General features: G+C 46.9%; 1 protein-coding gene across 1 annotated transcript; it reads left to right on the forward strand.

Moving 5' to 3' along the window:
- The first annotated feature begins 6157 nt into the window (after nucleotides 1-6157).
- On the forward strand, nucleotides 6158-10115 carry LOC119324109 (cryptochrome-1-like). The gene is made up of 5 exons (XM_037597854.1): nucleotides 6158-6982; nucleotides 7607-7822; nucleotides 7916-8625; nucleotides 8835-9678; nucleotides 9785-10115. Exons 1-4 carry the CDS (start codon nucleotides 6628-6630, stop codon nucleotides 9663-9665), a joined length of 2112 nt encoding a protein of 703 aa, XP_037453751.1. The 5' UTR covers nucleotides 6158-6627; the 3' UTR covers nucleotides 9666-9678; nucleotides 9785-10115.
- The last annotated feature ends 61974 nt before the right edge of the window (nucleotides 10116-72089 follow it).

The raw sequence follows: 72089 nt of genomic DNA on the forward strand, positions 1-72089 counted from the left end.
TCAAAAATTCTTGAAGGCCCAAAGAAGTTGGGATCCTGCTCGAAGACCTTGTAGTGACTGTGATTGTATTCCGCGAAACAACACGTCCGGTACATTCGAACGATCATCAATCGTTCACCGTCGTCTGATCGAGCCAGGAACCACCTGCAACTGCCATGCCGCTTTTCTTTGAAAGGTTCCGAGATTAGGAAGGGTAGGGACACCAGGCGGCCTACAACATCATATCAAGTTGGAGTCAAATAAAAAAGGGCTCTTAATGTAGTCAATCTTAAGAACAACATGTTATGAGCATGAATATTTTTTCAGTAAATGTTGACAGTAATATAAGCAAGCCATCATGATATCATAGGAAAGTAACATACTGTTGTAACAACCGTTTGTAGCGATGACTGGAGTAGGCTAGCAATACGCCCATCCATAGAAGGAGTCGATAGCGTAAATGAAGCCCTTGTGTTCAATGGCATCAGAGAACCATGGAGGATGTATGATCCTGCGATTGATGTGTAGATTTATCCACTTACCGCAGTGACGTGTCAGATAGGCGAGACCGCGGTTGAAGAACACAATCAGCCTGAAGTCTTTATAATCCGCAGATCTTGTGGGCACTTGGCAGATTACAACCTTGAGAAAATCAAACTTGGTATCATGTTGGCTACTGAAAGATTCCGAGTATTCTGGGTCGCGGTGCCAAAGTAGTGCAGTGTTAATTGAAGGAAGGGGGATCAATCGCCGGGTGTAGACCTCCACGAGCATCCAGCTGTCGCGATCGTCGACGAGCACCATCCAAGACGTGTTCATGCCGACCCAGTACATACCGTTAATGAAGTTGAGGGTGACGGGGGTCGGATCGCAGTCAAGGAGGTTGATGCTCGCCACCCTACGATTGTTATGCTGCATGACACGCTGTTTCTGAAGATCAGGCGGCATCAGAAGCAAGGAACTGGCTTAAAAAGCTCCAACTTGAGGGCCTTGAGTAAACGGTACAGCCTAGACAAGCACGCGGTGAGCGGCATGGTTCTGAGATTGTCCACACGTGAAACAATGAGCCTGATTACCTCTGTGGGGAGCGAATTCCAGCCACTCTTTCGACGGACACTGCTCGGTTCTGCCATTGCTAGTGCTTGGGTTTCGGACGAGAGGGGAGGCGCCTTAGCGGGGATGGAAGATTGGATGAGATTATGTGCGGACAAAGATGGAGAAGCGAATATGTGTTGCGGGAAGTGGACAGGTGATGATGACTACAGCACGCCGCTTGACTTACGAGACACATACCAGCAGCGTAGGGTCATATCAAAGTCAGACAACTTGCTTGAGTGATCACAGTACTGGTACTCCCTACAGTACCTACTACTATGCCCTAACTTTCTCAAGTAGAGTAGTAGTGGAGTAGGACTCTGCTCTACTACTAGCACTGGAGGAGTAGTATATTCTAATCTAAAATAGTTACAAACTTCAATGCCCAAGCGTGGAACGACTGCGAACCGCCATCGGTGCTAACTCCAATCCCCAGCAAATGTTCACTGCGAGACATGGCAGTTGCAAACGCCCGCGACACAGTTATAGTACGTGTGTAAGGGTGGCGGTTTTGTCAAATACTATGGCTTAAAAGCATGCCACCGTCGGATGGAAATCTGACGGTTACATGGGATTCACCAGGATTGAGCTCGTGCCGAACAACCGCCAGATATCATTACAAAAAAAGGTTAAAACACCCGGGGCTATAACTTGCACCGGCTGACCACTAACAATGATACTAACATAGTTGTAAAATGGTCAAAGACCATGTCTACGTGGTGTTTGGAATTATATGAAAAAATAGCAAGATGCCCGTGCATTGCACGACACACCATCATCACCAACTCGGTTTTTTCTCTACTCCTACTCCTATAAAAGACTAAGTTGGTGATGATGGAGGCGAGGAGGCGTGTTTAGCCGGGCGTGCAGCGGACGGCGCAGTACTATTCGATTTGTTATAAAAAACAAAGACGAGTAGTAGATATAGAGATAAGAGTAGAGATAGAGACTTAGGGAGGAGCACCATCTACTGCTTCGTGTGCTACTCCCGCGCTCCATTAGGGGGCCGCAACATCCCCTACAACCACTCCCTCCTGCGCTCCATTCTGTGGGCGCTCTTGAAATTTGGGGAGCACACTCTCGCGACTGCTGGCAGCCATGACTTCACCAACAACGACTTCTTCCCCGACCTCAACAACCTCTTCCTCAATGACATGGGCGACAACCTCAACGCCAACGGTGCTGCTCCCGTTGCACCGTATGTGTTTCTGTCCTTCCTATTCGAAATCGTGGTAGAATTCATGTTTCTACTATGTATCCTACTAGATTCTATCTATTCATCTACTATGCTAGTCCACATGATTAGTTTAATCTCTGTTATAGCCGTCATGGTTTATTTTGTGCTTATTTGGATTAAATCTCGTAGTAACTTGCTCATATATTCAACTGGCGCAACGTCCCCTACAGCCACTCCCGTTTCATGGACGGCCTGGTCGATGCCTCCAAGGAGCCCTTCGTCTACTGCTATGAGTGCCCGATGCCGTTTTGGGGCTTGCCGGCGAGCATTGTGCATCACCTCACAGATGCGTGCAGCAGCTGCTACTGGCCCTTGGCGGAGAACATCAAGTACGAGACATGCTACCCGTTCATCGTGCCGGAGTCGCTGGAGGATCACCGCCACCTGCTAGTCTCGGAGGAGGACGGCAACGTCTTCCTCTTGATCGTGGGCACCGACAAGGCCCGCACAGGCCGCTGCCCCATCTCTGTAGTGTGCATCAAGGACGGTGCCGCTGACGCTGACACTGACATGAGGCCAATGTACGGGTGCGTGCTCACCATTACTACCCCTCCGAGCTGCATGGGCGGCGACACTGGCTACAGGAAGCTGACTTGGACTCTTTCGAGCTGGGACCTTCCCGCCAATGTGGACATGGAAGAATCATGGTATGATTCCCCCCCCCCCCAATGTTGTGCACGGGGACTCCAAGGAGGTTCACCTGGACATATGCATTATCAAGTTAAATGTTGATCATTAGTCTTCGTTCAATGTAATCCGCTGTTTAAGCATGTGGAGACTTCCATGCATGATCTTGCTCTATTGGAGTATCGCGCATGAATAAAAGTTCCTATGAATTTTTACTACAGTACTGGTGAAAGACTTACTATGAACCATTTCTTACACCTACTCTGCCCCTTCCAAGTCATCCTGATTTAATCCCTCCGTCTAGGTGTATAAGGGCATGGTTAATACTTAATAGTATAGCCAACTGTTGACTATAAGAAAGTACCATGTCATCTGTAGCCAACATGTATAACAATCGATACTCAAAAACTAATTCTTAAAGATCATTTTTTGCAAAGCATAATAAGTGTAATTTCTTTACAAGTTTTGGATGCAGGTTGAACAGTAGAACGCTTTTGTTTGCAAAAGATACATTTTTATCTATTTCACCTGGATGTTTGTGAGCTCTAGAGATGAAATAATATCCGAAGAAACCTATCGATACCCGTTACACATGAGATGACCCCCACATCCTTTGTCAAAATAAACAACTCCCCGATCGATGCATTTCACTCTTCCGTGAAACGCACGGGCACCTTACTATAGATTAGTACGACCAAAAATTGAACTAACATTGTATATAGTACGATAAATGTTAATGCATGTCACCTAAAATTATATCATTGAAAACTATGTTCAAATACGAATCCAACGATATAGTTTTTGTTGACATGCACTAACATTTTGTCAGTTAAATCTTCAGTCAAATTCAATGGGGGACTAATAAACCATGACCGATGTATTATAAGTGTAGAGAGCGGCACTGCACGGGAGTCGCACCCCGCTCGTGGCGCGGCAGTAAAGCCGTCATATCACAAAATCCAACCACTGCCATTAATAAGTGGCCTGGTAAAATAAACGGACAAGCAACCATCACGTCCCTCCGTCTTTTTTGCATTTCATCTCTCTACATTTACTTTCTCCGGTTCATCTCACACACTTGATCCATATCTACTACTCCTAGTATCCCTAGCTACTACTCCTAGGGCCAGTTCTTTTGGCGGCTTAAAAAATAAGCCGTCTCTTCCCTTACCTCCACTCGCTTATATATTTTGTACCTAGACCATTTGTTAGGGTTAGCAAAGTATATGAGATCATTTGAGAGAGCTTTTCTCCTTGTACCTCCATCTTGAGGATCAAGACCTTCTAAGGGAGAAGGATCCCCATCATAGGATCATCAAGACCTCCTAAGGGAGAAGGATCTACCTAGATCATCAAGACCTCGTCTCCTTTGGATTTGAGAAGAACCTTACCTCTATGCTATTTTCCCTTGATTGTTCATATTATGCTTGTGGATCTCATGTGTGCTATTCTAGTGGATATGTGATTTGGGTATGCTTGAGTGATTTATCTGGCGTTCTTCCCCCTTTCTCCCTCCCAAGTGTGAAAATATCATGAACTAGGGTTCCACCCTATAACACCTTTCTCCCCCCTTCCTCCTCTGTACATCATCCTCTCCCCGCCCTCCTGGTTCCTTCTCCTTGATCCGCCCTCCTCTAGGCTCTACCTTTCTCCTTCTTCCTCCGGCTTCCTGTTCTCAGCTCTGCCCACCGCCCTCTTCCATTCTCATCCCTATCCGCATGTGATATTTCTCAGCTAATTACCTTGTCCATCAGGTTTTGTTGTTAAGTTAGATCCTAAGGCAAGGAGATGATGGACACTGAAACCTGGTACTGAGAGTATTCAGTAGACAACGCCCATGTGAAGTTGAATATGGTAGAGCTCTGAGGAGATGATACTAACTGTGGGTTCGTGATTCATTGGTTCCGGCTAGGTAAATTATATGGAGAGCACATTAGACTAGTAGTTTGCCTATATGAAATTCAGCTTGTAGTTGTTGTAAAAGAAAAAAAAGGACTTGTATGGACTAATGTACAATGGACTACATATCAGAGCCTGCTCTTCGGTTTCTTTTCCTCGATTTGGGGAGTGATGTACATACAAAGGATGATTGGATGCTTACTTTAATGCACTATGACGACTCTTAGGGAATGATTAATAGTATAGCCGGATGTTGGCTATATGTTGTTGTTGTGTCATCTATAGTCAATTTTATAGCCAAGACATATAATAGTTAGCTGTAAATATATACTACTATGACTCACCTTACACTCTCACAAAGCTCCTATGAGCATGTGCCGCAGGTGGCTGTTAATCTACAGCCTGTTTATTTTCTCTCATCCAACTCAACAAGAATACATTATTTAAATTCTTATAACCCGCTTACATTATCTTATTATACTTGCTCTTACTACCTTGCCACTTGCCACATGCAAGATTGTGAAAACCAAGAGAAGATGATGCTTTATTTCTCGAATTATGTGTTAACTATTGAAATGTGTTATATATATATATATATATATATATATATATATATATATATATATATATATATATATATATATATATATATATATATATAATATGTTTAGTCGAAATGCTGGTCGATGTTGCATTGGCGCCCAAAACTCCATTGATGCAAGTTACCCAAATAGAGACTACCAAATACAAGCTCAGGCAAGCATGTCTCCTAAATGCATGCTACCAAACAAAAATCTCAGCTTGACATGTCTCAACACATACAAGGTTACCAAGGGGTTGTTTGATTACCAATAGCGATTTTTAGAGGTTGCATCGGAAAGTGAGATGCATGTTGTTTAGTTCCCTCCATATGGATGGGTTGCGTGCATTGTGAAAAACAATTTCCGCTCAGTGTTTGGTTACATGCATGCATCGTGATTGGGAGTTAACAACTACTCCCTCCATTTCTAAATAATTATTTTATTAAAGATTTCAACAAATGACTACATACGGAGCAAAATGAGTGAATCTACACTTTAAAATATGTCTATATACATCTGTATGTGGTATCTCTAAAAGACAAATATTTAGGAACGGAGGGGGTCTACACACGTGACAACACACACAAGTTTACATTAACAACGCACACGTACCAGCAACTAACAAGAAAGGCGCAGAATCGAGCTCCTTTCCACGGAGATGGAAAAAAAATGGAGGCGAATATTATGGGATAGGAGAAAGGCCAAGAGGAGGAGAGAGTGAGATAGAGAGAGGAGAGAGCGGAGGGGATAAACGGACAAGAGGGAAAAGCTGAGAACAAATCCAAGCCAACCAACCAATCCAAATATCCATAGACCACAATCTCCATTGGACCACAGCTCTCCTTCCCCAACCAAAACTAAGAAGAGAAACCCCTGCAACTCTGCAAGAACACCACCATCCCACCTCCCAGCGAGAAAATCTTTTTGTACGAAAAAAGGGGGTGGTCAGATTTACTCCACATCACTCCCCATGCACCGGCCCTGAGGAAAGCGTTCCAGTCGAGTCTCCATTCTTCCACGATTCCAGGAAACCGTCGCCGATCTAAGCAAATCTTGTTCACCAGAGCGCCAACAAGTTGTTGCCTCTTGGCTTCATGACAGCTCCTTGACCTGCTGCTGCTGCTGCTCGTTATCCAGCTTTTTCCTTGGGTAATTAGCTACCTGCTCGTCGTCGTCGTCGTCGCCGCAGAAAGGCCTTGGTGCCTAGTCATGTCGGCGTCGCCGTCGATGAGCGGCGGTGCCGGGGAGCGGACGCGGACGCGGACGGTGGTGTGGTTCAGGCGGGACCTGCGCGTGGAGGACAACCCGGCCCTAGCGGCGGCGGCGCGAACAGCCGGGGAGGTGGTGCCGGCGTACGTGTGGGCGCCGGAGGAGGACGGGCCGTACTACCCTGGGCGGGTGTCCCGGTGGTGGCTCAGCCAGAGCCTCAAGCACCTGGACGCCTCGCTGCGCCGGCTCGGCGCCACCCGGCTGGTCACCCGGCGGTCCACCGACACCGTCGCCGCGCTGCTGGAGCTCGTCCGCAGCACCGGCGCCACCCATCTCTTCTTCAACCACCTCTACGGTTCGATTCCTCCTACATCTCTCACTCTTATTCCTTTGTGGTCATTTATTTATTTTCTACTGTCCTAGGAGTACTTGGTTAAGATTTCTTCTCTTCTCTGTTATACTCCTATATAAGAAGAAAAAAAGATAAAGATAAAGGATTTCTGTTTTACGGTTTGCTCCGCTCCGGCTCAACTAGATCCACTCTTACACGATCCAATAGAAAATGGAGGGGAGGGGAGGGGAGGGGAGGAATCTTTGCATCAACAGTACCATCCCTCCTGTGTGATGTGTGTGCCAATCAATCATATTCATGGGTATTTCATTTCATGCTAGCTTAACCTGTACTCCACACGTCAAACAACTCCAAGTTTAGCATCAAACACTACTCCCTGAACACTCAGTCTTTAATTCCCAAAAGTTCTTGTACCCACCAACCTAGTAGTAGTATTTATTACTACTAGTAGTCCGGTTTAATTAAAACTTACTTTTTTTAGGGGATTTTAATTAAAACTTACTAGTACTATAACAAGTAGTAGTTGTTTTCCTTTTTGATAACAAGCACCTTATCGTGTAAGCTGACACAAACAAATGGCCATGTGTTGCTCACCAATCGCTGTCTGCTCTGCTGCCCGCCGTGTAGACCCGCTGTCGCTGGTCCGGGACCACCGGGTGAAGCAAGTGCTGGGGGCCGAGGGCATCACCGTGCAGTCCTTCAACTCCGACCTGCTCTACGAGCCATGGGAGGTCCTCGACGACCACGGCTGCCCCTTCACCATGTTCACGCCCTTCTGGAACAAGTGCCTCTGTATGGTCGACCCCCCCGCGCCCATGCTGCCACCCAAGAGGATCAATTCAGGTCTCTGCACTGCTTTTTTTTTCTTCTTCTTCTTCCTCTTTTCGAGGAAGAGGAACAATAACTACTGACCTATATATAGAACAATAACGACAGGTGACTTGTCGAGGTGCTGCTCATCGGACCATCTCATCTTCGAAGACGAGTCGGAGAGGGGGAGCAACGCGCTGCTCGCACGGGCGTGGTCGCCGGGGTGGCAGAACGCCGACAAGGCTTTCACCGCCTTCATCAACGGCCCGCTCATCGACTACTCCGTGAACCGCAAGAAGGCCGACAGTGCAAACACCTCACTGCTCTCTCCCTACCTGCACTTTGGCGAGCTCAGCGTCCGCAAGGTCTTCCATCAGGTACGGATGAAGCAGCTAACGTGGAGCAACGAGAGCAACCGCGACGGCGAGGAGGGCTGCAGCCTCTTCCTCCGCTCCATCGGCCTGCGAGAGTACTCCAGGTACCTCGCCTTCAACCACCCCTGCAGCCACGAGAAGCCCCTCTTGGCTCATCTCAGGTTCTTCCCCTGGGTGGTCAATGAGGTCTACTTCAAGGTCTGGAGGCAGGGTAGGACCGGCTACCCTCTTGTCGACGCCGGCATGAGGGAGCTTTGGGCCACCGGCTGGCTGCATGACCGCATACGTGTCGTCGTCTCAAGCTTCTTCGTCAAGGTTCTCCAGCTGCCATGGCGCTGGGGGATGAAGTACTTCTGGGACACCTTGCTGGACGCCGACCTTGAGAGCGACGCGTTGGGCTGGCAGTACATCTCCGGGTCTCTGCCTGATGGCCGTGAGCTCGACCGCATTGACAACCCGCAGGTACATCATCTTCGGGTTGTTGAACCTATTTGCTTTATAATAAAAGGTGGCCGTATGCATCTTTCTGATGCAGAGGCCGGGGTTATACCCTTTTTCCAAAAGAAAAAAAACTACTCCTATATGATACAGTATATGAAGATAATCAAAATAGCTAGCTAGCACTCTCGATTGATTTGATTTGATTTTTTTTTATGTATTGCATTTCTCAGTTTGAAGGCTACAAGTTCGACCCATACGGGGAGTACGTCCGGCGATGGCTGCCGGAGCTGGCGAGGCTACCAACGGAATGGATACACCACCCCTGGGATGCACCCGAGTCTGTGCTGCAGGCTGCAGGAATTGAGCTAGGTTCCAATTACCCTCTCCCCATTGTTGAGCTAGATGAAGCCAAATCCAGATTGCAGGACGCCCTGTCAGAGATGTGGGAGCTTGAGGCAGCCTCTCGTGCTGAGATAGAGAATGGAATGGAGGAAGGCCTGGGAGACTCCTCAGACGAGCCGCCCATTGCCTTCCCCCAAGAGCTGCAGCATATGGAAGTGGACCTGGACCGTGCCACTATCCACACACCAGCGACGGCTGGCCGGAGACGAGCAGATCAGATGGTGCCTAGCATCACCTCTTCCTTGGTCAGAGCTGAAACAGAAACAGAACTTTCCGCAGCTTTTGAAAGCCAAGTGACTAGGCCGGAGGTGCCATCACAGGTGCATTTCCAGCCTCAGACTCGGACGGAAATCAGGGATGAAGTTGCCAGCTACGGCACTGCTGCCAGATACAACGGCGTCCAGCAGCAGCAGCAGCAGTATACCCTACACCATCACCGTGTGCAGGGCGGCATAGCACCATCCACTTCAGAGGCATCAAGCAGCTGGACTGGGAGAGAAGGTGGGGTAGTACCCGTTTGGTCGCCTCCGGCTGCGTCAGGCCATTCAGATCCCTACGCTGCGGATGAAACTGACATTTCCAGTAGGAGTTATTTGGACAGGCACCCGCAGCAGTCACATAGGTTGATGAATTGGAATCAGCTCTCCCAGTCATCGTGACCTCAGATGCATGGTAAACCCAACTAGAATTTGCTTCTCAACTACTGTACTCCTAGTATGTGCTTCTACGTTATATCAATAGTACATGCTTACTAACGCCTCGTTTTTTTTTTTTGAAGCTGGATGAGACAACAGCGGGCTGCCAAGTGGAAAACTTTTGCCCAGATGCATGAACGAATTTAATTGTGTAGGGAGTTGGAGAGTGACGTATGTACATTATATTGCCTTCTGTTCACCTATAGCCTTGGTATGCAGGAAGAACCAAGTGATGCAGCTTCATTCATGGGTGCAATAAGTTATGTAAAACTAGACTTCTAGAACTTCTGTGGTAATAGTATAGGTTGCTAGTTGTCAAAAGGATCTGCACCGTTTATATCAGATAAAGGTTTTGTCTGTAATGGTACATTACCTTTGGTTCTTGCCATCTTTGCCGACCAAGAAGTCACCACATAGCTTGACTCGGAACCAAACTTTTGGAAGAGTGTATACTGATAGAAATGATACGACGATCTGAAACACGCACAAGCCTCATCGGAGACAGCATAGATGAACATTAGAGGACCATACGTTTCTTGCCACCTGGGGGCGAGCCGGCTGGGAGCGATTGGGTTCCCAGGTGCCGATATCGGGCCATTTTTGGCGCAAATGTGACTGTTTTTCCGCCCAGTTTTGGCGAAAAATCGACCTGATATCGGCGCAAATCGACCCATATTCGTTGTAGTTCGGCGCAAAAAATTCAACTAAAGTAATTTTTTATCATATAATTCATCAAAGAAAATTAATAGAAATCAAATAGTTCAACAACAAATATTTGAATACAAATTATATATTTCAACAAATAAAAATTCATATTTCATCACACGTCGAGCTAGGCGTTGTCCTTGAGCCTCCATAGGTGCTCCACCAGATCCTGCTGCAGTTGTTGATGCACCTACGAGTCTTGGATCTCCTGACGCATATTGAGGAAGGCAGTCCATGTTGGTAGCTGGTGATCAACTTGCGCAAGAGGACCCTGCCTGTAATATGGTTCAGTGTCAAACACTGGCTCTTCCTGCTCGCTCTCAATGATCATGTTGTGCATGATGACACAGCAAGTCATGATCTTCCACATTTGATCTTTCGGCCAGATCTGAGCGGGGTACCGGACAAAAGCAAATCGAGATTGGAGCACACCAAATGCCTGCTCGACATCCTTCCTGCAAGCCTCCTGAACCTTTGCAAAGTGGGAGTTCTTGCCCCCTGGCACAACGTTTGAGATAGTCTTCACAAACGTAGACCATCAAGGATAGATGTCATCAGCTAAGTGAAGGAAATATGCCCTAGAGGCAATAATAAAGTTGTTATTTATATTTACTTATATCATGATAAATGTTTATTATTCATGCTAGAATTATATTAATCGGAAACTTAGTACATGTGTGAATACATAGACAAAACATAGTGTCCCTAGTATGCCTCTACTTGACTAGCTCGTTAATCAAAGATGATTATCTTTCATAGCCATAGACATGTGTTGTCATTCGATGAACGGAATCACATCATTAGAGACCCATACGTTAGCTTAGCATTATGATTGTTACAGTTTTATTGCTACTGCTTTCTTCATGACTTATACATGTTCCTCTGACTATGAGATTATCAATTACCGAATACCGGAGAAACACCTTGTGTGCTATCAAACGTCACAACGTAACTGAGTGATTATAAAGATTCTCTACAGGTGTCTCCGAAGGTGTTTGTTGTGTTGGCATATATCAAGATTAGGATTTGTCACTCCATGTATCGGAGAGGTATCTGTGGTCCCTCTCGATAGTGCTCATCACTATAAGCCTTGCAAGCAATGTGACTAATGAGTTAGTTACGGGATGAAGCATTACGGAACGAGTAAAAAGACTTGCCGGTAACAAGATTGAACTAGGTATGATGATACCGACGATCGAATCTCGGGCAGGTAATATACCGATGACAAAGGGAACAACGTATGTTGTTATGCGGTTTGACCGATAAAGATCTTCATAGAATATGTAGGAGCCAATATGAGCATCCAGGTTCCGCTGTTGGTTATTGATCGGAGATGTGTCTCGATCATGCCTACATAGTTCTCGAACTCGTACCGAAGTTTGTTTGGAGTCCCAGATAAAATCAAGGACAAGACGAGGAGTCTCGAAAAGGTCGAGACATAAAGATTGATATATTGGAAGGTTATGTTCGGACACCCGAAAGGTTTCAGAAAGGTTCGGACATTTTTCGGAGTACCGGGAGGTTACCGGACCCCCCCCCCCCCGGGAGAGTATTGGGCCTTCATGGGCCTTAGTGCAAAGTGTTGGGGAATGTAGTAATTTCAAAAAAATTCCTACGCACACGCAAGATCATGGTGATGCATAGCAACGAGAGGGGAGAGTGTGTCCACGTACCCTCGTAGACCGAAAGCGGAAGCGTTATGACAACGCGGTTGATGTAGTCGTACGTCTTCATGATACGAGCGATCTTAGAACCAAACGTACGGCACCTCCATGATCAGCACACGTTCAGCTTGGGGACGTCCCTCGTACTCTTGATCCAGTTGAGGCCGAGGGAGAGTTTCGTCAGCACGACGGCGTGGTGACGGTGATGATGAAGTTACCGGCGCAGGGCTTCGCCTAAGCACTACGACGATATGACCGAGGTGTGTAACTGTGGAGGGGGGCACCGCACATGGCTAAACAATGTCAACTTGTGTGTCCTAGGGTGCCCCCCGCCCCTGTATATAAAGGAGCAAGGGGGAGGCCAGCGGCCCTTGGTCGCGCCAAGGAGGGGAGGAGTCCTCCTCCTAGTAGGATTAGGACTCCCCCTTTCCTAGTCCAACTAGGAGGAGGAAGGGGGAAGGAAGGAGAGGGAGAGGGAGAGGGAAAGAGGGGCTGCGCCCCCCTCCCCTAGTCCAATTCGGACTCCCCTTGGGGGGGCGCCACCTCCTGGGCTGCTGCTCTCTCTCTCTCCCCTAAGGCCCATTAAGGCCCAATACTTCCCCGGGGGGTTCCGGTAACCCCTCCCGCACTCCGGTTTTCTCTGAAATCACCCGGAACACTTCCGGTATCCGAATATATCCGTCCAATATATCAATCTTTATGTCTTGACCATTTCAAGACTCCTCGTCATGTCTGTGATCACATCTGGGACTCCGAACTACCTTCGGTACATCAAAACACATAACTCATAATACCAATCGTCATCGAATGTTAAGTGTGCGGACCCTACGGGTTCGAGAACTATGTAGACATGACAGACACATGTCTCCGGACAATAACCAATAGCGGAACCTGGATGCTCATATTGGTTCCTACATATTCTACAAAGATCTTTATCGGTCAAACCGCATAACAACATACGTTGTTCCCTTTGTCATCGGTATGTTACTTGCCCGAGATTCGATCATCGTTATCTCAGTACCTAGTTCAATCTCGTTACCGGCAAGTCTCTTTACTCGTTCCATAATACTTCATCTCGCAACTAACTCATTAGTCACAATGCTTGCAAGGCTTATAGTGATGAGTATTACCCAGAGGGCCCAGAGATACCTCTCTGAAACACGAAGTGACAAATCCTAATCTCGATCTATGTCAACCCAACAAACACCTTCAAAGACACCTGTAGAGCACCTTTATAATCACCCTTTTACATTCTGACGTTTGGTAGCACACAAAGTGTTCCTACGGTATTCGGGAGTTGCATAATCTCATAGTCTAGGGAACTTGTATAAGTCATGAAGAAAGCAGTAGCAATGAAACTAACACGATCATAATGCTAAGCTAACGAATGGGTCATGTCCATCACATCATTCTCCTAATGATGTGATCCCATTCATCAAATGACAACACATGTCTATGATTAACGAGCTAGTCAAGTAGAGGCATACTAGGGACTATATGTTTTGTCTATGTATTCACACATGTATTAAGTTTCCGGTTAATACAATTCTAGCATGAATAATAAACATTTATCATGAATTAAGGAAATAAATAATAACTTTATTATTGCATCTAGGGCATATTTCCTTTAGTCTCCCACTTGCAATAGAGTCAATAATATAGATTGCATAGTAATGATTCTAACACCCATGGAGCTTTGGTGGTGATCATGTTTTGCTCGTGAGAGAGGCTTAGTCAATGGGTCTTCAACATTCAGATCCGTGTGTATCTTGCAAATCTCTATGTCCCCTTCTGACACTTGATGACGAATGGAATTGAAGCGTCTCTTGATGTGCTTGGTTCTCTTGTGAAATCTGGATTCCTTTGCCAAGGCAATTGCGCCAGTATTGTCACAAAAGATTTTCATTGGACCCGATGCACTTGGTATGACACCTAGATCGGATATGAACTCCTTCATCCAAACTCCTTCATTTGCCGGTTCCGAAGCAGCAATGTACTCCGCTTCACATGTAGATCCTGACACGATGCTCTGCTTGGAACTGCACCAACTGACAGCTCCCCCATTCAATAAAAATACGTATTCGGTTTGCGAATTAGAGTCATCCGGATCAGTGTCAAAGCTTGCATCGACGTAACCATTTACGACAAGCTCTTTTTCACCTCCATAAACGAGAAACATATCCTTAGTCCTTTTCAGGTATTTCAGGATGTTCTTGACCGCTGTCCAGTGCTCCACTCCGGGATTACTTTGGTACCTCCCTGCTATGCTTATAGCAAGACATACAGCAGGTCTGGTACACATCATTGCATACATGATAGAACCTATGGCTGAAGCATAGGGAATGACTTTCATTTTCTCTTTATCTTCTGCAGTGGTCGGGCTTTGAGTCTGACTCAACTTCACACCTTGTAACACAGGCAAGAACCCTTTCTTTGACTGATCCATTTTGAACTTCTTCAAAACTTTATCAAGGTATGTGCTTTGTGAAAGCCCAATTAAGCGTCTTGATCTATCTCTATAGATCTTGATGCCCAATATGTAAGCAGCTTCTCCAAGGTCTTTCATAGAAAAACTCTTATTCAGGTATCCCTTTATGCTATCCAGAAATTCTATATCATTTTCGATCAACAATATGTCATCTACATATAAGATCAAAAATGCTACAGAGCTCCCACTCACTTTCTTATAAATACATGCTTCTCCAAAAGTCTGTATAAAACCATATGCTTTGATCACACTATCAAAACATTTATTCCAACTCTAAGAGGCTTGCACCAGTCCATAAATGGATCGTTGGAGCTTGCACACTTTGCTAGCACCCTTTGGATCGACAAAACCTTCCGGTTGCATCATATACAACTCTTCTTCCAGAAATCCATGCAGGAATGCAGTTTTTACATCCATTTGCCAAATTTCATAATCATAAAATGCAGCAATTGCTAACATGATCCGAACAGACTTAAGCATCGCTACGGGTGAGAAAGTCTCATCATAGTCAACTCCTTGAACTTGTCAAAAACCTTTCGCAACAAGTCGAGCTTTGTAAACATTAACATTACCGTTTGCATCGGTCTTCTTCTTAAAGATCCATTTATTTTCTATGGCTCGCCGATCATCGGGCAAGTCCACCAAAGTCCACACCTTGTTCTCATACATGGATCCCATCTCAGATTTCATGGCCTCAAGCTATTTTGCGGAATCTGGGCTCATCATCGCTTCCTCATAGTTCGTAGGTTCATCATGGTCTAGTAACATGACTTTTAGAACAGGATTACCGTACCACTCTGGTGCGAACCTTACTCTGGAAGACCTACAAGGTTCAGTAGTAACTTGATCTGAAGCTTCGTGATCATCATCATTAGCTTCCTCACTAATTGGTGTAGGAATCACAGGAACTGATTTCTGCGATGAACTACTTTCCAGTAAGGGAGCAGGTACAGTTACCTCATCAAGTTCTACTTTCCTCCCACTCACTTCTTTCGAGAGAAACTCCTTCTATAGAAAGGATCCATTCTTAGCAACAAAGATTTTGCCTTTGGATCTGTGATAGAAGGTGTACCCAACAGTTTCCTTTCGGGATCCTATGAAGACGCACTTCTTCGATTTGGGTTCGAGCTTATCAGGTTGAAACTTTTTCACCTAAGCCTCGCAGCCCCAAACTTTCAAAAACGACAACTTTGGTTTCTTGTCAAACCACAGTTCATAAGGCGTCGCCTCAATGGATTTAGATGGTGCCCTATTTAAAGTGAATGCAGCCGTCTCTAAAGCATAACCCCAAAACGATAGCGGTAAATCAGTAAGAGACATCATAGATCGCACCATATCTAATAAAGTATGGTTACAACGTTCGGACACACCATTTCGCTGTGGTGTTCCAGGTGGCGTTAATTGTGAAACTATCCCATGTTGTTTCAAATGAAGACCAAACTCGTAACTCAAATATTCTCCTCCACTATCAGATCGTAGAAATTTATTTTCTTGTTACGATGATTTTCCACTTCACTCTGAAATTCTTTGAACTTTTCAAATGTTTCAGACTTATGTTTCATCAAGTAGATATAACCATATCTGCTCAAATCATCTATGAAGGTAAGAAAATAACGATACCCACCACGAGCATCAATACTCATTGGTACGCATACATCCGTATGTATTACTTCCAACAAGTCAGTAGCTCGTTCCATTGTTCCGGAGAACGGAGGTTTAGTCATCTTGCCCATAAGGCACGGTTCGCAAGCACCAAGTGATTCCAAAAGTCCATCAGTATGGAGTTTCTTCATGCGCTTTATACCGATATGACCCAAACGGCAGTGCCACAAATAAGTTGCACTATCATTATTGAACTGAAATCTTTTGGCTTCAACACTATGAATATGTGTATCACTACTATCGAGATTCAACAAAAATAGACCACTCATCAGGGGTGCATGACCATAAAAGATACTAGATAATGCCCCGCGCGTTGCCGCGGGAACTCTTAGTCCTATGCATGTGATAATACATAATTTAAATAACTTTGTTTGCATAGTAGATATATGATCTTAAGATGAAATAACTGAAATGAACACAGTTCTTGGAGTATAATTGTAAAGATAACAAAATGTGTATTATGTGATGTTTTTATTAATAGTGGCATTGCATAATTATCTCATCTGATTTACATATAAACCAATGCTATATATACACATTAAGAATGGAGATTCTAAAATGGACACAACATGAAAGGTTATCTACAAATTGAAGTTTTGAGATACTTATTGTGTATTGTTTGTGACTCTTAGCCAGGTTGGTGTTACATAAGTAAATATACCAGCAAGTGTAGACATAGGTGTTACACTTACAACAGATAATTGTATCTACTCATCGACATAATATGAGATAACAAATGGTATAAGAGACCCCGGGAAGCATCAATAGTAGGAGGTCATTGTCTTTGTAAATCAAAGAACATATACTAACTTATAACTAATCATTAATGAGATATCCGTACTTGCTCTGTCAAAGTGCAATAAGGGATTTGTTCTAGGGCAAAGCTAATGCAAATAGAAGCGGACAATACTTGGAAGGAAGGGATGATAGTGTCCTCATACTTAGTCATGCAAATGATAATATGTAAGCTATTAAAAAATATTGGAATGAGCTAATGAATCTGGGACTATGCAAGCTATACATAATTCAAATGGCATACTGAGATTGGACAAAAAACAGTACAATTGTGCCTGTAGAGGATAAGTTGAGAAGATGGCATTTCACAATCGAGGGATCCAATTTATATTGCAATAGAAAGAAGAAAGAAGAAGGTACTTGCAAGATACGATGATCTAAGTGAGAGCAACAAATCAATCACTTGCTACTTGAGCAGGAAGCATTAATAAAATCAGCAAGGGCGCCTTCAAAAAAAATAAAAAAGTCCAGTGGAAATAGGTTATAGGACCACCTGAACTATCAAATGCTTAATAGAGAAAAGTAATTTGCACTCTCAGTTCCGATCCACAAAGCTTGTGTGGAGTCATTTGGTAAGAACCTCCCTACAAAGCAACATGAGTACTAAATTAGATAGCACAATTTGATAGCAATCCAAAAGAACCAATTGCGCCATGCATCGTTGGGATAACAAATAATACAAACAATCATTCATTTATGTGCCTGGCCACAAAACAATCAGCAAACCATGTAGGATAACCTCATAGTTAGTAACATGGTAGAGAAGGATTATGAATGGAGCCATGGAGGAACCAGAAACAACTTGACATGAATCAGATGGCGTGAGCGTGGGAGGCACATAAGGAACTCCAAATTTCGCCTAGTACTAATAACTTGTAGGAATTCCATATTTCGCCAATACTATAACTTGTATGAGAGGAAACGTACATGCAGCAAGCGCGGTTAATAGTCCTGCAAGGTAAATTTTAGAGATTTAATTGGGGATTAAGGTAAACGATTAGTTACCGGCTCGTAGGCGAGGTCAACGGCGCCGTTGAAGGAAAGGTCTTCCAGGACGACACCAAGATACGTGTCGGTGGATGATGAATTACTGCCCAACTCCATGGGGCGGATGGAGTACAACTGGGCCCCAAGACAGCCAGATTCTGGCCTGAGCGGTGGATTGGCGACGACTGCACGTTCTGCAACACGGCATCGTTCAAGTTAACGGTGTTCCAGACGATGGGGCCGTGGCTGTGCCCAGGCAAGGGCTCAACGTACCTGCAGATGAAGATGGTGCTGCCATCCTGTGCAGGTTCTTCAGGTTTGAGCTTGTGGAGGGGCCACATCGTCAAGTAACCATGTTGCCATCCTCTCCATGGCGGAGGGCCTCAAGGTCTGCATCCCCAGGTTGTATTTGTTTGGTCGAAGGATGGAGATAATCTTCCGTCGAAGATATAGAGATTCATGACAATTCAATTGGCTGGACAGTTTATTAGGGAGGTGATGGAGATGACCTACCGTGGAAGATAAAGAGAGCCACGGCAAATCAATTAGTGGCAGAGTAAATTAGGGAGAGATAGGGACACCGAAATGCTAGGACTAAATTATGGTTGGCCGCATGAACAAAGGAGTAAGTAATCAATCGGTGATTATTATAAAAGAAAACTAAATATTTTTCTGAGCTCGCAAATACGTGGATGGTCTGCATGTGGTAAGACCTAAAGAGGTCAGCTATGTGGGACTGCATGAGGTGTGACATGGCTCGATGTTGATGTGTCTATCTTGCATGTTGAGATAAATCAAGTAGTGGGGGTGAACTTCTTAAGTATATAGGATTACTCATATAAATAGAACAACCATTATTCTCTGATTTAAATGAATAACCATCTCGCATTAACAAGATCCAGATATAATGTTCATGCTCAACGCTAGCACCAAATAACAATTATTCAGGTCTAAAACTAATCCCGATGGTGATGTAGAGGTAGCGTGCCGACCGCGATCACATCGACTTTGGAACTATTTCCCACGTGCATCGTCACCTCGTCCTTAGCCAATCTTCGCTTAATCTGTAGCCCCTGTTTCGAGTTGCAAATATGAGCAACAGAACCAGTATCAAATACCCAAGCGCTACTGCGAGCATTAGTTAAGTACACATCAATAACATGTATATCAAATATACCTTTCACTTTGCCATCCTTCTTATCCGTCAAATACTTAGGGTAGTTCCGCTTCCAGTGGCCAGTCCCTTTGCAGTAGAAGCACTCAGTTTCAGGAAGAGGTCCAGACTTGGGTTTCTTCTCTTGAGCAGCAACCTTTTTGCCGTTCTTCTTGACGTTCCCTTTCTTACCTTTGCCCTTTTTATTGAAACTAGTGGTCTTATTGACCATCAACACTTGATACTCCTTTTTGATTTCTACCTCCGTGGCCTTTAGCATCGCGAAGAGCTCGGGAATAGTCTTGTCCATCCCTTGCATATCATAGTTCATCATGAAGCCTTTATAGCTTGGTGGCAGTGATTGAAGAACTCTGTCAATGACACAATCAACTAGAAGATCAACTCCTAGATGTGTCAAGTGATTATGATACCCAGAAATTTTGAGTATGTGTTCACTGACAGAACTATTCTCCTCCATTTTGCAGCTGTAGAACTTGTTGGAGACTTCATATCTCTCAACTCGGGCATTTGCTTGAAATATTAACTTCAACTCTTGGAACATCTCATATGCTCCACGACGTTCTAAACGTCTTTGAAGTCCCGATTCTAAGCCGTAAAGCATGGCACACTGAACTATAGAGTAGTCATCAGATTTGCTCTGCCAGACGTTCTTAACGTCATCAGTAGCATCTGCAGCAGGCCTAGCACCTAGCGGTGCTTCCAGGACGTAATTCTTCTGTGCAGCAATGAGGATAATCCTCAAGTTACGGACCTAGTCCGTGTAGTTGCTGCCATCATCTTTCAACTTAGCTTTCTCTAGGAACGCATTCAAATTTAAAGGAACGATGGCACGGGCCATTGATCTACAACAACATAGACATGCAAAATACTATCAGGTACTAAGTTCACGATAAATTAAAGTTAAATTAATCATATTACTTAAGAACTCCCACTTAGATAGACATCCCTCTAATCATCTAAGTGATCATGTGATCCAAATCAACTAAATCATGTCCGATCATCACGTGAGATGGAGTAGTTCTCAATGCTGAATATCACTATGTTGATCATATCTACTATATGATTCACGCTCGACCTTTCGGTCTCAGCATTCCGAGGCCATATCTGCATATGCTAGGCTCATCAAGTTTAACCCGAGTATTCTGCGTGTGCAAAACTGGCTTGCACCCGTTGTATGTGAACGTAGAGCTTATCACACCCGACCATCACGTGGTGTCTCGGCACGACGAACTGTAGCAACGGTGCATACTCAGGGAGAACACTTGTACCTTAAAATTCAGTAAGGGATTATCTTATAATGCTACCGACGTTCTAAGCAAAATAAGATGCATAAAGGATAAACATCACAAGCAATCAAAATATGTGACATGATATGGCCATCATCATCTTGTGCTCATGATCTCCATCACTGAAACATCCTCATGATCTCTAATGTCACCGGCGCGACACCTTGATCTCCATTGTAGCATCGTTGTCGTCTCGCCACCTATTGTTACTATGACTATCCCTACCGCTTAGTGATAAAGTAAAACAATTACATGGCGATTGCATTGCATACAATAAAGCGACAACCATATGGCTCCTGCCAGTTGCCGATCACTTTGTTACAAAACGTGATCATCTCATACAACAATTTATATCACATCATGCTTGACCATATCACATCACAGCAAGCCCTGCAAAAACAAGTTAGACGTCCTCTACTTTGTTGTTGCAAGTTTTACGTGGCTGCTACGGGCTTCTAGCAAGAATCATTCTTACCTACGCATCAAAACCACAACAATTTTTCGTCAAGTGTGTTGTTTTAACCTTCAACAAGGACCGGGTGTAGCCACACTCGATTCAACTAAAGTTGGAGAAACAGACACTCACCAGCCACTTATGTGCAAAGCACGTCAGTAGAACTAGTCTTGCGTAAGCGTACGCATAATGTCGGTATGAGCCGCTTCATCCAACAATACCGCCGAATCAAAGTACGACATGCTGGTAAGCAATATGACTATTATCGCCCACAACTCTTTGTGTTCTACTCATGCATATAACATCTAGGCATAAAACTGGCTCGGATGCCACTGTTGGGGAATGCAGTAATTTCAAAAAAAATCCTACGCACACGCAAGATCATGGTGATGCATAGCAACGAGAGGGGAGAGTGTGTCCGCGTACCCTCGTAGACCGAAAGCGGAAGCGTTATGACAACGCGGTTGATGTAGTCGAACGTCTTCACGATCCGACCGATCTTAGCATGGAACATACGGCACCTCCGCGATCAGCACACGTTCAGCTCGGGGACGTCCCTCGTACTCTTGATCCAGTTGAGGCCAAGGGAGAGTTTCGTCAGCACGACGGCGTGGTGACGGTGATGATGAAGTTACCGGCGCAGGGATTCGCCTAAGCACTACGATGATATGACCGAGGTGTGTAACTGTGGAGGGGGGCACCACACATGGCTAAACAATATCAACTTGTGTGTCCTAGGGTGCCCCCCTGCCCCCGTATATAAAGGAGCAAGGGGGAGTGTCGGTGTCAAAACCGGCGGATCTCGGGTAGGGGGTCCCGATCTATGCGTCAAGGCTGATGGTAACAGGAAGCAAGGGACACAGATGTTTACCCAGGTTCGGGCCCTCTCGATGGAGGTAAAACCTTACTTCCTGCTTGATTAATATTGAAGATATGGGTAGTACAAGAGTAGATCTACCACGAGATCGTAGAGGCTAAACCCTAAGAGCTAGCCTATGATGGTATGATTATAATTGTGATCGGCCTTCTAAGGACCAACCTCTCCGGTTTATATAGACACCAGAGAGGGCTAGGGTTTACATGGAGTCGGTTACAAGGGAGGAAACACAATATCCGGATCACCAAGCTTGCCTTCCACGGAAAGGAGAGTCCCATCCAGACACGGGTCGAAGTCTTGAGTCTTGTATCTTCATGCTTCAATAGTCCGGATGTTGTACACAGTCCGGCTGTCCGGATACCCCCTAATCTAGGACTCCCTCGGTAGCCCCTAAACCAGGCTTCAATGATGATGAGTCTGGCGCGCAGTATTGTCTTCGGCATTGCAAGGCGGGTTCCTTCTCCGAATACTCCAAAGTAATTATCGAACACGTAGACCATGTCCGGATCTGCAAGATGATCTTCACATAGCATAAGTCTGATCCGCTGGCAATCTTCATGCGTCATGCCCATGCATCGTGGCCTGGTCCAACACGAATCAGTGTTTCTTACCCCACCATGACTCATGTTACGAGGCGGTTTTATTGGCACGTCCCGTCGAGGCAGAGATCGTATTCCTCTTATTATGGGATTTTCCATTAATATGGGCGTGCGTGACCCCACGACGGCCGTTGGTATAACTCCGTGTGTTTTTAGATAAGCCTCAAACGGTCACACCGAGGACTCTTGATATTCACCCTCTTTATAAAGGGGTCGAGGCCTATGCCTCTTTTCCACCTTCCTCGCGCCTTCTCGCACCTCGAGTTCTAACACCCGCAACCCAAGCTTCAACACCCCAGATCCCCCAATATGTCCGGATCCGTCCCTCAAGGCCGGTGGGTGGCCTCCTCGATTCAAAAGGAAGACAATGTGAAGCTTAGGGAGGTCGGATACCTGACCGCCGACATCCAGCACAGGCTTCCTGCTCCAGGGCAGGCCATCCCCACACCGAAGCCTAATGAGTGCGTCGTTTTTGTCCCACACTTCCTCCGTGGCTTGGGCTTCACCCTCGACCCCTTTGTGAGGGGGCTCATGTTCTACTATGGGTTGGATATTCATGATCTGGCTCCAAACGCCATCCTTCATATCTCGTCGTTCATTATTGTATGCGAGGCTTTTCTCCACGTCACCCCACACTTCGGCTTATGGCTTAAGACCTTCAATGTGAAGCCGAAGATGATCGAGGGGCGACATGTGGAGTGCGGAGGTGCCATAATAAGCAGAAATGCCGATGCCCCATGGCCAGAGGGTTCTTTCCCAGAAGTATCCGATGTATGGCAACGGAGGTGGTTTTATGTCACGGCTCCCAGAGGCACAAAGTGGGCAGCCGCCCCCAAGTTCCGCTCGGGCCCTCCGTCATAGTTGGCGTCTTGGACAGACGTAGGACGGAATTGGGGGCCTGCTGGTGATGTACCAATACTGCAGAATCGCATCTGGGAGCTTCTTGAGAGGGACATTAACCTCGTCAGCATAATGCAAGTGATGTTAATCCGACGGATGTTGTCATGCCAACGCCGGCCTCTCCGGATGTGGGAGTTCAATCCGGAGGGTCCGCAGACTGTCAAGCACTTCGGCTTGAAGCTCGAAGAGATGTGCAAATTATTCTTTGGACAGAAAGTAGAGTGTCCGGACACCACCGAGGATGCGGGCTTAAGCTGCAATCGCCTAGATACCCAAGTAAGTAATCTTAACACCGAACACCTTGTTTTGCATTTGTCATAATTGTTTATTCTGAAAATCATCCGTGGCCAGGAATGGCTCAGCAAGGCGGAGAGAATCAGGTGTCCGGCGCCACTTCCCGAAGGCTCGCCTGGCCCTACCATGGCCAAGATGCTCGACCGGGTACTCAGCAGAATGCCCTCGGGGAAAGACAAGGGGAAGAACGAAGAAACCGAACTCCACACGCTACACATCCGAACCAGGGGAATTGTTACCTCCGCCAAGGAGGATAGCCGGGAAGAGGAGACTAAGGCCTCCTCCCCGCGCGGGAAGAAGAGGGCCGCCTCCAAAGACTTGGAGACGGAGGTGCCCAAGCAAGGGAAGAAAGCATCACCAAGGGGCTCTGCCGCGACGGGCATCCTCACCGCGTTATGCCCGCCAACGGGCCAGCCCTCCACCGAGCTGTAAGTCAATCGTTAATTCGAAGGTACTGTGCTTCTCCTAGATCAGTAACCAGGATTCGCCTTTTGCAGTCTGGCTAGCAGCTCTTCTCAACAGAGTTCGTCTTCGGGGGATCTTCCTCCAGAGATGATGGAGAGCGAGACCCCACCTACCTCTCCGGCTCATGAAGCGGGAGACATCGAGGTGTCGTCACGGAGGAGTCCGGATCTGCCGAAGCCGGAAGTCAATGCGTCAGCCGCCCTGAGCCCAGAGTGTTTGGCTCCCACGGGAGGCGATGGGAAGGGTCCGGCGCTGTTCGATGTCCGGCCGGACATACTGACAGGCTTACTGAAGCGAGCTACGCTCTCGGAGGAGCACCGCTCATTAATGAGCACGGTCCTCAAGAAGATTTCATCCGCTACAAGCGGTTTGAATGAAGCATTCACAAGCCTGCTCAGAGGCTTTGAGGTATGTAAGAAGAATACACTATTTCTTTGGCTGTGAGGCACGCGCTAGGTGTGCTCCATATAGATAGTAGCCCCTGAGACTCTGGTTGCCCGCCCTAGGCGGCAAACGGGGGATCATAAACCAATGATTGTGCTATAAATATGTGCAGGTACCTATGGGTCCGGCCTCCGGCTAGTCCGTTGATGTTGCCGAACTAACGAGGCAGATTGGATCGATTGATGCCGATATTACGCTGGTGAATGAGCGGCTGGACAAATCACAAGGTATGTGCCCTGCCTTCCCTTGTATAGAAAATATGAAGGTGGCATGATATTAATGTAATATGTTTGGACTGCAGATGGTGCTGCTGCCGTGGAGGCCCTGAGGGCGGAACTTGCTCAAGCCAAGGAACAAGCTCGGGTGAGCAATGCGGCTGCCCTAAAGGCGGCCGAGGAATTGAGGGCCGAACAAGCTGCTCATCGCCGAAGCGAGGAAAAGATAGCCGAAATGGCTGTTGAGTTAAAAAATGCCACTGATCGGTATGAGCTCCTTAAAAAGGAGCATGAGGATAATTCGGCCGACCTAAATAAGGCACTTAATGCCACCAAGGAAATATGCACCGAGCTCAGGGGTGCGCGGGAGGAGCTTTAACAGGCCGGTAAAATTGCGGCTGGGGGCTCCTATTTGCTGTGGACAAAGTTTTTCGATCCGAAGTACGCTCCCCTGGATGGACGCTGGAGTCCTGCGGACGCATATGCGATTTGGCAAAGAGTACGGCTGACGCTGCCGAGTTCTTCAAAGATCAAGGTGATAAGGAAGTGGAGAAGCTTTTCTGGTCGCAATTCCATGCTCCCACTCGCCCGCTGTCGTTAAGTGACAAGATGGCTGCTGTAGCGGAGCTTCACAGGCTGTCCGGGCTTGCAATGAGGTCTGTAATAGACCATCTTTGGCCGAAGGGGCCTAAGCCGGACAATTACTTTGGTTTGGTGCAACAATTCCTTGGGGCCGTGCCTCGGGTCGATGCCATGAGGAGCTCGGCGTGTGTAGAGGGTGCACGGATGGCTCTTGCCCACGTTAAAGCCTATTGGATGGATATGGATGCCACCATTATAGTGGCCCAGGATCCGGTGGGGGGCCAATATCCGGCCGAGCACTACTTGGCGCAGGTCACCGAAGGTGCCCGCCTAATAGAGGCGCAGTGCTCGAAGAATGTCTTGTTCGAATGATGAATTGAATCATTGTAAAAACAATGTTTATTTTGATTATGAGGCTATATTTATATTGTTTGCCTGAAAGTATGATTGTGTCCCCTGTGCGGCCATTTATATATATGTATATATAAATATGTAATCCGAAAGTTAGCAGTCGTTGGCTTCAGCCCCCACGCATACAATGCGGGGGTGTTCGCGAAAAATATGCTTAATCACACTTGATCCAACGTCTTGGTCCATTAAGGAGGTGATCACACATCGAACTAGGCAACCGGACTATATAGTTGTAACACTTTCGCTTAGCCGTGGGAGTCTAACATTGGGGCTACTACATAGCCCCTGGTACCTTCATGTGCATCCGAATACGGGTGCGTATGTACATGACCGGGAAATGGCCCTTCGTTAATGTGGAGCTAGAGATTCCGGTGAGTCTTCGAGTGGTTGAACAGTCTCTCGCTGCATCATGACAGTCAGTTTTTGGCTTTCTCTACTAAGGTGCTCATCCGGAATAACCAGGGCACAATCGCAGTAGTTCTCCTTTGGCCACCTTAGCCGATAATAACGGAACGTAAGGCGGCAAACCCAGGAGTCGGGCAAACCCAACATTTGACCAAAGACATGATTCGGAGCTGATGCATATAAGGCCAAACTCGTGACGCCGAACACTCCCGAAGGTATTCGGACTTTATAACAGATGATGAGCTCAAGAATGCCCATTCATTATAAACCCTATGTTTCCAGGTACATGTGTTAATCTGTCATGGCGAAAAGCCAAGAACGGCAGTATCCTCTGTGGGTATGGAACCCATGTGATGGTTAAACAACAAGAGGCAATAGAAAAGGTTTACACAGGGGCTTAATCTAAAAAGAAACCTGATGAACGGGGCCCTGCTGCACGTCTGCGCCTTTTTCTCCGTTGTGCCATATCCTGGAAGGGTATCGCGCGAACATTGTCTGTGGAAAAGGAAAACTCATAGGAGAGTACAATGTAAGTATCCGATGGATAGTAAAAGTGTAATATGTTGGCCTGCCAACAAGGTTAAGCCAAGTGTGGGGCTTTATTAAGTATTTATAGCCCCTGGTATCCGCTATGGGATTACATATACGGTGCCCTGGTTCGATCTGGGCTACCAGACTCGTCTAACCGTGTCAGTGGTCTTAACGACCAGTCATGTTTTTTTATATTGGAGGCCGCTTATACTCCGGCCGCTAGGGCCGTCGCGTGTTTCTCTGCGCGTGAAGAGCGCTCTGTTATTCCGCTAACGGTGATGACGCCACGTGGACCGGGCATCTTGAGTGTAAGGTAGCCATAGTGCGGCAGTGCGTTGAAGCGGGCGAAGGCCGTTCTTCCGAGCACTGCGTGATAGTCGCTTTGGAAGGGTGCGATGATAAAGAGTACTTCTTTGCTTCTGGAGTTGCCTCAAAAGCCGAATTTTACCTCCAGTATGACGGAGCCCCTGCTGTAGGCTTCAACGCCTGGTATCACCCCTTCAAAGGTGGTGTTGCTTTGGCTGATTCTGGATGTGTTTATCCCCATCCTGCGGACAGTGTCCTCGTATATTAAACTGAGACTACTGCCACCGTCCATGAGGACCCAGGTGAGATGGTATCCGTCGATTATTGGGTCAAGCACCAAGGCCTTTGATCCTCCACGCCGAATACTAGTTCGGCCATCCAAGTGATCGAAAGTGATCGGATAAGACATCCAGTAGTTAGATGTGGGTATGATGGGCTCTATATCGTGCGTGTCTCTATGCGCGCATTCGTGCCTTCTCATGGATGTACGACTCGCGTGGATCATGTTCGCTGTTTTAACCTCTGGCGGGAATTTTTTCTGTCCCCTAGTGTTCGGCTGGCGAGGTTCATCCTCGTCCTCACTTGGTGTTTCCCTTCCCTTGTGTTCGACATTTAATTTGCCGGCCTGCTTGAAGACCCAGCACTCTCTGTGCATGTGGTTTGCAGGTTTGTCAGGGGTGCCATGAATTTGGCATAGTCTATCCAGAACTCTGTTCAGACCGGACGGTCCCTCTTTACTGCCTTTAGATGGCTTATTTTGCTGATTAGGTCGAGAGCCCCTGAATCGGCATTAATCATCGTGTTATCCGGGCTCTCTTCCTTGTTTTGGCGTTTGTTTTTATGACGCTGTGGCTTCCCGTTGCCATCCCTTATTTTGGATGTGCTGGGGTCGCTGGTGCCTTTACGGGCTAGCCAGCTATCTTCGCCCGCGCAAAAGCGGGTCATAAGGCTTGTTAGGGCTGCCATTGTCCTTGGCTTTTCTTGGCCGAGATGTCTGGCGAGCCACTCGTCGCGGATGTTGTGTTTGAATGCCGCTAAGGCTTCGGCATCCGGACAATCGACAATTTGATTCTTCTTAGTGAGGAATTTGTTCCAAAGCTTGCGGGCGGACTCTCCGGGCTGTTGGATTATGTGACTTAAATCGTCAGCATCCGGAGGCCGGACATAAGTCCCTTGAAAATTCGCCCTGAAAGCGTCCTCGAGTTCCTCCCAACTCCCAATTGAATTTTCTAGGAGGCTTTTCAACCAGTGTCTAGCTGGTCCCTTTAGTTTGAGGGGAAGGTATTTGATGGCGTGGAGGTCATCCCCACGAGCCATATGTATATGTAGGATAAAGTCGTCGATCTAGACCCCTGGGTCTGTTGTTCCGTCGTATGCCTCTATGTTCACAGGTTTAAAGCCCTGTGGGAATTCGTGGTCCAGTACCTCTTCGGTAAAGCACAGGGGGTTAGCATCCCCTCTATATCTAGACGTGTTGTGGCATGCCGTCAGCTATTGTTGTGTCCGGTGTTTCCGAACTGGTATTTGATTGGCATAATCGTTTTGACGACCACAGTCCCCCGCTGGGGTGTGTCCTTTAGATCCGTAGATGGACCAAGCTGCGCCAGCTTTCTTATCCAGGTGCTCACGTAGATCGTGCGCGTCTTCGGTAGCTGCTTTGTTGTGGTTATGAAGTGGTACGTCTGGCCTCCTGGTCGTGTTACTCTTTGGTGGAACGGCCTCGTCGTCGAATTCTGGCAGTAGCTTGCGTTTTGGGTAGCTCTTTGTATGGCGATCGTCGCCATATCTTTCTTTAGTGTCTAGCACTTTGTTCCATCTGCGGTTGAGCGTTTCCTATGCGGCTTTAAGCCATTGCTTCTGCTTCTTCAGACTTCTCGTTGTGGCCATAAGCTTTCTGTGGAGGCTATCTCGTTCCATGCATTCTTCCGAAATGATGAATGCATCATCGTCCGGACTGACTTTTTGTCCTGGGCCGGTTTGATGAACTCGTCCCTCTGGATCATTGTCTTCGAGCGTCCGCTCCGAACTGTGTTCGGCGTGACCTGGCTCGTCCTGCTCCATTGCTGGTTCGGTATGGTCATTGTTGGCTTCGGGGTTGACCGGAGTATCGATCCTTCTAGCGCTCTTACTGCTATTTTTACTGTTGCTGGACTTGGAACGGCGTCTGCGCTGTCGCTTTGGCTTTTGCCCGGGGGTTTTATCTTCTGGGTTGTCACCGTCGTCCTCCTTGGGCGTATCCACCATGTATATGTCGTGTGATGAGGTGGAAGTCCGGTACCCCATAGATTCTGAATCTTCTCCTGCATCGTCGTCAATACCGTCGATGCCTTCGGAGTCGAAGTCAAGCACGTCGGTTAAATCATCAACCGTGGCTATGAAGTGGGTGGTGGGTGGGTAACGAATTTCTTCGTCGCCTGCTTCCCACTTGAGCTGGACATAGTTCGGCCCAGAATTTTCTGTCAAAGAGAGAGTTTTTAATGACAGCATATCGCCAAAGGGCGAGTGCTGGAAGATACCCGCAGCGGTGAATTCCATTACCGGAGCCCAACCAGGCTTGGTGGGATCGGGAGCGCACGGATAGGAACCAACATCCGGATGCGAATCCGGGGGTCCGAAGTCACAGGCCCCCACAGAGGTGAGACCCGTGTTTGGCTCCATCACCGATGAGTGCGCGGCCTGCAGGGTGAGGTCCACCCCTCCGTCCTTAGGCAACGCAACTTGCTCCGGGTTTAGATCCTGAGCTTTGTCCGACAGCAGGTTTAAGCCATGCTCATTGTGACTGTTCGGTGATCCTTGCATAGGCTCAAATCCATCGAAGATCAAGTCTCCGCGGATGTCTGCCGTGTAGTTCAGGTTTCCAAGCCTGATCTGATGGCCAGGGGCGTAGCTGCCGATCTGCTCCAGATGGCCAAGCGAATTGGCCCGCAGGGCGAAGCCGCCGAACACGAAGATCTGTTCGGGGAGAAAAGTCTCACCCTAGACCGTGTTGTTGATGATTGAAGGAGCCATTGAGCTTTGAGGTGACGATACAGAGGAACTCTCAATGAAAGCACCAATGTCGGTGTCAAAACCGGCGGATCTCGGGTAGGGGGTCCCGATCTGTGTGTCAAGGCTGATGGTAATAGGAAGCAAGGGACACAGATGTTTACCCAGGTTCGGGCCCTCTCGATGGAGGTAAAACCCTACTTCCTGCTTGATTAATATTGAAGATATGGGTAGTACAAGAGTAGATCTACCACGAGATCGTAGAGGCTAAACCCTAAGAGCTAGCCTATGATGGTATGATTGTAGTTGTGATCGGCCTTCTAAGGACAAACCTCTCTAGTTTATATAGACACCGGAGACGGCTAGGGTTTACATGGAGTCAGTTACAAGGAAGGAAACACAATATCCGGATCGCCAAGCTTGCCTTTCACGCAAGGGAGAGTCCCATCCAGACACGGGTCGAAGTCTTCACTCTTGTATCTTCACGCTTCAATAGTCCGGACGCTGTACACAGTCCGGCTGTCTGGATACCCCCTAATCCAGGACTCCCTCAGGGAGGCCGGCCGGCCCTTGGGCGCGCCAAGGAGGGGAATAGTCCTCCTCCTAGTAGGAGTAGGACTCCCCCTTTCCTAGTCCAACTAGGAGGAGGAAGGGGGAAGGAAGGAGAGGGAGAGGGAGAGGGAGAGGGAAAGAGGGGTTGCGCCCCCCTCCCTAGTCCAATTTGGACTCCCCTTGGGGGGCTCCACCTCCTGGGCTGCTGTCCTCTCTCTCCCCTAAGGGCCATTTAGGCCCAATACTTCCCCGGGGGGTTCCGGTAACCCCGCCGACACTCCGGTTTTCTTCGAAATCACCTGGAACACTTCTGGTATCCGAATATAGCCGTCCAATATATGAATCTTTATGTCTCAACCATTTAGAGACTCTTCGTCATGTCCGTGATCACATCTGGGACTCCGAACTACCTTCGGTACATCAAAACACATAAACTCATAATACCAATCTTCATCGAACATTAAGCGTGCGGACCCTACGGGTTCGAGAATTATGTGGACATGACCGAGACACGTCTCCTGTCAATAACCAATAGCGGAACCTAGATGCTCATATTGGTTCCTACATATTTTATGAAGATCTTTATCGGTCAAACGCATAACAACATAGGTTGTTCCCTTTGTCATCGATATGTTACTTGCCCAAGATTCAATCGTCGGTATCTCAATACCTAGTTCAATCTCGTTACTGGCAAGTCTCTTTACTCATTCTGTAATACTTAATCCCACAACTAACTCATTAGTCACAATGCTTGCAAGGCTTATAGTGATGAGTATTACCGAGAGGGCCCAGAGATACCTCTCCGAAACATGGAGTGGCAAATCCTAATCTCGATCTATGCCAACCCAACAAACACCTTCGGAGACACCTGTAGAGCACCATTATAATCACCCTTTTATGTTGTGACGTTTGGTAGCACACAAAGTGTTCCTTCGGTATTCGGGAGTTGCATAATCTCATAGTCTGAGGAACTTGTATAAGTCATGAAGAAAGCTAGCAATGAAACTAACACGATCATAATGCTAAGCTAACGGATGGGTCATGTCCATCACATTATTATCCTAATGATGTGATCCCGTTCATCAAATGACAACACATGTCTATGGTTAGGACACTTAACCATCTTTGATTCACGAGCTAGTCAAGTAGACGCATACTAGGGACTATATGTTTTGTCTATGTATTCACACATGTACTAAGTTTCCGGTTAATACAATTCTAGCATGAATAATAAAAATTTATCATGAATTAAGGAAATAAATAATAACTTTATTATTGCCTCTAGGGCATATTTCCTTCAGAAAGAGGAGGTCGGCGGCCAGGAGGTGGCGCGCGCCCCCCTAGCCAAACCGAATTGGACTAGGGGAGGGGGCGCCCCCCCCCCCCCCGTTCCTTCTCCCTCTCTCTCCCTTCCCCTTCTCCTACTCCGGAAAGGAAGGGGGAATCCTACTAGGACTGGGAGTCCTAGTAGGAATCCCCCCTTGGCGCGCCCCCTCTAGGCCGACTGCCTCCTCCCTCCCTCCTTTATATACGTGGGCAGGAGGCACCCCAAACACACATCAATTGTTCTTTGCTGTGTGCGGTGCCCCCCTCCACAGTTTACGACCTCAGTCATTGTGTCGTAGTACTTAGGCGAAGCCCTGCGCAGATCACATCATCAACAACGTCACCACGCCATCGTGTTGATGGAACTCTCCCTCGATCCTCTACTAGATCAAGAGTTCGAGGGACGTCATTGAGCTGAACATGTGCTGAACAAGGAGGTGTCGTACTTTCGGTACTTGGATCGGTTGGATCATGAAGACGTTCGACTACACCAACCGCGTTAACTAATGCTTCCGCTTTTGGTCTAGGAGGGTACATGGACACACTCTCCCCCTCTCATTGCTATGCATCTCCTAGATAGATCTTGCGTGATCGTAGGAAATATTTTGAAATTTCATGCTACGTTCCCCAGTAGTGGTATCCGAGCCAGGCTTATGCATAGATGATTTGCATGAGTAGAACACAAAGAGTTGTGGGCGATAATAGTCATACTGCTTACCACCAAGGTCTTACTTTGATTCGGCGGTATTGTTAGATGAAGCGGCCCGGACCGACATTACATGACTGCATTGATGAGACTGGTTCTACCGACATGCTTTGCACACAGGTGGCTGGCGGGTGTCTGTTTCTCCAACTTTAGTTGAATCGAGTTTGACTATGGTCGGTCCTTGTTTAAGGTTAAAACAACACACTTGACAAAAAATCATTGTGGTTTTGATACGTAGGTAAGAATGGCTCTTGCTAGAAGCCCGTAGCAGCCACGTAAAACTTGCAACAACAAAGTAGAGGACGCCTAACTTGTTTTTGCAGGGCTTGTTGTGATGTGATATGGTCAAGACATGATTTGATATATATTGTAGTTTGAGATGATCATGTTTTGTAACAGAGTTATTGGCAACTGGCAGGAGCCATATGGTTGTCGTTTTATTGTATGAAATGCAATCGCCATGTAATTGCTTTACTTTATCACTAAGCGGTAGCGATAGTCGTAGTAGCAATAGTTGGTGAGACGACAACGATGCTACGATGGAGATCAAGGTGTCAAGCCGGTGACAATGGAGATCATGACGATGCTTCGATGATGGAGATCATGAGCACAAGATGATGATGGCCATATCATGTCACATATTTTGATTGCATGTGATGTTTATCCTTTATGCATCTTATTTTGCTTAGAACGTCGGTAGCATTATAAGATGATCCCTTACTGAATTTTAACGTACAAGTGTTCTCCTTGAGTATGCACCGTTGAAAGGATCGATATAGTTGACTAGAGGGGGGGTGAATAGGCAACTAACAATTTTTAGCTTTTCTTTACCAAATTAAACTTTGCATCAAAGTAGGTTGTCTAGATATGCAACTAGGTGAGAAACCTATATGATGCAACAACAATAAGCACACAAGCAAGCAAGGGATGGACCACAATAAATCATGCACAAGTAAAGGTAAGAGATAACCAAGAGTGGAACCAATGAAGACGAGGATGTGTTATCGAAGTTCCTTCCCTTTGAGGGGAAGTACGTCTCCGTTGGAGCGGTGTGGAGGCATAATGCTCCCCAAGAAGCCAATAGGGCCACCATATTCTCCTCACGCCCTCACACAATGCGAGATGCCGTGATTCCACTATTGGTGCCCTTGGAGGCGGTGACCGAACCTTTACAAACAAGGTTGGGGCAATCTCCACAACTTAATTGGAGGCTCCCAATGACACCACGAAGCTTCACCACAATGGACTATGGCTCCGCGGTGACCTCAACCGTCTAGGGTGCTCAAACACCCAAGAGTAACAAGATCCGCCAGGGATTAGTGGGGGGAATCAAATTTCTCTTGGTGGAAGTGTAGATCGGGGCCTTCTCAACCAATTCCTAGAAAACCAACAAGTTTGATAGGCTAGGGAGAGAGATCGGGCGAAAATGGAGCTTGGAGCAACAATAGAGCTTGGGGATGGAAGAGGTGAGTCTTCTTGGAGAAGAAGACCCCTTTATATAGTGGGGGGACAATTCCAACCGTTACCCACCACTCAGCCCGCTGCCCGCGGTACTACCGCACCACTGGAGCGGTACTACCGCACGGGCTTGCGGTACTACCGCGGAGGTCCGCGGTACTACCGTGGGCGCGGCAGAGCCTGGACCCGACCAGATGAGTACCGACACGGTGCGGTAGAACCACTGGCGCGATACTACCGCGACCCTGTGCGTTACTACCGCATGGGAACCACCGTCCAGGAACGGTAGGCACGGATATAAAAAATTACATCCGTGACTACATCCGCTGAGATTTTATCTATGCAAAAGTCCGACACGGTACTACGGCAAACCAGGTGTGGTACTACCGTGTAGGTTGCGGATGTAAAAAATTACATCCGCCCCTACTTCCGCTCATGCCGCTGTGCCTGGCCAGGCGGCACGGTACTACCGCGCCAAAGCACGATACTACCGCGTAGGGCACGGATGTAAAAAATTACATCCGCCCCTACTACCGATTGTGTAGCAGCGCTAGACTAGAGCTCATGATACTACTGCTCAGAAGGAGTGGTACTACCGTGGGCGCCCATGGTACTACCGTGCCGGAGCCCGGTACTACCACTGGTGCATGCGGTAGTACCGCTCTGAGGAGCAGTACTACCGCCAGCCTATGAATAGCAACACTAGGAGTCCTTCATTCTGCAGAGACACGGTGAGACAGACAAAGCTCCAAAGAGCCAAAGGAAAGGCGGTGCAAAACGAATGTGTGTACGTGAGATTCCACCCAAACCTTTCCAACGCGGATCCCCTCTTAATAGTACGGCTTTCCTACGACTCAAATCCACCGAAAAGAAACGTAGAGAAACGCCGTCTTCAATAATCTTCGAGGGGCAACAAATCGTCTTGTGTTTAGTCATGATATATCTGAAAAGCTCAATGCACACGATTAGTTCGCAAAAGCATTGTCATCCATCACCAAAACTACTAAGGGATAAATATGCCCTTACAATCTCCCTTTTTGGTTGATTGATGACAATACGGGATTTGCACATAGGGATATAGAGTGAGGCAACAGCAAATCCACAATCTATAAAATATAGATGGGCTCCCCCTAGATGTGTGCACTCTAGATATGTGCTTTGGACTGCACGGCACAGATACTAGGATCAACACTCCCCCTATATTTTATAGACAAGGCATCTCTTGCAACGGTAAAATCAACACTAAGCAAGTAGGCAAGAAGATGGATATAACTAGACATAAAGATAAGCAGGAGTGCATATGTCTTACACCATATGATAGAACTTAGTCTCACACACACAAACCAAACCAAAGCAAACGAAGTTCAACAGACCGAAAGCAAAGAGACAAGGCAAAACACACGACACACGACACGCAAATCCTACACTCTCTCCCCCTTTGGCATTGAGACACCAAAAAGGCAGAGACGGCACCTACGGCATAGGTGGTAGCTCAAGCGGAAAACGACTCCTCGTCGCCGGACTCAGCAGCAGGAATGGTCTCCTCCTCAGAATTAGTCCACTTGTAGCCCTGCTTAGCCATCCAGGCAGCCTCAGGGGTGATGTGCTTCTCAGATCCGCTAGACACCTCCTCGCCACACGCCCTCAAGATCCTCTTATCGCGATGGCGACTCTCCTTCTGAGCAACATGTGCCTTGTACTGACCCTGGGTCTGCATGCAGAACAACCTCTTCATCTTCATCTTCAGCTTCTTCACCCAAGAGGGCTCAGCAGAGGGAGGAGTGTACCCAACAGAGCAGTCTTCAGCAGCTTCCTCCTCCTCAATCTCCTCCTCATCCACAGCCATCTTGGCAGCCTCAGCAGCAGTGGTGGTGTTAGCCCATTGGCTCTTGATGCGGAGCTTGATGGGCTCATGATGAATCCAGCCTGGGGCTTCAAACCCATCATTGGGATAGAGCTTCTCCCAAGTCTTGGAGATCAAGTGAAACAGGTAAGGCCCATAGATGGGGACCTTACGGTTGAACACCGCAAACTGAAGCTCACACCACATGATATGTGAGACATCAAGTGGTTGAGTCTGAACCTGACGAGCCTCCTCACAAATGAGCATCATGTCAACACGGTAAGCATGCACCTGGCCCATGTCACCAATGCGCGGGAAGAGGGTGTTGTGGAAGATCCGATGCATGATGTCAAGGAAGGGGTTCAGCACCCATACCTTCTTCGTGCTAGGAAGTGTCTTCTGAACAAGGAAAGGCAGGAGCTTGTTCTTGTTGGTAGACTCAGACTTGGCATGAGGGCGAACTCCAACGAGCGTGTCGAGCCTGGCATCTGGAACTTGAAGCAACTCCATGAAATCCGTCCATTTAGCAGTCATCCATTGACCATTGGTCACCCATGTCATGGTCCTTACTTCATCGAAATCGAAGTGGACCGAAGCAAAGAACTGAGCCACAATTTCTGGATCAAAGTCCATGTGAAATGTAAGCATGTGCTCAATGCCGAACTGCTCCACCAGATCCAAGGCCTCTCCAAAGTAGACATGGTTCTTGTCCTGCCTCATATGATGCATGTCAATCTAGTGAACTTCCACGTAGATGTTCTGCTTGGCCTTGATCACATCTAGATATATAAGATTCTGCTACTTGGTCCAGAATAGATCATTGCCTCTAAAGTTAGCACGGGGATTCACATATGGGTTGATCTTCCTTTGAATAATAAACTCGGCCTGAGGCATCTTATCCATGCCCATGACGGGCTCCTTCTGCTTGGTGGCGGTGTGCTTGGTTCTGCATTGGGAGGCATTGGACCCCTCTGCAGCTTCATCTTTGTTGCGCAGCCGCTTTGACCCTGTGTCATGGCTGGTGTTCGAGCGACGAACATGGGAACCAGAGCCACCACCTAGACACGAAACACAAGAACACGCATGAAAAACAAGAAGGATCAATGCAAATGCCAAGGCCAAAGCCAAAAGAAACAGATAAGCAAGAGATTTGGATAGAAAAATAGCTCAAGATGCATCTACGGTAGTACCGAGCCGTTGTACGGATGTAAAAAATTACATCTGCACCAGCCGCAGTAGTACCGTGCCGGGGTGGCACGGTAGTACTGCGCCTGGAGTGGAAGTAATTTTTTACTTCCGCGCTCCAAGCGGTAGTACCTCACCAAGGAGCGGAAGTACCGTGCGGAGTAGGCTACGAGCGAGGGTGCGGTAGTACCACTCCAGGAGGAGTGGTATTACCGCACGGAACAAAACCGCTACAGGAGCCGCGGATCTAGATCTAGAACATCCACAAATCTAGATTAGTACTACCGTTGATCAACCTGAACTATTTTGACAATCCAAAAAGCATGCTTACTACACTACCACTCTCCTACAAATCCCTCTTGCACAGATTTAGCCAAAAATCTCATGAACACCACATGCAACTCCCCAAGACCTAGAAGCACAAGAATGGAAGAAAAGGAGAGGAACTTGGGGAAAAACCTTGGTCCATGGCAAGGGGGCGAGGTGGGGAACGATCCCATCAGTCGGAATCCGAGGAGAGCGGACGGAGAAAGAGATCCGGCGAGGGCCTTCGGTGCCGTTCTTGGGTAGGAGAGAGAGAGAGAGAGACGTGGTGGGGAGTAGAGATGAATGGGTATGGGGGAGTTAGAACTCCCCCTGCCCCGCTCTTAACCCCCACCCGCTCGTGTGGGAGCGGTAGTACCACCCAGGTGGAAGTACCGCTCGTTGGGCGGTAGTACCGCTCTTCCAGCGGCAGTACAAAATTACTGCCACAATGGAAGCGGTAGTACCGTGCCCCTGGGAAGCAACTGTGCATGCACAGAGCCACCAACCCCTATGGTAGTACCGTGGCTCGCCACGGTAGTACCGTAACCCCAAGAAAATGCAGGTTTCACACAAGAGAGAAACGACATTTGCAAGAAAACCTTCAAGACGCCGAACAACCAAGAGGCAAGCACAAACGACGACACAAACACGGCACAGAGAAAAGGCAAAATACAACGAGGACCAAAGCACTAACCACAACTCTCAGGAAGAGAGGGCGGTGGCCGAAGCCACCTATGTATGAGTCACTTGGTATGGCACCACGAAGAATTATCCTTGGGCCCATGACCAAGACTCATCTTTGAAGCACAAGTACCATCAAAAATGGCTAATGTGAAAGAGTTTGATCAATTTATGCATAATGAGGGGAAGGAAAGTTCATTGAGAGAACAACACTCCCCCTATGTCCATGCCTACATCTAGACAAGATAGCATGATGAGTATGGTGGGGTGTGCAAGGGTTCAAACCACATTTCTCAAATCAATGATATTTAGCTCATGCCTTAACTCGCGAAATCTTGCTTCATCCAAGGGCTTCGTGAAAATATCTGCAGGGTTATCATGAGTGTCGACATACTTGAGCTTGATCTCCCCTTGCCTAATGTGATCCCGGATGAAGTGATACCGAATCTCAATATGCTTCGTCTTGAAGTGTTGCACCGGGTTGAGAGAGATCTTGATGACACTTTCATTGTCACACCAAAGAGGCAATTCGTCACAAGTGACAACGGAATCCTTCAAAGTTTGCCTCATCCATAGGAGTTGAGCACAACAACTACCGGCAGCCACATACTCCGCTTCGGTGGACGAGAGAGGTACACAACTTTGCTTCTTAGAAGACCAACTCACTAAAGACCAACCAAGCAATTGGCACCCTCCGGAGGTGGACTTCCTATCCACTTTGTCTCCCGCCCAATCTGAATTTGTATAGCCCAAAAGATCAAAGTTGGCTCCTCCTGGGTACCATAAGCCAAAGTTTGGGGTATGAGCCAAATATCGAAAGATTCGCTTGACCGTCACAAAGTGGCTTTCCTTAGGTGCGGCTTGAAACCATGCACAAATTCCCACACTCAACATGATATCCGGTCTAGATGCACAAAGGTAAAGCAAGGATCCAATCATGGAGCAATATACCTTTTGATGCACCGCTTTACCATTGGGATCAATGTCAAGTTGGCATTTGACAGGCATTGGAGTGGAAGCCGGCTTGACATCACTTAGCTTGAATCTCTTGAGCATGTCTTGAGTGTATTTGGCTTGGTTGATGAAGGTTCCTTCTCTTCTTTGCTTGATTTCGAACCCGATAAAGAACTTCAACTCTCCCATCATAGACATCTTGAACTTTGAGGTCATGAGAGCAGCAAATTCTTCATTGAAAGCTTTGGTAGGGGAACCAAAGATAATATCATCAACATATAGTTGGCACACAAACAACTCCCCTTTGACCTTCTTAGTAAAAAGAGTGGGGTCGGTTTTCTCAATTTCGAACCCACGATCTTGTAACAACTCAGTAAGATGCTCATACCACGCACGTGGGGCTTGTTTAAGGCCATAGAGTGCCTTGTTGAGTTGGTACACATGATCAGGGAAATAGGGATCCTTAAACGCCGGGGGTTGTTTGACGTACACCAACTCATTAATGGGACCATTAAGAAAAGCACTCTTCACATCCATTTGTTGCAACTTGAAATTATGATGAGAAGCATAAGCAATCAACAAACGAATAGATTCAAGGCGAGCAACGGGAGCAAAGGTTTCACCATAGTCGATACCCTCGACTTGGGAGTAGCCTTGTGCCACCAAATGAGCCTTGTTGCAAACAATGATCCCATGAGCATCTTGCTTGTTCTTGAATATCCACTTGGTTCCAATGACAGTATGATACCCGGTCGGCCTTGGCACTAATTTCCACACTTGGTTGTGCTCGAAGTTGTTGAGTTCTTCATGCATGGCATTGAGCCAATCCGGATCCTCGAGCGCCTCATAGACCTTCTGGGGTTCTAAACAAGAAACAAATGCGTGATGTTCACAATAGTTTGCTAATTGTCTACGAGTGCTTACCCCCTTTCTTAGGCTTCCAACCACATTCTCCATGAGATGACCTTTGGTAGTGATCTTGGAAGCGATCTTCACGGCACAACGCTCTAATTCCTCCTCAGATGTGAAAGGAGGAGGGGTGACTTGATCATCTTGAGCGCCATCTTGAGCTTGTTCTTGATCTTGAGCTTGCTTTTGATCTTGAACTTGCTCGAAAGGGAGAACTTGACCTTGGGCATCACTTGGTGGTTCACCACCATCTTGAGGTTGATCTTGCCCTTGATCTTGTTCACGAGGTTGAGGGCCTTCACTTTGTTCTTCGGAAGCATGTGGGTCTTGGGTTGGTGATGGCTCCCCTTGAGTGGAGCATTGTCCTTCTCCTTCAGCCACAAGGGGTTCCTCAATGGGTAGGATATGACCAACACCCATTCTTCTTATGCCTTGGGGAGGAATTTCATCACCTAGATCACAAGTACCACTTTGCTCCATTTGGGAGCCGTTATTCTCGTCAAACTCCATGTTACACGTCTCCTCAATGAGTCCGGTGGACTTGTTGAGGACACGGTAAGCATGAGAGTTTGTAGCATAACCAACAAATATGCCCTCATGAGCTCCAGCCTCAAATTTAGACAAATGGACACCTTTCTTGAGAATGAAACACTTACACCCGAACACCTGGAAGTACTTTAGGTTGGGCTTGTTACCGGTAAGTATTTCATAAGGAGTCTTGTTCAAGACTTTACGGAAATAGAGCCGATTGGATGCATGACATGTTGTGTTGATGGCTTCGGCCCAAAAGTTGTATGGAGACTTGAACTCTGCCATCATGGTCCTTCCGCATCCATCAACGTCCGGTTCTTCCTCTCAGCGACACCATTTTGTTGAGGAGTATATGATGCAGAATATTGATGCTTGATCCCCTCATCACTAAGAAACTCATCTAAGGAGTAGTTCTTGAACTCGGTGCCATTGTCACTCCTTATTTTCAAGATCTTTGCATCATGTTGACGTTGAGCTTCATTTGCAAAGTCGATGATGGTTTGTTGAGTCTCACTCTTCCTCTTGAAGAAATATACCCAAGTGTATCTTGAATAATCATCCACAATCACCAAGCAATACTTTCTACCCCCAAGACTATCAAAGGATGGAGGCCCAAAGAGATCCATGTTAAGGAGCTCCAAGGGTCTCTTCGAGTAGATGATAGTCATGGGAGGGTGAGCCTTCTCATGAAGCTTTCCTTCGATACAAGCACTGCAAGCACAATCTTTGGCAAAACTAACATTTGTTAGTCCATGGACATGGTCCCCCTTGAGAAGACTTTGCAAAGATCTCATATTGACGTGGGCTAAATGGCGATGCCAAAGCCATCCCACATCAACTTTAGCCATTAGGCATGTCGCGGTCTTAGTGGGTCGCTCCGAAAAGTTAATCCCATAAAGACCATTCTCGACATGCCCAACAAAGGCTACTTTAAGAGTCTTGCTCCACAAGAGGGCCACGGTATTGATATCAAAGAAAGTGGCAAAGCCCATGAGTGCAAGTTGATGAATGGAAAGTAGATTGTAAGCAAGGGACTCAACAAGCATGACTTTCTCGATCGTGAGATCATGAGAAATGAAAAACTTGCCAAGACCCAATACCTTAGAAGATGAGGCATCACCCCACTCGACGTTGGTGGGCATAGATGGAATCTTGTGCACGTCCACCACCAAGTCCTTGCTTCCGGTCATATGATTTGTGGCTCCACTATCGAGCAACCATGATCCCCCACCGGAAGCAAACACCTACAATAGATAAATGCTTAGTTTTAGGTACCCATTTAGTAATGGGTCCTTTGATGTTAGTAACAAGGGTCTTAGGAACCCAAATAGACCATTCAATGTACTCATGAGGAGAACCAACGAATTTAGCATAAACATGCCCATCACTAGCACAACACAACACATAAGAAGGGTTAAAGTCGTCGGCTTTGTCGGAAGGAGTGGCATTTCCCTTTTTGACATCACCACCCTTCACATTGTTCTTCTTCTCCTTAGGAGCACCCTCTCCCTCCTTCACAAAAGTTTGCTTGAGAGGGGGAGGTCGTTTGTTCTTGTCGTTCTTCTTCTTATTCTTGGAATTGGGTGCAAACCCAACTCCCTCTTTGGCCACAACTTCCTTTTGATTGATCAAAAGGTCATTGAGGTTCTTCTCACCTTGTATGCACATCACAAAGCCTTTCTCAAGTTGCTCCTTCAACTTGGCATTATCCTCCACAAGATGCACATGCTCACAACACGGGTTAGTAGCATTTGCATTATCAATTAATACCATATGAGGAAAAGTGGCTTTCTCCTTGGTTAGCTTCACTTGGAGTTGATCATGAGACTCCTTGAGGCTTGCGTGAGTACCCTTCAAGACCTTGTGGGCCTTGTCGAGTAAATCAAACTCCTCCTTGAGTCTAGCATGGTCAACCCCAAGTTTAGCCTTCTCGGAGCTTAGCACACGAGATACAACAAGAGCATGATCAAGATCTTTCTTTAATTTAGCATGGTCATCATTGTGTGACTCCTCAAGAGCCAAACGATGCACACGCTCTTCCTCAAGAGCATTAGAAAGATCCGATATCTCATCGGCATAGTCACGACTATGACCTTCCATATTAGATATGGTTTCTTCATGAGCCTCGATCATGTCATTGGCTTCACCAAGTTGTTCCAAGAGAGCAACGAAGTGCTTCTTGGATTTGCCCTTGAGCTTACTCATAAAAGACTCAAAATTCATTTACCTCCTCATTAGACCCCTCACTTTCATCAATGCAATCCATCAAGAGGGAGTATTAATGATGGTGGTTTTGATGTTGGGGGTTACCTTGTTGGTGTCTTTAGCCATGAGGCACTTGGCGGTGATGTTCTCGTTGGGTGAGTCGAAGAGGGATATCAGTGGAGTTGTGGCAATGGCAACGGAGGCCATGGCCACGGCTTCACTATCTTCATCATCATCATCATCATCATGGTATTCTTCTTGAACCACCAACCCTCTAGTTGGAGTCTTCCTGGTGAAGTTGTTCTTGTTGGGGAAGACTTGGCTTTGTCTTTTTGGATGAGCTTGCCACCATTGTCTTCCCTCTTCTCGTAAGGGCACTCCGCAAAAAAATGGCTCACATTGCCACAATTGTAACATGTTCTCACACGTTTCTTGCCCTTGAAGCTACTTGAGTTATTCTTGTTGAAGCTTGGCCTTGTGTTCTTCTTGCTCCAAAATGCCTTGAAGCAAGATCCATGTGTTCATGATAATCATACTTAGTATCTTCGGGGTTGCTCTCATCATCTTCCTCATCATCCTCTTCTTCCACACTAACCTTGGCCTTCAAGGCAAGGTTGGGATTCTTTGCTCTTTGAGAACATAACACCGCATTGTCGGCGGTCTTGTCCAAGATGCTCATAGCCACAAACTCATCCAACACTTCACTTGAGGACAAGGTGTGAAAGTCTGGCCTTTGACGAATGACGGAGGACATGGCCTTGTTGTAAGGCATCACGGCCTTGAGAAATTTGTGCTTGATCCAATTTTCATCCGTATCCTTGCTCCCATGATCTCGGAGTGAGACCACGAGAGTAGTTAATCTCTGATAGAGCTCACGAGGTTCTTCATCTTCTTTCATTGCAAACTCATCGGCTTCATCTTGCACAACTTCATAGTTGGAGTGTTGTATGCTTGCGCTTCCCCTGTAGAGAGAAACAACATGCCGCCATGCATCCTTGGCCACGATGAAGGGTCGGAGATGAGCAAGATCTTCGGGTGGAATTGCATCTTGGGTGATGAAGAGAGCATTCTCATTGAATTGATTATCCGCGGCTTCTCGAGGAGTGAAGTTGCTTCGGTCATGCGGATAAAAACCTTCTTCAATGATTCTCCAAAGGTTAGTATTAACGATAAACCCAAGAATCAAAGTCCTCATTTTTTACTATCTTATGGGGAGGACCGGCATGATTCAAATGAGTGGAAGGAGGACCCATGCTTCGGTCCACCATAAGTAAGTGGAGGTTCCACATGGGAAAAGATGCCATTACCATTTTTACCACTAGTAGAAGGAGCCTTTCACTAGTAGCTTCCCCCTTGTCGGAGTTAGCACCCGTCACCTTGTTAGTGGGATCACCCACTTTCATTGGCGCGGTAGATAGTTTAGCCCCTTCTAAGAATTTATTAAACATGCTTTCAACCTCGGTCGTCATGAAGGTTTTCAATGTGTCCAAAGCCGCATTGAATTCCTCACGAGAGACCGTGGTTCCCCCATCGGCCGTAGACGAGACCGGATTCACACCGGAGTGCTCCTCCCCACCGTCTACGGTGTCAACCATACTCTTCAGACGGCAAAGTCTTTAATAAAGAGACGAGGCTCTGATACCAATTGAAAGGATCGATATAGTTGACTAGAGGGGGGGTGAATAGGCAACTAACAATTTTTAGCTTTTCTTTACCAAATTAAACTTTGCATCAAAGTAGGTTGTCTAGATATGCAACTAGGTGAGAAACCTATATGATGCAACAATAATAAGCACACAAGCAAGCAAGGGATAGACCACAATAAATCTTGCACAAGTAAAGGTAAGAGATAACCAAGAGTGGAACCAATGAAGACGAGGATGTGTTACCGAAGTTCCTTCCCTTTGAGGGGAAGTACGTCTCTGTTGGAGCGGTGTGGAGGCACAATGCTCCCCAAGAAGCCACTAGGGCCACCGTATTCTCCTCACACCCTCACACAATGCGAGATGTCGTGATTCCACTATTGATGCCCTTGGAGGCGGCGACTGAACCTTTACAAACAAGGTTGGGGCAATCTCCACAACTTAATTGGAGGCTCCCAACGACACCACAAAGCTTCACCACAATGGACTATGGCTCCGCGGTGACCTCAACCGTCTAGGGTGCTCAAACACCCAAGAGTAACAAGATCCGCAAGGGATTAGTGGGGGGAATCAAATTTCTCTTGGTGGAAGTGTAGATCGGGGCCTTCTCAACCAATCCCTAGAAAATCAATAAGTTTGATTGGCTAGGGAGAGAGATCGGGCGAAAATGGAGCTTGGAGCAACAATGGAGCTTGGGGATGGAAGAGGTGAGTCTTCTTGGAGAAGAAGACCCCTTTATATAGTGTGGGGGGGACAATTCCAACCATTACCCACCACTCAGCGCGACCCGCGGTACTACCGCACCACTAGAGCAGTACTGCCGCACGGGCCTGCGGTACTACCGCGGAGGTCCGCAGTACTATCGTGGGTGCGGCAGAGCTTGGAACCGACCAGATGAGTACCGACATGGTGCGGTAGAACCACTGGCGCTGTACTACCACGACCCTGTGCGGTACTACCGCATGGGAACCACCGTCCAGGCACGGTAGGCACGGATATAAAAAATTACATCCGTGACTACATCCCCTGAGATTTTATCTATACAAAGTCCGACACGGTACTACCGCAAACCAGGTGCGGTACTACTGTGTAGAGTGCGGATGTAAAAAATTACATCCATCCCTACTTCTGCTCATGCCGCTGTGCCTAGCCAGGCGGCACGGTACTACTGCACCAAAGCACGGTACTACCGCGCCAAAGCACAGTACTACCGCGTAGGGCGCGGATGTAAAAAATTACATCCGCCCCTACTACCGCTTGCGCAACTGCGCCGGACCAGAGCTCACGGTACTACCGCTCAGAAGGAGCGGTACTACCATGGGCGCCCATGGTACTACCGTGCCGGAGCCCGGTACTACCGCTAGTGCCTGCGGTAGTACCGCTCTGAGGAGAAGTACTACCGCCAGCCTATGAATAGCAACACTAGGAGTCCTTCATTCTGTAGAGACACGGTGAGACGGAGAAAGCTCCAAAGAGCCAAAGGAAAGGCGGTGCAAAATGAACATGTGTACGTGAGATTCCACCCAAACCTTTCCAACGCGGATCCCCTCTTAATAGTACGGCTTTCCTACGACTCAAATCCACCGAAAAGAAACATAGAGAAACGCGTCTTCATCAATCTTTGAGGGGGAACAAATCGTCTTGTGTTTAGTCATGATATATCTGAAAAGCTCAATGCACAGGATTAGTCCGCAAAAGCATTGTCATCAATCACCAAAACTACTAAGGGATAAATATGCCCTTACAACCGTTGCTACAGTTCGTCGTGCCGAGACACCACATATGGTCGGGTGTGAAAAGCTCTATGTTCACATACAACGGGTGCAAGCCAGTTTTGCACACGTAGAATACTCGGGTTAAACTTGACAAGCCTAGCATATGCAAATATGGCCTCGGAACACTGAGGCCGAAAGGTCGAGCGTGAATCATATAGTAGATATGATCAACATAGTGATGTTCACCATTGAAAACTACTCCATCTCACGTGATGATCGGACATGGTGTAGTTGATTTGGATCACGTGATCACTTACATGATTAGAGGGATGTCTATCTAAGTGGTAGTTCTTAAGTAATATGATAAATTTAAATTTAATTTATCGTGAACTTAATCCTAATAGTTTTTTGCATCTCTATGTTGTTGTACATCAATGGCTCGTGCTACCGTTCCCTTGAATTTTAATGTGTTCCTAGAGAAAGCTAAGTTGAAAGATGATGGTAGCAATTACACGGACTGGGTCCGAAACTTGAGGATTATCCTCATTGTTGCTTAGAATAATTACGTCCTGGAAGCACCGGTAGGTGTACCACACGGACTGGGTCCGAAACTTGAGGATTATCCTCATTGTTGCTTAGAATAATTACGTCCTAGAAGCACCGGTAGGTGTACCACCTGCGCCAGCAACTGCAGACATTGTGAATGCCTGGCAGACGTGTGTTGATGACTACTCGATAGTTCAGTGTGCCATGCTTTATGGCTTAGAATCGGGACTTCAAAGACGCTTATAACGTCATGGAGCATATGAGATGTTCCAAGAGTTGAAGTTAATATTTCAAGCAAATGCCCGAGTTGAGACATATGAAGTCTCCAACAAGTTCTATAGCTGCAAAATGGAGCAGAATAGTTCTGTCAGTGAACACATACTCAGAATGTCTGGGTACTGAGGGATTCCTAGATTAGGGGGTATCCGGACAGCCGGACTATATGCTTTGTCCGGACTATTGGAACGTGAAGATACAAGACTCAAGACTCCGTCCCGTGTCCGGATGGGACTCTCCTTTGCGTGGAAGACAAGCTTGGCGATCCGGATATTATATTTCCTTCCTTGTAACCGACTCCATGTAAACCCTAGCCCTCTCCGGTGTCTATATAAACCGGAGAGATTGGTCCTTAGAAGGACGATCACAATCATAATCATCATAGGCTAGCTTCTAGGGTTTAGCCTCTACAATCTCGTGGTAGATCTACTCTTGTACTACTCATATCATCAATATCAATCAAGCAGGAAGTAGGGTTTTTGTTGGGGAACGTAGTAATTTCAAAAAATTTCCTACGTACACGCAAGATCATGGTGATGGCATAGCAACGAGAGGGGAGAGTGTTGTCCACGTACCCTCGTAGACCGAAAGCGGAAGCGTTAGAACAACGCGGTTGATGTAGTCGTACGTCTTCATGGCCCGACCGATCAAGCACCGAAACTACGGTACCTCCGAGTTCTAGCACACGTTCAGCTCGATGACGTCCCTCGAACTCCGATCCAGCCGAGTGTCGAGGGAGAGTTCTGTCAGCATGACGGCGTGGTGACGATCTTGATGTACTACCGACGCAGGGCTTCGCCTAAGCACCGCTACGATATTATTGAGGTGGATTATGGTGGAGGGGGGCACCGCACATGGCTAAGAGATCCAAGGGATCAATTGTTGTTGTGTCTAGAGGTGCCCCCCTGCCCCTGTATATAAAGGAGCAAGGGGGGAGGGGGCAGCCGGCCTAGTAAGGGCGCGCCAAGGGGAGTCCTACTCCCACCGGGAGTAGGACTCCCTCCTTCCTTGTTGGAGTAGGAGAAGGGGGAAAGAGGGGGAGAGGAGGAAGGAAAAGGGGGCCGCACCCCTTGTCCAATTCGGACCAGAGGGGGGCTGCGCGCCTCCTTCCTTTCGGCCTCTCTCCTCTATTCCCGTATGGCCCAATAAGGCCCATATACTCCCCGGCGAATTCCCGTAACTCTCCGGTACTCCGAAAAATACCCGAATCACTCGGAACCTTTCCGAACTCCGAATATAGTCGTCCAATATATCGATCTTTACGTATAGACCATTTCGAGACTCCTCGTCATGTCCCCGATCTCATCCGGGACTCCGAACTCCTTCGGTACATCAAAACTCATAAACTCATAATATAACTGTCATCGAAACCTTAAGCGTGCGGACCCTACGGGTTCGAGAACAATGTAGACATGACCTAGAACTATTCTCGGTCAATAACCAATAGCGGAACCTGGATGCTCATATTGGCTCCCACATATTCTACGAAGATCTTTATCGGTCAAACCGCATAACAACATACTTTGTTCCCTTTGTCATCGGTATGTTACTTGGCCGAGATTCGATCGTCGGTATCCAATACCTAGTTCAATCTCGTTACCGGCAAGTCTCTTTACTCGTTACGTAATGCATCATTCCGTAACTAACTCATTAGCTACATTGCTTGCAAGGCTTATAGTGATGTGCATTACCGAGAGGGCCCAGAGATACCTCTCCGACAATCGGAGTGACAAAACCTAATCTCGAAATACGCCAACCCAACATGTACCTTTGGAGACACCTGTAGTACTCCTTTATAATCACCCAGTTACGTTGTGACGTTTGGTAGCACCCAAAGTGTTCCTCCGGTAAACGGGAGTTGCATAATCTCATAGTTACAGGAACATGTATAAGTCATGAAGAAAGCAATAGCAACATACTAAACGATCAAGTGCTAAGCTAACGGAATGGGTCAAGTCAATCACATCATTCTCCTAATGATGTGATCCCGTTAATCAAATGACAACTCTTTTGTCCATGGTTAGGAAACATAACCATCTTTGGTAAACGAGCTAGTCAAGTAGAGGCATACTAGTGACACTATGTTTGTCTATGTATTCACACATGTATTATGTTTCCGGTTAATACAATTCTAGCATGAATAATAAACATTTATCATGATATAAGGAAATAAATAATAACTTTATTATTGCCCCTAGGGCATATTTCCTTCAGTTTTACCTCCATCGAGAGGGCCTGAACCTGGGTAAACATCGTGTCCCTTGCCTCCTGTTACCATCAGCCTAAGACGCACAGATCGGGACCCCCTACCCGAGATCCGCTGGTTTTGACACCGACATAGGTGCTTTCATTGAGAGTTCCTCTGTGTCGCTGCTGCAAGGCTTGATGGCGCCTTCAATCGTCAACAACATGGTCCAGGGTGAGACTTTTCTCCCCAGACAGATCTTCGTGTTCGGCGGCTTTGCACTGCGGGCCAATTCGCTTGGCCAACTGGAGCAGATCGACAGCTACGCCTCTGGCCAGCAGGTCAGATTCAGAAACTTGAACTACATGGCGGATATCCATGGAGACTTGATCTTGAACGGATTCGGGCATGTGCCAGGAGCACCGGACAGTCACGATGAGCACGGCTTAGACTTATTGTCGGACAATGCTCGTGATATCACCCCCGCAGTAGCCCCGGACCTAAATCTGGAGCAGATTGTGTTGCCCAAGGACGGGTGGATGGACCCTGCCCCGCAGGCCGCACATCATCGGTGGTAGAGCCGAACACAGGCCTCACCTCTAAACAAGCCTGTGACACTGGACCCCCGGACTCATATCCGGCTGTAGGTTCCAGTCCGTGCTCTCCTGAGCCCGCCAAACCTGGTTGGGTGCCTGTAATGGAGTTCACCGCCGTGGATATCTTCTATCACTCGCCCTTTAGCGACGTGCTGAACTCGTTAAAGTCTCTCTCTTTGTCAGGAGACTCATGGCCGAACTATGTCCGGCTCGAGTGGGAAGTAGGCGATGAGGGAATTCGTTGCCCACCCACCACCCACTTCATTGCCACGATCGATGATTTAACCGACGTGCTTGACTTCGACTTCGAAGACATCGATGATACGTCTCCATCGTATCTATAATTTTTTATTGTTCCATGCCAATATTATTCACTTTCATATACTTTTTGGCAACTTTTTATATTATTTTTGGGACTAACATATTGATCCAGTGCCCAGTGCCAGTTCCTGTCTGTTGCATGTTTTTTGTTTTGCAGAAACCCAATATCAAACGGAGTCCAAACAGGATAAAAATGGACAAAGATTTTTTTTGGAATATTTATGATTTTTGGGAAGTAAAATCAACGCGAAACGGTGTCCGAGGTGGTCACGAGGTAGGGGGGCATGCCCTACCCCCCCCCCCCAGGCGCGCCCCTGGCCCTCGTGGTCCACCCGTAAGGCGGTTGATGCTCTTCTTCTGGCGCAAGAAAGATAATTTTATGAGAAAGATCTGGGCAAAAGATTCACCCCAATCGGAGTTACGGATCTCCAGATATAAAGGAAACGGTGAAGGGGTAGAATCAGAGAACGCAGAAACAGAGAGATAGATCCAATCTCGGAGGGGCTCTCGCCCCTCCCAAGCCATGGGAGCCAAGGACCAGAGGGGAAACCCTTCTCCCATCTAGGGAGAAGGTCAAGGAAGAAGAAGAAGAAGAAGGGGGGCTCTCTCCCCCTTGCTTTCGGTGGCGCCGGAACACCGCCGGGGGCATCATTATCACCGCGATCTTCACCAACACCTCTGCCATCTTCACCAACATCTCCACCAACTCTTTCCCCCCCTATGCAGCGGTGTAACCTCTCTCTTACCCACTGTAATCTCTACTTAAACATGATGCTCAACACTATATATTATTTTCCAATGATGTATGGCTATCCTATGATGTTTGAGTAGATCTGTTTTGTCCTAATGGCTATTTGATGATCGTGATTGGTTTGAGTTGTATGTTTTATTATTGGTGTTGTCCTATGGTGCCCTCCGTGTCACACAAGCGTGAGGGATTCCCGTTGTAGGGTGTTGCAATACGTTCATGATTCGCTTATAGTGGGTTGGTGAGTGACTGAAACACAAACCCGAGTAAGAGGGATTGTTGCGTATGGGATAAAGGGGACTTGATGCTTTAATGCTATGCTTGGGTTTTACCTTAATGAATCTTTAGTAGTTGCAGATGCTTGCTAGAGTTCCAATGATAAGTGCATATGATCCAAGTAGATAAAGTATTTTAGCTTATGCCTCCCCCTCAAATAAAATTGCAATAATGATTATCGGTCTAGTTATCGATTGCCTAGGGACAAATAACTTTCTTGTTGACAAAAGCTCTCTACTAGAACTAATTTAGTTGTGTCTTCATCTAAACAGCCCCTAGTCTTTATTTATGTGTTCTTTACTTTCTTGCAAGCCTATCCTATCACCTACAAAGTACTTCTAGTTTCATACTTGTTCTAGGTAAAGCGAACATTAAGCGTGCGTAGAGTTGTATCGGTGGTCGATAGAACTTTAGGAAATATTTGTTCTACCTTTAGCTCCTCGTTGGGTTCGACACTCTTACTTATCGAAAACTGTTGCGATCCCCTATACTTGTGGGTTATCAATTGACGGTATGAACGACGATGCAGGAGAAGAACAGGAACCACCGCTCATAGGGCGGTGGACAGCCACCTCCTCATATGATATATATATATGGTGGACACCCCGAAGGAAACCAATGGCGATGAGGCAACAGAGGATAACCCCTCAGGGAAGAAACCAAAGCATGGGCGTCGTCGATGCCGCTCCAAGCCCCGCCACAACAATACCGGCACAGGAGAAGAAAATAATTCGGATGGTGCCAACGATGAATACAACCCTGACCAGCCTGCCTTCGAGCAGGCCGAGCAGGAAGAGGGCGGGTCGGCCCAGACGAACAGGCGACAGACGGATATCCAGAGGAGGACAACTACATGCCCCCCTACGAAGACGAGATTAGCCTCAGCGATGACGAGTTCGGCATGCCTGAGGATCTCGTGGAGCAGGAGCGCTTCAAGCGCCGGCTTATGGCCACTGCGAAGAGCGTGAAAAAGAAGCAACAGCAACTCCAAGCTGATCAAGACCTGCTCACAGATAGATGTACTGAAGTCCTGGCAGCTGAGGAATACGGACTCGAGCGCCACACGGCTGACCGGCCACCTCGTGGCTGGGATAAAACGGCATATCAGCCCGAATACCAGCCCGCACCCCCACGCCAATACACCACAGCCCAAGGCAATAGGCAAGACCTGCAAGATATACTGGAAAACAAAGCAGGACAGCCAAGATCGATCTACGGATCACGGGGGCGCGCCCCAACACGCGACGATGACCGTCACGCCGGATACACTATCAACAAGTCCGACCGGGCTGAACATAGCCACCCAGACCAATTCGAATTGCGTAGCCACATAGCCCGGCACAGAGGCGCCCTCTGCTTCACTGACAAAGTGATGGATCATGAATTCCCAGAAGGGTTCAAACCCGTAAACATCGAATCATACGATGGCACAATGGACCCCGCAGCATGGATCAAAGATTTCCTTCTCCACATTCACATGGCCCGTGGAGACGATCTACACGCCATCAAGTATCTTCCCCTTAAGCTCAAAGGACCCGCCCGACACTGGCTAAACAGCCTGCCCGCAAATTCCATTGGCAGTTGGGAAAACCAAGAAGACGCGTTCCTCGACAACTTCCAAGGCACATACGTGCGACCACCGGATGCCGATGACTTGAGCCACATTACTCAACAGCCCGGAGAGTCAGCCAGGAAATTCTGGACTCGGTTCCTAACTAAAAAGAACCAAATAGTCAACTGTCCGGACGCCAAAGCCCTGGCGGCCTTTAAGCATAATATCCGTGACGAGTGGCTCGCCCAACACCTCGGCCAGGAAAAACCCAAGGCCATGGTAGCACTCACGACACTAATGACCCGCTTTTGCACGGGCGAGGACAGCTAGTTGGCTCGCAGCAGCACTACGCCACATTCTGGTACTTCGGATGTCCATGACAATAATGGCAAGCCACGGCGCAACAGACATAAGCGACAGAACAACGGCGACAACACGGAAGACACGGCAGTCAATGCCGGATTCAGCGGATCCAAATCCGGTCAACAGAAAAAGCCATTCAAAAGAAACAATCAGGGATCGTCCAGTCTGGACCGCATACTGGAACGCTCATGCCAAATTCATGGCACCCTGGACAAGCCAGCCAACCACACTAATAGAGACTGCTGGGTGTTCAAACAGGACGGTAAAATAAACGCCGAAAACAAGGACAAGGGGCTGCACAGCAACGATGACGAGGAGCCCCGGCGTCCGAACACGGGGGGACAGAAGAAATTTCCTCCCCAGGTGAAAACGGTCAACAGGATTTACGCCACCCACATTCCCAAGCGGGAACGGAAGCGAGCACTACGGGACGTCTATGCGATGGAGCCGGTCGCCCCCAAATTCAACCCATGGTCAGCTTGTCCGATCACCTTTGATCGTAGGGATCACCCTACCAGATCCGTCACGGCAGCTCAGCCGCATTGGTCCTAGACCCAATCATCGACGGATTCCACCTCACGCGAGTCCTTATGGACGGTGGCAGCAGCCTGAACCTGCACTATCAGGACACAGTGTGCAAAATGGGCATTGACCCTTCAAGGATCAAGCCCACCAAAACCACCTTTAAAGGTGTAATTCCTGGAGCAGAGGCCCGTTGCACGGGCTCTATAACGTTGGAAGTGGTCTTCGGATCTCCGGATAATTTCTGAAGCGAAGAGTTAATCTTTGATATCGTCCTTTTCCGTAGTGGTTACCACACACTGCTTGGACGAACCGCATTCGCTAGATTCAATGCGGTACCATACTATGCATACCTCAAGCTCAAGATGCCAGGGCCGCGTGGGGTCATAACAGTCAACGGAAACACGGACCGCTCTCTCCATACAAAAGAGCATATTGCAGCCCTCGCGACGGAAGTACAATGCGGCCTCCTCCGACAAACCACCAATCCGGCGACGACAACCTCGAGCACTGTCAAGCGAGTGTGGAGCACCCCGCAACAGGATCACCAGGCACGCCAAGAGCGCGACTAGTAGTCCGGCCTCCGCTCAAGCCCCATCAAAGCAGCATTCGTGCCACGCGTACACAATTATGCACTCAAAATACCATGGGCATGGGCGGAGGCGCAGCAGTGACTCAATCAACAGCGTGGTATAACCGCAACATACCTTCATAACCCCCCCCCCTTTTATCTTTCAGGACACTGCTTTAGGGCAGCCTCTTCAGAAGAGCCGGATTGTCGGACTTACACAAGAGAGAAAACCAAGGAGGCAACATGCTTTGAGCACAAAAGGAAATACCCAAGTGGAATCTGTTCACGATCGTTATACCTGTTTTATATACCTACATACAGCCCCCCTTGGATTGGACATGTTAAATAGTCCTATTTACTTCTGCTTAAACACACCCATCGTAAACATACACTTAAATGTATTATTCATCAATGGGAGATAATATATAGCGTCAGCTTATTATTCCTATTTGCGCATTTTTCTTGCAAATGTTTATTTAATATTGCATCCATACACCTTGGTACGATCAGTTTGCCAGCGGCTTCTTATGGCGCCTCATAAAATGGCAAAACAAGTCCGAACACTTTCAACAGTGCGGCACCTCGAACTTATAGCACTATATGCATCATCTCCGAATCACGTCTTATAGTTGGGTTTGCCCGGCTCCCTTGTTTTGGTACCTTACGTTCCGTTATATCGGCTAAGGTAGCGCAGGAAGAACTACTGCGATTGTGTCCCGGTTCTTCCGGATGAGCACCTCAGTAGAGAAAGCCGAAAATTGACCGGCATGATGCGGCGAGAGCTGGTCACTGTTCGAGAGGTCTTAAAATCCTTAAAAAAATTCCGCTTTAGGAGAGGAATCGGCCTCGTCCGATTTAGGCGTATATAACGCCCCAATTCGGCCTTCCGAATTCTAGGGGCTTCGCCGAAATTTAAAATTGTAGACTTCTATGGCTAAGTGAAAGTTATAAAGCCGCATAGTCCGATTGCCTTGTTCTCTGCGCCGGATACCTCCTTAAGGGACCAAAAATTTGGATAAAGAGTGTCCGGGTTTTTCCAGGAACACACCGGTACTAGTTGCGTGGGGGCGGAAGCCGACGACTGGCCTACTTTCAGAATTCTATAAACAGCCGCACAGAAGGTAATATTTTAAATCAAAAGCACTACATAGCGCAAGTAACTTCGTCTTTATATTACAAAAACGATAGAAGTACATTTACTCAAGGATCATGTCTTTGGTACATTCATCGGCCACGAGACGAGTGCCCTTCATAACGCCATCATAATATTTCTCGGGACAGCGAGCGCCTTGCCTTCCGGTGGCCCGTCCTTCACCAGCTTCTCCGCATCCAGCTTGCCCCAATGCACCTTCGCATGGGCAAAGGCCCGACGGGCACCCTCAATGCAAACGGATCGCTTGATCACCTCAAGCCGCGGACAGGCATTTACCATCCGCTTGATCAGGCAGAAGTAGCTAGTGGGCAGGGGCTCACCAGGCCACATCCAGACTATGAAATCTTTCATAGCCACTTCGCCCGCCCTGTGGAGTTCAACCAACTGATTTAGTTGGTCACTCAGAGGCGTTGGGTGTTCGGCCCCAATATACTAGGACCAGAACAGCTTCTCCATTGCGCTCCCCTCGTCGGCACGGTAGAACTCTGTGGCATCTGATATGCAGCGTGGCAGATCTGCGAATGCCCTTGGAGAGCTCTGAATTCGGGTAAGTAAAAGAAACGCCTCGTCCACATGCTTGCTTTGCATAAAGAATGTCTTACCCACCGCTATCTTCTTGGCCGCCTGGATTTCCTTCTGTGCCTTTTCGGCTACCGCCTTGGCATCTTTCACACTCGCAAGGGCCTTCGCAAGATCAGTCTCTTTCATCTTAAGATCATGCTCCAAGGACTCGAACTTTTTGCCGAGCGCCTGGAGCTCTTGATGTACCTCGCCCACTCTAGCATCTTGCTTCTCGCGCTCCTTGTGCTCTAGAGCCGCCTTGTCCTCGGCCTCGGACAGCGCTTTCTTCAGAGACGCCACTTCGGTGGTGGCCCCTGTTACAAAGTCACGATGCTTTGTCGTTAGAATAACCAATTTTGTCTATTCTTCATTATATGCGAACGGGGTATCACTCACCTTTGTTCTCTTCGAGCTGCCTCTTCGTGAGGCCGAGCTCTCCCTGCGCCTGCTCCAGGTCCCGTTTTAATCCAGCGACCTCGGCTGTGCGGACAGCAGCGGCAAGCAGCACAGCCTGCTTATTCACATGCACACTTACTATTAGACTCCTGCGGATTACAATTGACCCTCTGTTTGGCTTTTCTTTCCGGATACCGAACAGAGTATCAGGGGCTACTACCTATCGGGTGGTAATTTCATACATTTTTATTACTTACCTCAAAGCCTGTTAGGAGGCTGGTGCAGGCTTCGGTTAGTCCGCTCTTGGCAGACGGAACCTTCTGAATTACCACACTCATAAGAGTACGGTGCTCTTCATCCATGGAAGCGCCGCGAAGCGCTTCCAGCAGACTATCCAACGCCTCTGGCATAACGGAAGTCATCGGCACGGATGGCTCGCCCTCCCTAGCGAGGGGACGCCTACCCGCATCCGGAATCATCGAAGGTTCCGGCACAGTATCCGGCTGAGAGCCCGGCCTGCTGCGGCTCTCATCGGCACGATTCGCGGGGATCTTGAACCCCGCGTGTTCGACATCTGGAATTCCGCCTTGGGGCGTCTCCAGAGTCACCTCCCCCCGCTCTGGGAGCCTTTGGGACAACACCTCTGTGTCATCCGCACGTCAAGGAGTAGTGGCCGTCGGGAGCGAGTCCATCGCTGAATCGCTCAAGGACCCATCCGAAGACGATACCTCCGGATGGACACGGGCCGGACTGCATATATGTTCGGTGTTATGACAAGACTATGAAGCAAAGTCGCACTAAAGTACAATAGAGTGCGGAGATTTACGATCTCGCCAGGGGCTTCCCCCTGGGCAGCCACTCTTCCTCGCTGTGAGCGGCCGTGGTGGAGTAGTCCGGAAGGGACGCCTTTCCCTTCTTGGACGTCCCAGCCTCCCCCTCTGGGGCGGCTTTCCTCTTTTTCTCCTCCCCAGTGCGGGGAGGCAGAGTTTCTTCTTGTTTCCCCCTGCCTCCACGGGAGGAATCTGCCTCGTCATCGTCGGACGACGAGGTATGACGGCCTTGCGCCGGGGGCCTTTCCCGGCCCCCTGGTCCGCCTTCTCAGGCCCCCCATCCTCTCCGAATGGGGCGGCCCCTTCCTCTTCTTCCTCCCCTTCAGGGGAGGAGTGTGCCTCGTCGTCTTCGGACGAGGCGTCCAGTACGACCTTACGCCGGAGACCCTTCCTGGTCCCCGGGACCTTCTTTTCCGGTGCCTTGTAGGGCGCGGGGACTAGCATCTCCGTCAGGAGAGCATCGGCTGGACCTTCTGGCAGCGGAGCCGGACAGTCAATCCGCTCCGCTGTCTCCACATAATCTTGATCAGATACACACAATGACTTAAGACTCCCCCATGAATATATTGGGAAGAACTGAATCCGATGGTAGTCAGAAAACTTACCGGACGGGGGGGGGGCGCGCGGCATGAAGTCCGCGGTCCTCGGATGTGGGAGTAGGTACTTCGGAGGCCTTGAACAGCGCCTTCCATGCGTCTTTGTGCGTCATGCCGTAGAGCTTTTGAAGCATCTGGTGTTCGGCCGGGATGAACTCCCACAGATTGAATGCCCGTCTTTGGCACGGAAGAATCCGGCGGACAAGCATGACCTGGACCACGTTGACAAGCTTGATGTTCTTGCCCTTCATATTTTTGATGCAGTTCTGGAGTCCGGTCAGCTTTGCAGGTTCGCCCCAGGCCAGGCCCTTCCTTTCCCAGGAGGTGAGCCGCATGGGGGTTCCGGATCAGAATTCGGGGGCCGTCGCCCAGTTGGCGTCACCTGGCTCGGTGATGTAGAACCACCCCGATTGCCACCCTTTCACGGTCTCCGTGAAGGAGCCGCTAAGCCAGGTGACGTTAGGCATCTTGCCCACCATGGCCCCTCCGCACTCTGCTTGTTGGCCGCTCACGATCTTCGGCTTCATGCAGAAGATTTGTAGCCACAAGCCAAAGTGAGGCTTGATGCGGAGGAAGGCCTCGCACACGACGATAAACGCCGAGATGTTGAGGACGAAATTTGGGGCTAGATCATAGAAATCTAGCCCGTAGTAGAACATGAGCCCGCGTACGAAGGGATGAAGTGGAAATCCCAGTCCACGGACGAAGTGGGCGACAAACACGACCCTCTCGTGAGGTTCCGGAGTTGGAATGATCTGCCCGGCGTCCGGTAGCCGGTGCGTGATGTCTGCGGCCAAGTATCCGGCCGCCCGAAGATTCGCGATATGCTTCTCCTTCACGATGGAGGCCACCCACTCGCCTCCTGCTTCGAACATGTTTAGTTGTGCAGAGAAGACTTGGGCTAGGGCGCTGGAGCTCGAGGAGGCAAGGGTGAGCAAAGGAGGAAGAAGGCGTGGGTAAAAATGGGGAACCCTTATCCCTTTATAGAGGCGACGAAAGCGGTGCACCTCCGCACTTGCCCGTTGAGAATCGCTTACTTCCCAAGCACCAAGATTGATGGTGCGGTTGGGTTACCCATACCCGTATTGATGAGAATCCCGTGATAAGGGGACACGATCTCTGCTTTGACAAGACGTGTCAAGGAAACTGCCTCGCAATATGCGTTGTGGCTGGTTGTGGGAAAACGGTTCGAATAATGACCTGACCATAATGACATGTCATGCTATCTAAAAAAGTTGTCAGCATATTACGTTTGTGAAATATCATTCTCTCTACGGTGGTATGTGAAGATCATCTTGCAGATCCGGACACGGTCTAAGTGTTCGATAATTACTTTGGAGTATTCGGAGATGGAACCCGCCTTGCAATGTCGAAGACAAGACTGTGCGCCGGACTCATCGTCATTGAAGCCTGGTTCAGGGGCTACTGAGGGATTCCTGGATTAGGGGGTATCCAGACAGCCGGACTATATGCTTTGTCCAGACTGTTGGAACGTGAAGATACAAGACTCAAGACTCCGTCCCGTGTCCGGATGGGACTCTCCTTTGCGTGGAAGACAAGCTTGGCGATCCGGATATTATATTTCCTTCGTTGTAACCGACTCTGTGTAAACCCTAGCCCTCTCCAGTGTCTATATAAACCGGAGAGGTTGGTCCTTAGAAGGACGATCACAATCATAATCATCATAGGCTAGGTTCTAGGGTTTAGCCTCTACGATCTCGTGGTAGATCTACTCTTGTACTACTCATATCATCAATATCAATCAAGCAGGAAGTAGGGTTTTACCTCCATCGAGAGGGCCCGAACCTGGGTAAACATCATGTCCCTTGCCTCCTGTTACCATCAGCCTAAGACGCACAGATTGGGACCCCCTACCCGAGATCCGCTGGTTTTGACACCGACAGGTACCATAACCACTTTAACTCAACTGGGAGTTAATCTTCCTGATGATAGTGTCATTGACAGAGTTCTTCATTCACTGCCACCAAGCTATAATGGCTTTGTGATGAACTATAATATGCAAGGGATGACGAAAACGATTCCCGAGCTCTTCGCAATGCTGAAGGCTGCGGAGGTACAAATCAAGAAGCAGCATCAAGTGTTGATGGTTAACAAAACCAGTAGTTTCAAGAAAAAGGGCAAAGGGAAGATGGGGAACTTCAAGAAGAATATCAAGCAAGTTGCTACTCCCGGGAAGAATCCCAAGTCTGGACCTAAGCCAGAAACTGAGTGCTTCTACTGCAAAGGGGTTGGTCACTGGAAGCGGAACTTCCCCAAGTATTTAGCGGATAAGAAGGATGGCAAAGTGAAAGGTATATTTGATATACATGTTATTGATGTGTACCTTACTAATGCTCGTAGTAGCACCTGGGTATTTCATACTGGTTATGTTGCTCATATTTGCAACTCGAAACAGGGGCTACGGATTAAACGAAGATTGACTAAGGACGAGGTGACAATGCGCGTCGGAAATGGTTCCAAGGTCGATGTGATCGCCGTCGGCACGCTACCTCTACATCTACCTTCGGGATTAGTTTTAGACTTGAATAATTGTTATTTGGTGCCAGCGTTGAGCATGAGCATTATATCTGGATCTTGTTTGATGCGGGACAGTTATTCATTTAAATCAGAGAATAATGATTGTTCTATTTATATGAGTAATACCTTTTATGGTCACGCACCCTTGTTGAGTTGACTATTTTTGTTGAATCTCGATCATGGTGATACACATGTTCATAATATTAAAGCCAAAAGATGCAAAGTTGTTAATGATAGTGCAACTTATTTGTGGCACTGCCATTTAGGTCATATTGGTGTAAAGCGCATGAAGAAACTCCATGCTAATGGGCTTTTGGAATCACTTGATTGTGAGTCACTTGGTGCTTGTGAACCATGCCTCATGGGCAAGATGACTAAAACTCTGTTCACCGGAACAATGGAACGAGCTACTGACTTATTGGAAATAATACATACCGATGTATGCGGTCCAATGAGTGTTGAGGCTCGTGGCGGGTATCGTTATTTTCTGACCTTCACAAATGCTTTGAGCAGGTATGGGTATATCTACTTAATGAAACATAAGTCTGAAACGTTTGAAAAGTTCAAAGAATTTTAGAGTGAAGTGGAAAATCATCATAACAAGAAAATAAAGTTTCTACAATCTGATCGTGGAGGCAAATATTTGAGCTACGAGTTTGGTCTTCATTTGAAACAATGTGGAATAGTTTTTCAACTCACGCCACCTGGAACGCCACAGCGTAATGGTGTGTTCGAACATCGTAACCGTACTTTATTGGATATGGTGCGATCTATGATGTCTCTTACTGATTTACCGCTATCATTTTGGGGTTATGCTTTAGAGACGGCTGCATTCACGTTAAATAGGGAACCATCTAAATCCGTTGAGACGACACCATATGAACTGTGGTTTGGCAAGAAACCCAAGTTGTCGTTTCTTAAAGTTTGGCGCTGCGATGCTTATGTGAAAAAGCTTCAACCTGATAAGCTCGAACACAAATCAGAGAAGTGCGTCTTCATAGGATACCCAAAGGAAACTGTTGGGTACACCTTCTATCACAGATCCGAAGGCAAGATATTCGTTGCTAAGCATGGATCCTTTCTAGATAAGGAGTTTCTCTCGAAAGAAGTGAGTGGGAGGAAAGTAGAACTTGATGAGGTAATTTACCTTCTCCCGAATTGGTAAGTAGTTCATCACAGAAATCAGTTCCAGTGATTCCTACACCAATTAGTGAGGAAGCTAATGATGATGATCATGAAACTTCAGATAAAGTTACTACCGAACCTCGTAGGTCATTCAGAGTACGGTCCGCACCATAGTGGTACGGTAATCCTGTTCTTGAAGTCATGTTACTAGACCATGATGAACCTACGAACTATGAGGAAGCGACGATGAGCCTAGATTCCGTGAAAATGGCTTGAGGCCATGAAATTTGAGATGGGATCCATGTATGAGAACAAAGTGTGGACTTTGGTGGACTTGCCCGATGATCGGCAAGCCACAAAAAATAAATGGATCTTCAAGAAGAAGACTGAAGCTGACGGTAATGTTACTGTCTACAAAGCTTGACTTGTTGCAAAAGGTTTTTGACAAGTTCAAGGAGTTGACTACGATGAGACCTTCTCACCCATATCGATGCTTACGTCTGTTTGAATCATGAGAGCAATTGCTGCATTTTATGATTACGAAATTCGGCAAATGAATGTCAAAACTGCATTCCTTAATGGATTTCTTAAAGAAGAGTTGTATATGATGCAACCAGAAGGTTTTGTCGATCCAAAATGTGCTAACAAATTGTGCAAGCTCCAGCGATCCATTTATGGACTGGTGCAAGCCTCTCTGAGTTGGAATATACGTTTTGATGGTGTGATCAAAGCATATGGTTTTATACAGACTTTTGGAGAAGTCCGTATTTACAAGAAAGTGGGTGGGAGCTCTGTAGCATTTCTAATATTATATGTGGATGACATATTGTTGATTGGAAATAGTACAGAATTTCTGGATAGCATAAAAGGATACTTGAATAAGAATTTTTCAATGAAAGACCTCGGTGAAGCTGCTTACATATTGGGCATCAAGATCTATAGAGATCGATCAAGATGCTTAATTGGACTTTCACAAAGCACATACCTTGATAAAGTTTTGAAGAAGTTCAAAATGGATCAGTCAAAGAAAGGGTTCTTGCCTGTGTTACAAGGTGTGAAGTTGAGTCAGACTCAATGCCCGACCACTACAGCCATAGGTTCAGCCATAGGTTCATCCATAGAGAGAAAATGAAACTCATTGCCTATGCCTCAGCCATATGTTCTATCATGTATGCAATGTTGTGTACCAGAACTGATGTGTGCCTTGCTATAAGTATAGCAGGGAGGTACCAAAGTAATCCAGGAGTGGAGCACTGGACAACGGTCAAGAACATCCTGAAATACCTGAAAAGGACTAAGGATATGTTTCTCGTTTATGGAGGTGACAAAGCGCTTGTCGTAAATGGTTACGTCGATGCAAGATTTGACACTGATCCGGGTGACTCTAAGTCACAATCCGGATACGTACTTATATTGAATGGTGGAGCTGTCGGTTGCTGCAGTTCCAAGCAGAGTGTCATGGCGGGATCTGCGTGTGAAGCGGAGTACATAGCTGCTTCGGAAGCAGCAAATGAAGGAGTCTGGATGAAGGTGTTCATATCCAATCTAGGTGTAATACCTAGTGCATCGGGTCCAATGAAAATCTTTTGTGACAATACTGGAGCAATTTCCTTGGCAAAGGAATCCAAATTTCACAAGAGAACCAAACACATCAAGAGACGCTTCAATTCCATCCGTCATCAAGTCGCGGAGGGAGACATAGAGATTTGCAAAATACATATGGATCTGAATGTTGCAGACCCGTTGACTAAGCCTCTTCCTCGAACAAAACATGATCAGCACCAAGACTCCATGGGTGTTAGAATCATTACTTTGTAATCTAGATTATTGACTCTAGTGCAAGTGGGAGACTGAAGGAAATATGCCCTAGAGGCAATAATAAAGTTGTTATTTATATTTCCTTATATCATGATAAATGTTTATTATTCATGCTAGAATTGTACTAACCGGAAACTTTAGTACATGTGTAAATACATAGACAAAAAATAGTGTCCCTAGTATGCCTCTACTTGACTAGCTCGTTAATCAAAGATGGTTATGTTTCCTAGCCATAGACATGTGTCGCCATTTTATGAACGGGATCACATCATTAGAGACGCATACGTTAGCTTAGCATTATGATCATTACAGTTTTATTGCTACTGCTTTCTTCATGACTTATACATGTTCCTCTGACTATGAGATTATGCAACTCCCGAATACCGGAGGAACACCTTGTGTGCTATCAAATGTCACAATGTAACTGGGTGATTACAAAGATGCTCTACAGGTGTCTCCGAATGTGTTTTTTGGGTTGGCATAGATCAAGATTAGGATTTGTCACTCCGTGTATCTTAGAGGTATCTTCGGCCCTCTCGGTAATGTTCATCACTATAAGCCTTGCAAGCAATGTGACTAATGAGTTAGTTACGGGATGAAGCATTACGGAACGAGTAAAAAGACTTGCCGGTAATGAGATTGAACTAGGTATGATGATACCGACGATTGAATCTTGGGCAAGTAATATACTGATGACAAAGGGAACCACGTATGTTGTTGTGTAGTTTGAACCGATAAAGATCTTCATAGAATATGTAGGAGCCAATATGAGCATCTAGGTTACGCTATTGGTTATTGATCAGAGATGTGTCTCGATCACGTCTACATAGTTCTCGAAGCCGTAGGGTCCGCACACTTAACGTTCGATGATGATTTGTATTAAGAGTTATGTGTTTTTGATGACCGAAGTTTGTTCGGAGTCCCGGATGAGATCACAGACATGATGAGGAGTCTCGAAATGGTCGAGACATAAAGATTGATATACTGGAAGGTTATGTTCGGACACCAGAAAGGTTTCGGAAAGGTTCAAACATTTTCCGGAGTACAGGGAGGTTACCGGAACCCCCCGGGAGAGTATTGGGCCTTCATGGGCCTTAGTGAAAAGAGGAGATCGACACCCAAGAGGTGGTGCACCCCCCCCCCCTAGCCAAACCAAATTGGACTAGGGGAGGATGGTGAAGGCGTCGCCGAGATGTACTCTAGGCTTGCTCTCATCACAAATGAGATTGCCGGCTTAGGAAGTGAAGAGATGACCGACAAATTCATCATCAAGAAGATCCTAAGTGCTTTGGATGGAAAATATGATACCGTGTGCACACTGGTCCAAATGATGCCCAATTACAAAGATCTCAAGCCAATGGAAGTCATTAGAAGATTTGTTGCTCATGAGATGTCACTCAAGGATAAGGAGGAGCTCCACAACAAGTCAAGTGGTGCTTACAAAGCCTCATGTGAAGCTCCCACATCAACAAGTGAGAAACAAACCTTCAATGAAGAATTGAGCCTAATGGTGAAGAACTTCAACAAGTTCTACAAGAATAGAAGCAAGGAAAGAAGCTCCAAGTCAAGGTCCTACAATGACAAAAGATCTTCTAGTCGTGAGCGAAATTGCTACAATTGTGGAACCCAGACACTATTCCAATGAGTGTACGACTCCCTACAAAAGAAGAGAAGACTCTCCAAAAAGAAGAAGTAGAAGAGAAGAGTCACCATCAAGAGAAAGGAGGAGTAGAGATGATCGTTATGAACGAAGAACATCCCAGAGAAGCAAGGATTCGAAAAGGAAGGACAAGTCATCAAGGAGCTACACAAAACGAAGACATCAAGCTCATGTTGGTGAATGGGTATCCAGCTCCGACTCCGACAATCACTTCGAGAGAAGCTATCACTCCGACTCCGAATATACTCAAGATGAAGGTGTTGCTGGTCTAGCACTTGTGTCAACCAACTCCTACGACATATTTGATTCACCAAATGAAGGACTTGGAAGATGCTTCATGGCTAAAGGCCCAAAGGTAACACACCCCGAGTATGTTGATTTCAATAGTGATGAAGATGACTTGTTAGGTGATGATGATTTACTTGTTGACAAATCTAGTGATGAATACTATGATGAAATGTCAAATAATCATGCTAATCAAGATAAAATGAATGACAATGATAAGGAGAAGATTGAGCACCTAACTAAAGAACTAAACACTCTTAAGTTAGCTCATGAAACTATCTTAGGAGATCATTGAGAACTTTTAAAGATTCATGAGAAGTTACGCTTTGAAAAGCTCAAACTTGAGCAAGAGCATGAGTTTTTAAAGGCAATCAATGATGATCCAAGAAAAGTTCTTCTTACATTGCCAAGCATTTACTCTTATCTACTTACATGCCTCAAGTCAAGTCTAGTAACAAGAACAAGAAAGATTCTTCTTCTAGTAGTAACAATAATCATGTTAAATACAATATTGTTGCTTCTAGTAGTTCTCTTGATTCCACTAATGATTCTCTTAGCCAAGTTACACTTGAGCAAGAAAATAGCTTATTGAAGTGAATTATAGAGAAAGGTGTTTACAAGGGCCTTGGCGGAAGTAAGCAATTCGAGGAAATTGTACGCAAGCAAGGAAGGCACCGGAAGAATCAAGGTGTTGGTTTTGAACAAAAATTCAATGCCAATGGAGTTGAGTGGGAAGAAGATCAATACCCCAAGATGAAGTTTGTTCCTCAACAAGAGAAGTATGATCCTACTTCTTTCAAAGGGACACAATCTCAAGATGATCTTCCACCACAAGACCACAAGCAAAAAGGCAAAGACAAGCTTTAAGAGGAGATTGTTGCATTTGAAGAAGCTCCTAAGGCCATGGTTAAGTGGGTTCCCAAGACTACATCAATCTCTACTTCAACAAGTACAACTACAACTCCAAGGATTCCCATCAAATTATGTGGATCCCAAAGAAGAAGAACTAGAGAGTTCTTGAGGGTGACTCCGCCAGCATACTTCACTCATATCATTTTGGCAAGGGCAAGTGCAATCAACTTCCATATCTTGCACTAGTTCAAGGAGTCACAAACCCTCTTGTTGGTAAGACAAGGGACAAGGTAACCTAATGCTTTCATGGACATCATCTTGTGTATGCATCACTCTATGTCTATGGATATCCTTGTTTGTTCCTTGTGGGACTAACCCATGTAGGTATTGAAAGTGCAACTCACTCCAATGGATTGCTCCAAATGATCTACATCAACATTGAGCATCCACATCTTCAACACCTACATGAAGTCATCATCGACAAAACCCAAGGTTAGTTCATCCCTCTTAGGGGGGATCTCACATCTAGGGGGAGATTTACTCCAAGAATTGAGCTAAAGCAACTCTAATGCTGTGAACACAACAATGCTTTATGTAAAAGTGGTAACCCCACTTGTGCTTAAACGATGAGTATGACCTATGATCAAATGCTCTCATTTGACTCCTAAGTCAATATACTCATACATAGATGACCTAGTAATCGCCAATTGCTTGATAGATGCTAGAATTGGTTGTGCATGCTTTCCCACATATTTCATTTGCCATTTTATTGTGTGAGCATGTTGGTTGCATATTTTTCTCATTCGAGGACATCCACTTGTTTTTTTGGTTGTTTGGTTTCTTTTCTTTTGCCAAGTGGATGGACAAGAATGCCTAAGAACCTTCTCTAGCTATCTATGCTTTTCTTGTCTCAAACTCTATTCATGCTACATCACAAAGTTTGATCAAGTCAGATTCGAACCACTCTGTGTGAGGAGCACTCGGAGTCCCCGATTCATCATAGACTTAAACTTCCAAAACCTCTTTGTGCATTTCGGTCTGACCAATTCACCACACCGAGATCACTAAATTGATCTAGGTTTTCAACCTCGGTGCAACCGATTAGAACTTTTCGGTCACACCGAGTTGCAGTAACTGCTTGCAATTTTGCATCTCGGTGCCACAGAGTTGTTCCACTCAGTCACACCGACGGGGTCAGGCTATTTATACCCCCGGGCAAAATTTGCAAATTTTTCCGAAACCCCTTCGCCCGCGCACAGCCTGCTATGCCTCCTCGGGTCTCTGGATCGTCCTCCTTGTCGCCAGCGACCTCCCGCCGCTGGTCTCCGCCGCCGTCAACGGGATTCTGCTCCGCCGTTGCCGCCGTAGCAAGTCCATCACCGAACTAGGGTATGGATTTGAAACTTTGTGCTATCCTCACTCCGATCCCTAGCACATTGCATTGCCATGAATCTTGCCACGTTTGAAATCTTCCTATCCAGCGAATCTACTCCGTATATTAGTTTTGGATTGAAAATTTAGGGTTAGGTTTCCTCCGAATTCATCTCGGACCGACCGAGTTGTAGAAATCGGTCTCATCGATTTGGCTTAGGCCATTGCACATGTGATTCTCGGTTCGACCGAGAATTGCAAATCGGTGCGACCGAGATTGATTCTTTGTGAAACCCTAGCAGTCTCGGTGCCACTGAACTGTGACTCGGTCTGACCGAGTTCACTAGTTTAGGTTCCAAAAGCTGCTTCGGTATCACCGAGTTTACAAATCAGTAGCTCCGAAATGCTTTCTGTGGAAAACTAAAACTAAGTTTTTGATTCAATTTTTTGCAAAAACCTCTGTGCTTTGTGATGCTCATCTACTCTACCTCATCTACATCTATTCACAGGGTCTGCTGTCAGAGTTTGCATCATGTCAGATCAGAGTGACAGTCAGAACAAGTCTGAGTAGCAAGTTCAGATGAGTGAGGGCACTAGTCCCTCTAGCAGTTATGATGATGGCAGCAGGAGCACACCCAGCAATTTGCCAAAAGCTGCCACCAGGGCAAGGAAGAAGAAAACCTCAGATTCTGAAGATGAGGACTATGTGGTTGTTGAAGATGAGGCCACTTCTAAGAAGAAGGTACTAAAAAAGGAGTATGGCATAGCTGCTACCACCAAGCCAGGGATGCAAAAGAAGGCACCTGCCAGGAGAATTCCCAGTTCCAAACCTAGGAAGATTGCCACTGGTGAAACCATGAAGTTCACCATTGAGTCTGATGAAGAAGCTGCTGGCCAGGATAAGAAGAAGAAGAGAGTCAGAACTACCACTGCCAAAGTACTTGGCAAGCCCTCTATGAGGAGATCTTCTGATGAGGAAGAAGAAGAGGAAGAGGATGCTGCACCAGCTCATAAAGCTCAGAAGCTAATGGGAGATGCAATCAAGTCAGGGGCTGCTCCATCTAAGCCCAAAGCTGCTCCCAAGGCTGCTGCACCTGCACCCAAGCCTAAACCCAAGAGGAACACCAGAAATATTCCTGCATCTGAGAAGAACAAGGCCCCAGTGCCTGAAGCTGCTGAAGAAGAAGAAGATTCTCTTGTGTTAAGAAAGTTGAAGCCCAAGATTCCTGATCACAATGATGCTCATCCAGTTGCTGAGGACATCCATATCAGAAAGGATGCTGGACTGAGATTGTGGAGACAGTTAGATCCTTATGATGTGAGGAGAAGGACAACAGTTGACTACAGATTCCACACCAAGGAGCAACAGGATTTCTATGAAACCATTTTGCTTGACAAGAAGCCCATTGTGTGTGACATGAGATGGACCAACTGGGAATACATCAAGAAGAATGAAGCTCACTATCCAGGAGTGTATGACAGCTTCAAGTCTTGTGGAGTAGATGACTTTGTTGCCCAGAAGCTTACCAAGTGGAATGATGAGCTCATCATGCAGTTTTACTCCACAGCTCACTTCTACCCAGATGGGAGGATTGTCTGGATGTCTAAGGGTACTAGGTACCAATCCACAGTTGAGGAATGGGCTGAGCTGATCAATGCCCCTAAGGAATCTGAAGATGACTTGGATGTATATGCAGAGAAGAAGAAAAACCACAACTCTATGGCTCATATGTACAGAGAGATCCCAAACAAAGCTTTGGAAACTCACAAGCTTGGATCTGTGCACTACTTCTTGTCAGGTCTGCCTACTATCAATTGGATACTCAGGCATACATTGCTTCCCAAGTCAGGAGATCACAGGATGATCAGAGGTCATGCTATCAACTTGTTACACTTGTTTGACATACCTCAGAAATTCAAAGTCATGAGCCTGATTGTGGAAACAATCAAGAGGACTGCAGCTGATCGGAAGAGGAGTTTTGGGTATGCTCCACACATTCAGGAGCTCATCAACTCAAAGATGGGCACAGGCACATATCTTTTGGACAAGGAGCATCTACCCCTATATCCTGAATTTGAAGACAACACTGTTGAGATGAATGAGGAAGAACCATCATCTGTGCAAGCACATGAAAAGAGAGAGAAAGCAAGGGCAGAGAAAGCTGCTAAGATGCCAACTGCAGAAGAGGCATCTCAAGTGTTTTTGAAGAGCAAGCAAGACCAACTTGGCTACTTGATTGCCTCCACCTTGAGGATTGAGAAGGGCTTGGCCACCCTGACTCAAAACCAGGAGAGCTTGGAGAGAATCATAGAGCAGAAGTTTTATGCACTTGATGTGGAGGTCACAGAAATACAAACTGCAGTTGAGCAACTTCAGGAGGAAGTGGAGGAGAAGAAGGGCAAGTCTACCACAGATGCATTTGCCAGAGTGCCCAGAGGTCAGAGGTCTGCAGCAGTGCCTGTTCCAGACACCAGAGCTACATCATCTGCACCAGTTGCTACAGCCTCAATGCCCCCAGCTCCAGCTCCTACTCGACCAGCTCCAGCTACATCAACTGATGCTTTTGTCGTTGGAGTCATCTCTACACCACCACATGAATACCAAGCTTGAGAGTCGATTAGTACTATGCATTTTTGAACTTTTTGGTAAATTGTTGTCAAAGGGGGAGAAAAATGTATAGATCATAGGCTTCGAGAGAGAGTGTTGCTTTTTATCTCTCTTGCTTTTGGTGGTTGAACCTTTTTTTGTGTGTGTGCTTTGCTTGATACATTATGCCTTTTGTGAGATACTTGGATGATCATGTGTTTGATCATATGCTACCTTAATGCTTGTTGGATGACATTATCTTTCATATCCTTATATGATCATTCTCTTTGCTTGGTGATGAGTGCATGTGTTTAACTATTATCATTTTGAGCGCTCCACCAAGATGTATGTGACATGGAAGAGTGACCCATGATCCTAACTCATTGTGCATTTGCAGTCCAAAGCAAATTTTCAAATAGTGCACAAATTTAGGGGGAGCTCTTACTTATCACATACTTCTCAAAGCGACGATGTTTTTTTAATCTTATTATCACTTGTCGAAGCTTTGATCTATATGTTGTCATCAATTACCAAAAAGGGGGAGATTGAAAGTGCAACTATCCCTGGGTGGTTTTGGTAATTCCTAACAACATATAGCTCATTGAGCTAATGCTATTTCAAGATAAATATTTCAGGAAAGCTCAATGATTGGCATGGCATGGATGAGAAAAGTGGATCCCTCAAAATGCTAAGGACAAAAGGATTGGCTCAAGCTCAAAGCACAAGACTCTACATTTTCTATTTTAGTGATCCAAGATCACATTGAGTCTATAGGAAAAGTCAATACTATCAAGGAGGGATGAGGTGTTGCTTAATGAGTCTCTAGCTCAAAATGCTTAGTGATATGCTCCAAAGCCCTCAACTACTTTCTCACATCCACATCTGACCGAAAACAAAAGTCAAACTCAGCCCCACCGAAACTATCTATCCGGCGCCACCGAGTTCAGATGTCACAGCCACAGCCACAAACCCTAGTCTTTTTGGTCTCACCGATAGGGATCTTGGTCTCACCGAGATGGGATTGCAATCTCTCTGTTTCCTTTTCGTAACATTTCATTCAAATCGAGATGAGCGATCGGTCCCACCAATAAAATACAACTAATATTTTACATGTGTTCACCAGAATAAGTTCTGTATATAGACCAACGCTATTTTGTTTGGTTTCTGCCTCCTTAATATCTTCTGTTCTAGTACTACTAATGTAAAAACTCAACTTTTTAGCAAGCTATGAAAAAAATGGTGGAACCGCCACCTTCTGAAGGTGGCGAGGCAACTATAACCGGAATGTCAGCTCTTGCTGCAGTGGGTCAGTACCTGTCCACCAACAGTGCCAAAAGCACGTTCCTGCATAATACTGGGTTGGTTGTTAAGGCAATCTCATCCAAACTGCCTCATGATCAAGATATGCAAGCTCAAAACAATGTTGTATCTGCGCTCCAGACACAAGTCCATTCCCTAACAGAGACACTTTGTGAAACAAGGAGAGACATTGTTTGATGTCATCAAGATATGCATGGTTTTGAAACCAAACTATTCGACATTTTCTATGTTGTTTAGGAGCCTAGGAGAAATGAAGGCGAAGGTTATGGTGCTTCATCGGACAATACATCATGAAAACATAACAGTCAGGTCAAATGAACTGAGCTTCTAAACTTCTGGTGGTGCATGTATCTGCTAGATTGTTAACTTTTATGCCAACCTTCCTTTTGTTTTATAGTTGTAATTTGTTTTGGTGCGATACAAAATTTGTTCTTAACATGTAGCCACTAGCTGAAGAAAACAACAAGCCATTTTTGTATAGTGTAGGGTGTTCCCTATATTTGCACTGGTGGCGATCTTTGATGCCGAGTGGATGTAATCTATGCAATCGCCTTAATAGCCTAGCGTTAGTTTCGGCCTTATTTATTTCCTAGTCTTCTTTTTCCCTGGTTTGCTAGTGGCCGCAACAACCATGGGCCATATACGGATCGTTGTAACCTTGACCCTGCTACGGGCCATAGGATCCATGGGTCTCCTATGGGCCGTCGATAAATGGGCCTCCAACAGGGCTGTAGAATCGGTGGGCCTCGGGCCATCGGATAAATGGGTCTACATGGGCCGTAAAGGGGCGTAATTGGTATCGGCCCAACACGGTAACTGAAAGTGCAACTATCCCTGGGTGGTTTTGGTAATTCCTAACAACATGTAGCTCATTGAGCTAATGCTATTTCAAGATAAATATTTCAAGAAAGCTCAATGTTTGGCATGGCATGGATGAGAAACATGGACCCCTCAAAATGCTAAGGACAAAAGGATTGGCTCAAGCTCAAAGCACAAGACTCTACATTTTTCATTTTAGTGATCCAAGATCACATTGAGTCCATAGGAAAAGCCAATACTATCAAGAGGGGGTGAGGTGTTGCTTAATGAGTTTCTTG

Source organism: Triticum dicoccoides, chromosome 6B (assembly GCF_002162155.2).
Source record: "Triticum dicoccoides isolate Atlit2015 ecotype Zavitan chromosome 6B, WEW_v2.0, whole genome shotgun sequence".
In the NCBI taxonomy this organism is placed as follows: domain Eukaryota; kingdom Viridiplantae; phylum Streptophyta; class Magnoliopsida; order Poales; family Poaceae; genus Triticum; species Triticum dicoccoides.

What these genes read in the sequence shown, in the direction of transcription:
- LOC119324109 (XM_037597854.1), top strand. Translation starts at nt 6,628, where the DNA reads ATGTCGGCGTCGCCGTCGATGAGCGGCGGTGCCGGGGAGCGGACGCGG. An exon ending in CTTCTTCAACCACCTCTACG is followed by an intron (nt 6,983 to 7,606) that starts GTTCGATTCCTC and finishes CCCGCCGTGTAG; the next exon opens with ACCCGCTGTCGCTGGTCCGG. An exon ending in ACCCAAGAGGATCAATTCAG is followed by an intron (nt 7,823 to 7,915) that starts GTCTCTGCACTG and finishes CAATAACGACAG; the next exon opens with GTGACTTGTCGAGGTGCTGC.